This window comes from Leucopleurus acutus (genome assembly GCF_964270905.1).
Source record: "Leucopleurus acutus genome assembly, chromosome: 16".
NCBI classification, from domain to species: domain Eukaryota; kingdom Metazoa; phylum Chordata; class Mammalia; order Artiodactyla; family Delphinidae; genus Leucopleurus; species Leucopleurus acutus.
In genome coordinates, this window is record NC_139158.1 from 27,606,374 (window position 1) to 27,678,462 (window position 72,089).

The following is a 72,089-nucleotide window of genomic DNA, read 5'->3' on the forward strand; positions in this document are numbered from 1 at the left end:
TCTAGCAGGTGAGGAAGGTCTTCGCAGAGCCATCCACACTCAGGATTAATGACACGCATGGCTCTGGACACATAATGGAATGGACCAATTCAGTGGTTCTCTAAGGGTGGTTTCTGGGCCAATAGCAGAAGCATCTGCCTGGAATGTGTGCAAATTCTTAGACCCACTCGAAGACCGTTGGGTCAGAAGCTCTGAGGATGGGGCCCAGAAATCTCTGTTTTATCAAACCCATAGGGTGATTCTGAGGCACACTAAAGTTTAGGAACTATCCTGTGGTTCTCAACTGGGGGTAATTTTATCCCCCTAGGAGATATTTAGCCATATCTGGAGACATTTTTGGTTATCCCACCTGGAGCAGAGGGTGCTGTAAACATCTGGTGAGTAGAGGCCTGGGATGCTGCTAAACATCCTACACAGGACAGCCTCCGACAGCAAAGATTTTCCCATTCTAAGATGGCAGCAGTGCTGAGGCTGAGAAACCCTGCACCAGACTGACTCACCTTGGCTTGTTGAGCTTGGTGGTTAGTCCAATGGTGTATACTTAAGAGACCGAAAGTCATCTAAAAATTGCAGGTTACTTTGGCCTCTGGTTGACTGAGTAGCATGATTTCCATTTGCCAGTGCTCACAGATTAATGGCCAGTGGGCAAGGAAATCCTCCAAGCTGCCCGTAGCCATATTCATGATATCTGAAATGGATATCAACTTGTGGTCAGAGTTGGTGGTGGAATCTAGTCCAAGAAATCAGGGCAGCCCAAGGAAAATGCATGGGGCTTGTGTCTGGTGAACCCTACCTGGCCTTCCCAGCACCTAGGACTTCAAACCGTCCCCTGGATGCTAAGATTCCACACCCTCCAGTAAAGAGTGCATATCCAATTCCCTGATCACGAGGCAGTATATCAGAAGAGTCAACAGCACTTTTTGGAGAATCAAATTATTTGGAATGACATCCCTGCTTTACTGTTTCTTGGCTGTGTGACTTTGGCAAATTTCATCACTTTCCTGAGCCTCTGTTTCCCCATCTGTAAAATAAGGGTGATAATAATCATAGTACTGATGAGGACTGTAGGGCACAATGCATGTAAAACTCTTAGAACAATTCCAGACCCATAGAAAGTGCTTGCCACATGCTAAGTATAATCATTATTAATTCTTTGTATTGTCTGTTTAGGTCTTGCATCTTTAAAATGGCACGTCTGTCCCCTTTGTGCTCAATAGGACGCCCGATGCCCACATGCTAGCGTTCATTCCCAGTCTCCTCGCTCTGCCTCATATCTGAGAGTGTATCCTCTTTGTCTAGAACCAACCTTTTCTCTCTCTACTTCATCTGGCAAAGTTGTCCATCAGAAATAAAAGAGAGTTCGATTTTATGATATGCCAGGTAACGAATTGCATCATATGCCTCCAGCTTCTTGGACTCTACATTGGTCCTTGAAGGTTGGTGTGATTTTTTACAGTGGGGATGAGACAGGTGTCTGTCACTACACTAGCTGCTCTCAGTTTCAAAGGATGCATTTTGAATGATGGGTTTTCAGCATCACACGAGGGATGACTTCGCCCCACATGGGCAGGCTCTCACTGAAGCTTTCATAAGGTCAGCCTTGCCTGGGTTAATATGGCTTTCAAAATAATAAAGGGGAAGAATCAAAATCTGTCTGCTTTCATTAAGTCTAACCCTGGCCTGCCTATTAGAATATGTGTAACTCAGCACCATGTAGAAGGATGGCCGGCCTCCAGGTTAAGCTAGGTACAAAGGAGAGGAATGGGGCTCCTCATTTATGGTCCAGGAAGCAAATGGGGTCAACATCATTAATATCAGAGCATCCCCAAATTGTCTTCAGATGATCAAACCACTGAGGGAAGGGCCAGTGAGGGAAGCTCTGAACATGTCATTACGATGAGAACTGTTCAAGCTTCTTTTCCTTACATGTAACCTCAGAAATATGTGGCTCCCAGCTCACACCATCGTCTACCTACTGCAAAAGCCTCTTTCTGTCTTTGCATCTGAGCGCCACAACGGGAACTCTCCTCCAAGTCAAAACAGAAAAAAATGGGAAAATCTTGCACAGATGGCTATGCAGCCCTCTTGATAACAGTGCCCTCATCTAATATGGAATTACTGGAAAGCAGTTTGTACAGGCTTTGGATTCCAAGGCTGCGGGAGGAGAGAAGTCGGCAGATTCAAACATTCTGGGGGCTTCTGTCAGATTTGTTGTTGTTATTCCGGAGTTCTGTTTCTGGGCCACAGAGCATCTCCCAGGGTAGGTGTGGGCTTCGTGCAAAAAAGATGAAGTCAACAGGCAGCCACCGTCCTTGAGAGGGAGTTATTTCTTGAGTGTTTTTTTCTGAGCCTGCCTAGGAGGAGAGCACTGATAGATGGAGACTTCTGTTTCAAAGGTCTGTTTAGTTTTTCAGGGAGGAGTGATATTTTGGTGACTCATCTTAACAACAGTTGTAGGGGAAAATCTGCTAAAGGTTAAGAGCATTAAACATAAGGAACATGAAACAGTTAAATGACAGAGTATAGTATACCAAGCCCTGTCCTAGGTACAAGGGCAGCGGCTCTCAACCTTGGCTCTGCATTAGAGTTCTCCTTGGCACTCAAAAACAATTTAATAAAAAGAAATACAATCTAATGCCAGACCCCAGACTAATTAAACCGGAACCTCTGGGGATTCTCCCAGGCATCTGCATTTTTCAAAGCTCCTCAGGTGATTTCAATGTGAAATCAGGGCGGAGCATCCCTCACTAAATTGACAGAGTTGAATAGACATAATTTGCTCCCTTGAGAAAGTAAGCAATCATGTAAATAAATATATGTGATATAAGACATTGTATGGCACTCATGGTAATGCACACAAGGGATCGTGTTTTGGGAGAGAACAAATAGACTAATTTTCCTTGGGAGGATCAGGGGATACTTCATGGGGGAGACGATGTCAGAATAATTTTGAAGATGACAAAGGATTTTGCCAAGTTGGCAAGCAGGAAAGAAGATTGGAGGGGGGAAGGGAGCTCACAGGCTGTGCATGCAGGTAGAGAAAAGTTAAGAAGATGCTGGAGATTTCCGACCCATAACATAACTATCAGATATGGAACAATTTGTGCAGTGCTCTCAACACCCAACCCGGAAGCTGCTCCTGACTGCTGAGAAATCAGTGGCTGGGAAAATTCCCCTTTCTCTTCAGTGGAACCTGTAGTGTGAGAGCCTAGAGCTGGAAGGCAGTGCTTGTGCAGAGATATCCTTCCACAGACTAAGGGGTGACATTGAATGACATCCAACTTTTTGTGCTGTTAAATTTTTAAAGCAATTTTTAGCATTTAATGAAAACCATGTGGCTTCAAGCCACCAGGATATCAGACCCCTCTTCCTGCCCTTAATCTTCTCCCTGGCTCATCTGCTGAAGAATTTGACCTTCATGATGACAGGCAGCTTTAGGAGCTTCTCTTCTCCAGAACGTTTTAGTAGCATGATCGTATCACATCCGTGATGGGGGTGTCTCCAGTCTTGGTTTTGGAAGCGTTTACCCATGTCTGCTCACTGACCAAGGTCCATAATTTAGTGAGGTTGACAGTGGGGCAGAAGTTCTGGTTCCTCTTTAAGTGGTTATGCCTCATACGAACCTTGTCAAAGTAACCTAGGTAGTGTTTGCCTAAGTTGATCGTATGGTGATGCCTGCCCCTAGCATGACCCCCGCTTCCCCAGTGCTTCTGGTTCTTGCTCATGTGGCCATCACCATGGCTCCCATGGTCCTGAATTTTATGGTTCTTCCTTAGTTTGGATGGTAGGTCAGTGACCCAGACAAATGAGATGTTAATATTTTTGAAGTTGCAACATTTTCATGAGTGGATGCTGTAGCTAATAGAAACAAAAACTGGTTACAGAGATAAAATTTATGAAGTCTTGGTACTTGGTGCAAATTTTGAAGACGTGGTATGAATTTTGGCAGTGACATTCACGTTTGGAAATACTGCTTGAGGTCAACACCAATCAAGCCACATACCCATTGCCAGCTGAGTTGTGACCAGGCTTATCCATCATGTGACGTCTTGTCAATTACCACGTCATTGCCCCTAACAATGCTACAACTAAAGCTACAACCACAACAATTTAAAAAACATTTTGAGGGCTTACTATGCCCTAAATGTGTTAACTATTTTAAGAAATCTTTGATTATGTTTTGCCACCTATACTCCATTTACTTTATTCTTAATATTCATCAGATGTTTTACTTGCATATCTGTTTACTCATAACAAGGGTAATATTTTGAAAAATTTAAGGAGATACTTTTCTCCTTTTTGTGGTAAATCATGTTCTTCCAATACAGTTTTAATTTTTTAAATTTATTTTATTAAAGTATATTTGATTTACAATGTTGTGGTAATTTCTGCTCTACAGCAAAGTGATTCAGTTATACATGTATATATATACATTCTTTTTCTTTTTCTTTTCCTTTATGGTTTATCACAGGATGTTGAATATAACTTCCTGTGCTATACAGTAGGATCTTGTTGTTTATCCATTCTGTATGTAATAGTTTGCAACTGCTAATCTCAATCCTTCCCTCCCCCATCTCCCCTCCCCCTTGGCAACCACAAGTCTGTTCTCTATGTCTGTGAGTCTGTTTCCTTCCAACACAGCTTTAGAATAAGAAGGAAGAAAGATGCCACCTCGGGGAACAGAAGAGTGCAGAATAGGGAACATCGTTGTGAAAGATGAAGAAATAGCTGAAGGCCCATTCCTGCTGCTTCAGATGGCGTGGGAAGAAACAAGTTAGCAGCTCAATGAAGCAGGCGGTGAAATACGTGTATCTTTATCAACCTCTTTGGGCTGCAGTACAGGCAGGGGAAAGCAGCTAGATAGATTGAGGGGGAGATGAAGGCAGAAGAGGATTTTTTTCTTTTTCTGCTTCCTATTTGGGATCTGAGAGGAGAAGGATTTATAAGGTGTCCCCCACGTTAACACGGGCTGGCTACTTCAGAGCCAACTCAGATGCACGCTGTAGTTAGGGGAAGAGTTAGCCTGAGACAGCATCCTAAGCCTCCCTTGGCTCTTGTAGGGACTGGAAAAAGCCAGAATTGTTTCTGAATTACTGAAGGACCCGGATGTTAGCTGAGAATGACTAGAAAACTTGCCTTAGGGGTTGCTGCTCCAGAAGCAAAGTGATTTATGGTAGGATGCTGCAGGGGGGGCCGCCTGGCCTGGGGAACGAAAGGGAGTGGTCAACCACACAGGGATGTGCAGAGGCAGGGAGAGACCCATCACAGGCCCTGACTGGGTTGGGAGAGCAGAGATCTTAAGTCTACCTATCATGGGCTTCCACATGGTCCACTGCCAAGCAGGGTACCCAGAAACTGGACAGCAAAGGACAACACCATGGAGACCAGAGGAGCCTGGATTCAGTGGATGGGCCTGGGTGGGTGGATGTGAGGCCCCTTCTGTTCCTGCCACCATAGTGCCGTGTTCTCCTGCCTCCTTGATCCCCATCCAGTGCTCAATGGAGAATAAGTGTAAGGAGGAGGGGAGGAAATTGGAAACACTGGGGAGAACCTAACTTACCTTAAGAGATTGTTTGAAGTATTGCATCAGACTGTGTTAACTTGATTAAACTAACTTCAGGTTTTCCCCACGACCACTCGAGGTAAGAATTTGTGAGGATTATCAGGTTAATTCAGGAAATATAAATGGTGCATTTTCTTTGAAATCTGAGTATAATGTACAAATTTGTGATGCAACTATCCTAGTTTCCAGGACTGCCGCAACAAATCGCCACCAACTGGGTGGCTTGAAATAACAGAAATGTATACTCTCATAGTTCAGGAGGCAAGAAATCTGAAATCAAGGTCTCAGCAGTGTTGGTTCCTCTTGGAGCCTCTGAAGGAGCTTCTCGTGGTTGCCGACAGTCCTGGGTATTTCTTGGCATGTAGACTCATCACGAGAACTCTGTCTCCGTCTTCACATGGCTTCTCCTCTGTGTGTCTCTGTGTCTCTTCTTCTTTTCTTACTAAAGATACCAGTTATTGGATTTAGGACCCACCCTAATCCAGTATGACCTCATCTTAACTAACTACATTTGCAAAGACTCTCTTTCCAAACATTCTGAGGTTCTGGGTGGGTGTGAATACTTGGGGACACCATTCAACCCAGTACACCAACAATACTTATTTATTTCTCCCTCACTACCCTGTAAGCTCTAGGAGGGCAGTAACCAGACTGGTTTTATGGATCATATTGGCACCTCACACAGAGTGTGTTCCCATCATGTTTTTATGGATTAAATATGAAAGAATGGATGCACTCCATCAGTTACGATGTTTTCTCCTTTCCTCTAATCCTTCCACCCATCCCAGTGGTACATCTTTAGTCCATCTGGGGTCAGACTAGTCTTCTGTTCCCATTACCCAGGACCTCCATCCCCACCTTTTTCTAGCCCTTGCAGGAGGTTTCTCCAACAATATGGCTTTGATCTATGAGCAAATCCTCAAAACTTGTTCCCCTCGGCTTTTAAGTAGAGGGTGATTCCTGAATCTTATCCTTTCTGCCTCTTCTGGCATTTGTTGAGCAAGAGAGGTGTCCTGCCTCTGTGCAAATACAGAGGATATTTATTTCTCGCCTTGCAAGTCTGGGAGAGGCCAAAGCCCTGTCTCCCCCGTCCACCCCTCCTGACGCTCCATTAGCTCTGCTGTTTATCTGAGTTGAGGATTAGCCTGGGCGAGACACCTCCTCTGCAGGAGGGAGGGTCCCCATGCAGAATTTTGGAAGGCTTTTGATCAGCCCGCCACGTAATTAGGAGATAAAATAAGCAACTGATGAAAAATGGGAAAAAATTTAGGTTATTCAGGCAATTACAGGCATTGTGCCTCATCTGTGGTAAAACAATGATTACTTCTCTGGCTTATTTAGCTGTATGCTTGCAACAAAAGGGATTACCTGGGCAGGCTTGGTCAAATATTTAGGAGCTGTAGACTAAATTCAGTGTAATGACCAGGTGACAAAACTGCTCTCAAAGCCCTGGGAACCTGCATTTTCCCGGTTACAACTGCATTCCAAACCGAGATCTAAGTGTGGTCAAAATCGAATCCCTCTCCCATCCTCCACTCTGCCAGCCTACCCTAATGCACCTCTCTGTAAAATGCTCTTACCTTTGCTTACTGGCAGTGAAACTGGAGGTTCAAACCCAGGCTGTGGAGTCAAACGGACCCAACTCTACTCTTAGTTGTGTTTTTAACTAGTGTTCTCAGCCCTGGTTGCATGTTAGAATTACCTGGGGAGCTTAAAAATCCTGATACACAAGCCCCACCCTACACCAATGAAATCACAATCTTTGGGGGTGGGACCCAGGCATCAATATTTCTTAAGACTCCCCAGGCAATGACAAAGCGCATTTACATTTCAGAACCAGGGACCTCAGGCAAATCATTTGTCTTTCTAAGTCTGAGTTTGCTCTTCCGTAAATAGAGGTAACATATTCTCATAGAGTTTTTTCGAGGATTAAATGACAGTGTGTGAAACATGCTTAGTACAGTGCTTGGCACTAAATAACCTCTCAATACAAGATAGCTGTTTTTATTATGTTTAGTCTTGTATTTTTATCAAATGGTTTCTTATGTCTTATTTCCGAAATAAGATGGGAAGTTCTTCTCTAGACTATTATATTTTGTTTTTAATTAACTAATTAACAAGTATTTATTATGGTACATCTCTGTATTGAGTACTGTAGGGAAGAGGATTTAAAAATAGTAAAGACAAGCCTTCTTATCTCCAAGAGCTCAACATGTAATGGAGAAAGGTGACGTCATGTACCTGGCTCTAATTCAAAGTACACTCCATGATAAGCATGTTAATATAAGTACCCAGGATGTGCAATGCAGGAGAGTGTAGTTTATTCTGGTTGGGGTACTTGGAAGACTCCTTAGAGAAAGTAGAGCCTGAACTAACTGGACTTTGTAGAATGAGTAAGTCTGAAATGGACATCTCAGTGCTGGGCAAAGAGCCTGCATAGAGAATAGCTTTTACAAAGACAAAAAGGATGAAGAACATTGAATTTTTTCCCAGAAAAGCAGGTGGTTCATGTCTCAAGAGTGCATTTGGGAAGGAAACACAATGGGAGAAAAGAACATAAAGGCAGGTAGAAGCAATTGATGGAGGGCTTGGAAATCCAAGTGAAGGAGTTTGGACTTCTTTGTCTGTTTTAATAGTTGGGAGCACAGGTTGTTGTTATGACCTTCTTGCTAGTTGGGGTTGAGTTGTGAAAATAAAGAACAATCCCATTTATTGCATCACATGAGACCTAATCACATCAGGCCCATTAGCATCAAGCCTGGTACAAAAGAGTATATATTTCCCAAAATGTGTGTAGGACAGACACTGGTCAAAATGTGGTCCATTGCCCAGCAACATCAGCATCACCTGGGGGCTTGTTAGAAGAACAGTCTTGGATCCTATCCCAGACCTGTTAAGGCTAAATCTGAATTTTAACAAGATCCCCAGTGATTGATGTGCACATTAACATTTGAGAAGCAATGGACTAGCCTCTTCTCTTTGCAACATCTTTCCCAATCTCCATCCAGTTGAACACTTCTCTCATCACCATAACGACTTGTATCCCATAATAGTCAATAAGGATGTTAGCAGAAAGGAGCAAGTTGGCAAATATAACCTTTACCCCCAATTTAGAAATGCTTTGTTTCTAGGAGTTTCTTGTAGTAATACCAATTTCTTCTTTTAACATACAATATTTACTTATTAATGCCAGAAAAGTCACCAGTAGATCTGGGTATTCTTGCCACCAGTGATCCCATTCAGATGCACACATGCATTTTCCAAAGTCTAGCAAAAATACTAAGAGTACATAAATCTTAAGAATTGTGTCCTCTGATTGCCTGATATCTTGATTGCCAACAGAGAGTATTTAAGTTATTCTCTATTACTAAGAGTTGCATAAATAAGTTTCCTGGGGTAAAATTACTATGGGAAATACCATATCTTTTCTTTCCTCTCTTTGATATTTATAACGTATGCTAACATATTTAAGATTCTACAGTATCCTATAGGAAATGTTTGCTTAATTTACTGTTCCCTCTGTGTTTCACCACAGAACACACTTAATGAATGCATTAATCTCTCACAGAGCACAGTTAGAGAAATTCTGCTCTAGGAAAGAAAGGGATGAATAATGTCAGGAGGCATAAAATTAACCATTAGAAGTGCACTATTCACAGAGGAAAAAGGTGGAGAGGAAACTGTGCAAAGATAAACTTGAAATCCATTGGCCTCAGACTTCTGCCCTGTAAGAAGGTACTCAGTTAGTCCAGATCAATTCTAATGGACTGAATACTGTTTTAAGCCTCTCCATATTTCAGAATACATTCTCAGTAAATGGAAAAAATATTAGCCAATTTCACAGTTAAAACCATATAAAACTTCTGGGAAGGGGCAAGGGCTTTGGTATCAGACATATCTGTGACCCTGGGAGAGTTCTTCACTTGTATGAGTCTTAGTTTTCTCATCTCTAAAATGGGAACACTCATTTCCACATAACAGATCTTTGTATTATTATATTTGCTTTAAACAGTCAATTTAGTCTTAAATAAATTTAAAATATAAGAAAAAATCATACATGTACTCATGTAGTTACCATTTCTATTTTTCTTCATTTTTTCATGTAGCTCCAGATTTCCATCTGGAATCATTTTTCTTCTGCCTGAAGGAATTCATTTAACATTTCTTCTAGTGCCAATTTGCCACTACTGAATTGTTTACATTTTGTATGTCTCAGAAATTCTTTATTTCACCTTCATTTTTGAAAGATATTCTCATCGGGTATAGAATCCTAGGTTGACAGCTTTTTTCCCAGTACTTTAAAGATACTGCTGCACTGTTGTCTTGCTTGCATTGTTGCTAATGAGAAGGTTACTATCATTCACATCTTTGTTCCTGTGTATGTAGCTACTTTTATGATTTTTCTCTTTATCACTGGTTTTAAGCAATTACATTATGATGTGTCTTGGTACCTTTTCTTCATGTTTCTTGTGATTAGATTTGTTGAGCTTTTTAGCTCACTGGGTTTATAGTTTTCCTTTTGTTTATAAAATTTTGGTAATTATTTCTTCAAGTATATTTTTCTGCTCCCCACTCTTTGGGGTCTCTAACTACACATATATTAAGCCAATGGAAGTTGATTACTGCTCACGGATGCTCTGTTTATTTTTTTTTAATTTTTTTAAATTTTGGTTTTTGTTTGTTTTAATTAATTTTACTTATTTATTTATTTTGGTTGTGTTCAGTCTTCGTTGTTGCGCACAGCTTTCTCTAGTTGCAGTGAGCGGGGGCTACTTTTCATTACGGTGCACGGACTTTTCATTGCGGTGGTTTCTTTTGTTGCAGAGCAATGGGCACTAGGTACACAGGCTTCAGTAGTTGTGGCATGTGGGCTCAGTAGTTCTGGCGCACAGGCTTAGTTGCTCCACAGCATGTGGGATCTTCCCAGACCAGGGCTTGAACCCATGTCCCCTGCGTTGGCAGGCAGATTCTTAACCACTGCACCAGCAGGGAAGTCCTGATGCTCTGTTTTATTTTATTTTTTTGCTTGTCACTTTGGAAGATTTCTATTGCTGTGTCTTCAAATTCACAAATCTTCTTTTGCAATGTCTAATTTTCTGTTGACCTCCTCCAGTGTAATTTTCATCTCTGGAAGTTTAATTTAGGTCTTTTATGTGTCTTCCATGTCTTTACTTAAGGTGCTCAATTTTTCTTCTGCATTCTTGAACATATGGGATACAGTTATAAGAACTGTTTTAATACCCTTGTCTAATTGATTCTATCATATATGTCATATCTGGGTACGTTTTGATTATTCTTTTATTCTACTAGTTGTGGATCATATTTTCTGGCATCCTTGAATGCCTGGTAAGTTTTGTTTAGATACTAGACATTGTGATTTTAGCTTGTTGGGTGTTAGATAAGTTTGTGTTTCCATAAATATTCTTGAGCTTTGTCTTGGGATGCAATTAAGTTACTTGGGAACATTTTGATCCTTTTGAGGTTACCTTTCAGCTTTGTTAGGGGAGACCAGAGCAGCCTTTAGTCTATGGCTAATTTTGCCCCACTACCAAGGCAATATCTTTCTGAGTACTTGACCCAACACCCTGTAAAAACTGTGAGTTTTTCCACTTTGGTTGACAGAAATAGGAACTTGCCCTGGCTTTTTGTGAGCCCTGGGGATTATTACTTCTGCTGCTTTCAGGTGATTCTTTCCCTAGACTTTGGTAGTTTTCTCACCTAATGTGCTGACCAGTAGTGAGCCTAGGACTTGAGAGGGATCTTCTTCAGACCTCTCTCTCTCTTTCTCTCTCTCTGTCTCTCCCCTCCACTACTCTTCTCTGTGAACTCCCTAATCACTTTGGTCTCTGTGAATTTCCATCTCCTTCTCAGCTCAGAGACATCACTGGACTTTGCCTGAGTTTCCCCTCCTTACACTGTGGCCTGAAAATTCTCTCCAGTAGTAAGTTTGGACAATCCGTGGGACTTATATGATTTGGTTCCTTTATTTCAGGGATCACTGCATTGCACTGCCTGATGTCCAGCATCAGAAAACAGATGTTTGATTTATTGCACCCAGTTTTTTAGGTCCAGTATCTGAAAACAGATGTTTGACTTATTGCACCCAGTTTTTTAGGTGTTTTAAGTAGGAAGATAAATCTGTTCCCTGTCACTTCACCTTGCTTGCAAGCCAAAGATTCCATATATAAAAAATTCTGAATGCAGGCAGACAATAGATAAATAATATCCATTTACTTCTCATTATGTTGTAATTTGTGATGGTAAACTGAGGTTTCTTTCATTTATTCTAGACATTTCTGCTTCTTTGTTCAAAATAATATTTTGACTATCACAACTTTGTGTGAATTCCACATGTTAGCCATAGGGTCTCATATCAGTGGCTAATTTCCCCAAAAGATTTACAGCGAACTACAAGGGTCAGATTTCAGCTAATAAATGACTTGTTATTTTGCCATTACTACAATCTGGGCTATCATTAATTGATTTATTAGTAGATAGTCTCAATTTATGAACATTAGCCAAAGTTTTGTCTTTAGCCAAGACATGTTACTGATGTAGTTATGTACCCCCAAAAGGAACCATGTGCTAAATTTTGCAGATATCCATGCCTGGTGAAAATCTAATTGACCTAATCAGGCAGAGACAAATGTCACCTAGTGGCTGCTTCACAAATTGCAGGCATAGATCTAATATGTATTAATGGGACCTACTACAATACCTAGTTCCCAGGCTAAAGCACAAGGGTCCTTGACTGGAGAGATGGTAACAGCTACACTATTGTTTCATTACAAAACCTCAGCTGAGAATCTGCATTTGTCAACAGTCAATCTATACAGAGTAACTATAGGGTCATTTATCATTGTTGTTTTTTGGGGCTGAAATGATAAAATGTAAAAATAATGACTACTATTTGATAAACAAATATTATATTCAAGTCATCACTTCTAGGCCTCAAAACAACCATGCAAAAAAAGCAGAAGTGAGAAAACTTCACTGTTCTGAATACAATGTGCCTGTCACATTGTTCTTGTCTGCTTGTCATGAACTGGTAAGAAAGTCTATTTAGTACTTACAGTTTTGTTTGACTGATAAGATTATGGGAATGAATAAATTATTACCACATCAGTACAGTTTGTCAACATGATATAGTAAAATGGTTATGGTCTTTGGAATCAGACAGAAATGGATTCATATCTCAGCTCACTAATTAGTTTTGTGATCCTGGGAAATTTATGTAACTTATATGAATGAGTCTCAGATTCTTTAGTATTAGTAAAGTAAATAATTAGTAAATAATAACGAGATTCAGCATGATTTGAGCACTTAATATGTGCCAGCCGTCACAGTAAGGTGAAGTCAGGATGATTATTATCCTCATTTTACAGGTGAGGAAAATGAAGCTTAGAGAGGTCGCTTTCCCTAAATCACATGGATAATAAATGAAGAGCTAGGATTTGAACCCTGACTCACAACAGTATGATGCAAAAATAAGGCAAAACAACACCTATGTTAAAAAGTCATTGGTGAGGATTAAATGTCATGACGTGTGTTCCTAAAACATGGTGATTCTTCAAGAAGTGGTACTTTCCTTTTCTTCACTGTAATTTCTTAAACAAGGATTCCATAGGGGAAGATCTAATAATTTTAAAAAGTAGTTCTTGGTGGTGAGAATACTTGAGATCAATGGGCAAATTCAAATGCAGACGATGAAGGAAACTTTTAGGATATCTTAGGAATAACATTAATTTACTTTATGTGGGCCCCATGCCTGAGGATATGCTCAGATCATGTTCACAGCAGTAAATGAGGCAGGCACAACCTTCATTATTTCTATCGAGACTTGTGGAGGTTATGTCTACTTTATTCAAGTTCATCCAGTAAGGACTGGGGAACAGAGGCAGTTTGAGTCCAGACAGTCCAAATCCAGAGTTCCAGTTCTAACCACTAAACCATACTGCCTCTTCATAGCTCTTACACGTTGTTTTCAACCAGCGTTTTTGCGTTTCTGATTGGTACCAGCTATCGGCTTGCTCCAGGATCATCACAGTCATCCAAGAAGATTCTATCCCACTCGTGGATTCAACATGCCATTTAAAGTTAACATGGCAAGTTCAGAACAGGTTATGCACATATTTCTACTTCACTTTCCATTGTGTAATTACCCTCTTGCCATGGCCTGATTTCAAATTCCTGTTCATGAAAGCCAGTTTGGAGCCAAGCAGGGTTGAATGCATGAAATCCTGGAAATCATGTGAGAAATCCCTTTTCTTCCCAGGTTTACTGCAATTAAATCCTTGATAATGAATTGCTCATCAGTTCTGCCAGCATTGGAAGTGATTGCCTCTGCAGGTAGCAATCATTTTGTGCAATTGCCACAATTATCAATCCCCTTCAGGATGATTGAAATTGAGCAATAGGGACCAGAAGAGTGGAAGATTATTCAAGATAGGGACTAATATTAGAAACTTGCCAATGAGAAATGATGTCTTTCCATTGATGAAGGTCTCTTAGAAAGTGAGCAGTGGTTAGAAAATGATCAGCATTTCTGAGGCTCTTCCCTTACAGACTTGAATGCACTGTATACACCCAGAAGACTCGATAATTTTAAAGATTTATCATAGATTTTATCTTTCCTCTTCACAACTCCCACCAATTATTATGCTGACGCACATTCATTTCTGACATAAGTGTTAAATTCTAGGTAATTTTTAATACTGGTGATGGTATTGGGAGTCTACACCTCTCCCCCGCCACTGGAAAAATAATTGGGCAGCGTACATGAAAAGCCTTAAAATGTTTATACTCTTTGTCCTTGTCATACCTTTTCTGGAAGTCTATCCTAAGAAAAGTAGAGAGGTTGGAAAAGATTGAAACACTCAGTGTTATTTCTAATAGAAGAATATTGGAAAACACTTCAATGCTCATAAGAGAATAGTTAAGTAAATTATAGTTCATTAAGTGATGGGGTATTTTGCAGCCATTAAAAGTCATGTTTTTGAAGAGTGGTTAATGAGACATGGAAAATATTCATTATAGAATGTCAAGTGGAAAAAATAAACACAATCAAGGTTAAATAACAGTAGGTGTAATATAATTTATTAAGCATTCATTATATAACCCTGAAGGGTAGGTATTTTTATCCCCATATAACAGGAAAGGAAACAAAGGTTCAGAGAGGTTAGGGGAAAGAGAGAGAGAGAGAGAGAGAGGAAAAATGTGACATGAAAAGATACAAAATTTATTGCTGGCTCTCCTGGAGGGATGGGAACAAAAAGCAATTGTTTTTTCAATACGCATGGTGGTAATTTCCACTGTAAGTATGCGTTATATTTGCAATCAGAAAATAATAAATATCATTAAAATATTCTGGGCACCTAAGAAACAACTTTGGAAAAGAACTTTTTCTTGGAGCAGGCTAAATGAAGCAGGAAACGAACTTGAGTTCTAGACTTGAAACACTCAGACCTGACCACAGTCTTGCTCGCTCCTCTGGCCCCTGGTTTGGGGTCATTCAGACACAGGAATTGGCCCAGCCTGGTACAGGGCTAGCAGTCTCCCTACAGCTGATCCTCTCATTATGTATGAGTCTCTGTCCCAGAAGGAAACATCTGATAAACTCACCCACACTGGGGTGTTTGGCACTAAGAGTGCTGTTTCTCAAAACACCTGGTTCGGGTCCTGGAACCCCTGACCTAGGAATCACCTGGGCTACTTATTGAAAACAGATTCCTGGGTCTCTTAGACTTCCTGAATCAGGATGAGGCTGGGCATTCTGCATCTGCAACAAGAGCTCCGGGTGATTCTAATGTGCACTATTGTTAGAGAGAGCCATTGCCCCAGAGGAACCTACTGCTAACAGGAAGGGAATGAAGAGGGAAATGAACCCAGTGAGAGCTTCTACAGGGAAGATATCTGGGGGCAGAAAATCCCTTTAATGTCTATTCAGCAACTTCCTACTAGGATCCTGGCTCTGTTCCTTCCCACGAGGGTGACCTTGACCTTGGGAAAGTTACTTCTCCTCTCTGAGAGTCTCATCTTTCATCTGTGAAATGGAAATGACCTGAGGATGATGGTAATGATGATGATGATGGTGGTGATGATGGAGATGATGAAGATGATGGTGGTGGTGGTGGTGATGATGAAGATGATGTTGATGATGGTGATGATGATGGTGGTGGTGATGGAGATGATTTGATGATGATTTGATGATGATGGTGGTGGTGGTGGTGGTGGTGGTGATGATGATGATGACTGGGCCCACGTTCTAGAACAGCAGCCAGAGTAATCCTTGCCTGAAAAGTAAGTGTGGAATACATTCCTCAAGCCAGATCTTTAAAATGGCCTACAAGGTCCTATCTGATCCACTGTCTACCCCCATAACCTCTCTGATCGTACTGTATTCTCTGTTTCTGTTTAATCAAGCCTCCCATTGTAAGGCTCTCCCATCTGCTAACCAGACTGGCCATCCACATGTCTAATTCTGTGGAGTCTTTTGCTCAAAGATACCTTTTCTATGAGACCATCCTATTTAAAATTTCAATCCATTCCTCCTCACAACAGTCCCAACCGCCCCTCACTTTCTTTCCTTTTTGTTTTGCCCTGCACTTGTCACCTTGGAACATGCTGTATAATTGGTTTTTCTTATTCTTGTTTTTTCACACCCTCTCCCAACCACATATCTGTTGGAATGTAAACCATCCCAAAACCAGGGATCTTTGTCTTTTTATCGTTGTTAATTGATGTCCCCAAGCACCTTGAACAGTGCCTGGAAGACAGAAGGTGCTCAGTAGATAGTTGTTGAGTGAATGCATGGGTGAATGAATGAATGAATAAAAAAATTATGAATCTCCATTCTCTTCTTTATCAGCGCGATTGATACTTATCTAAAGCAGAATGGCTTTAATGTTCTAGTATTTACTCATTTGCCACTTTTTTTTTTTTTTTTTTTTTGCTGTACGCGGACCTCTCACTGTCGCAGCGTCTCCCATTGCGGAGCAGAGGCTCCAGACGCGCAGGCTCAGCGGCCATGGCTCATGGGCCCAGCCGCTCCGCGGCATGTGGGATCTTCCCGGACCGGGGCACAAACCCGTGTCCCCTGCATCGGCAGGCGGACTCTCAACCACTGCGCCACCAGGGAAGCCCTGCCACTTGTTTTATCTGAGTTTTAGCTAAGTCTTTGGAAGTCCCTGCTAATCTACCATATCTTTCTTGCCAAAGCTTTTTGTCTCTGAGAGGGACCTAGATCTATGTACAGATAACTTGGACTGTTCAACATTTGATGAGTGGGCCAGGGTCTGGAGAGCTATTTGCCTTGGACATCATTTTTAAAAAGTCTCTGAAAAAGATGTGTTAAATGCCTTCCTGCCACAGACATGGGGACAAAGATTTCTGCAACAGACACAGATCCATACCATAGTGTGTCTGGTGGAACTAGAACACCATAGATTAGATTGCACTATTATATTAATAATGCACTATTACATTAATAGACAAGGTTGCACTATTACATTAATCTCACCAGAAGAGCCTTTTGACATGAATCTAATAGAATTTCCCAGGTTACTAAAACCAGTTCTGACTCTCTGCCTTCTCTGAGTTCCTCTCGAGACCCTTAGAAAAACAGGACTACTGGCTCAGAAATCAAAATGTGTTTAGTGGAGAGATACTGCAGATTGTAAAACACACCACATTTGAGTGATGAGTATTATTATTATTGTCATTGTTAGTATTTGTTTGCCCTCTGCCATATACAAGGAAGACTTAGTAACCATTCCTGCTTCCCTGATCTTAAAAGCCTTCATGGATAAAGAAGATGTGGCACATATATACAATGGAATATTACTCAGCCATAAAAAGAAATGAAATTGAGTTATTTGTAGTGAGGTGGATGGACCTAGAGTCTGCCATACAGAGTGAAGTAAGTCAGAAAGAGAAAAACAAATACCATGTGCTAAAACATATATATGAAATCCAAAAAAAAAAAAAAAGTGGTTCTGAAGAACCTAGTGGCAGGGCAGGAATAAAGACGCAGACATAGAGAATGGACTTGAGGACACGGGGAGGGGGAAGGGTAAGTTGGGAAGAAGTGAGAGAGTGGCATGGACATATATACACTACCAAATGTAAAGTAGAGAGCTAGTGGGAAGCAGCTGCATAGCACAGGGAGATCAGCTCGGTGCTTTGTGATCACCTAGAGGGGTGGGATAGGGAGGATAGGAGGGAAACGCAAGAGGGAGGAGATACGGGGATATATGTATATGTGTATACCTATAGCTGATTCACTTTGTTATAAAGCAGACACTAACACACCATTGTAAAGCAATTATACCCCAATAAAGATGTTAAAAAAAAAAAGCCTTCACATTTGCCCCAAATTGGCCTGAGTGATATAATTAGCCCAGAATAGCCACTCATTGTTATCCTGATAAAAGCAAGTTTTCTCCAGGTCAGCTTGCTTTCTCTATTACCCTGGGCCTCCACAGAGGGGATCAATAAGGATATATAAAGCACCCAGAAGGGCACCGTTCTGGGGAGAGGGGACCAGGGGACAGAACCAAAAAGAGCTTCTCAGGGCTGCTCGGACTCCCTTAGGCCAGGCCCCTGGACTTTAATGATTGTTTTTGTCATTCTGCACAGCAAGATGCTATTTATCTTGCCTGGGATTTCAGAACAGGATGTTCTCTTATGCTTGGGTCTATTTTGCATAATCGCACTGGAGTTCTTTAGCCATCACTTGCAGTGGCACAAACCAGAAAGCAGAAAGAGAAAAAAAATGGGCAACTCGTGGAACCTTCAAACTCCATCCAGCAGCCTTTGTATAATTCCTAGCACATGGAGCACAAATGAATACGAAGCCTGGGGAATCGGATTGACCTTGTCTGCTTATCTAAACTGACAGGATGGTGGGAGAGTCATGGGATAGGTCTCAGTTCAGGAAGACCTTAATTCTAATCTGGATTCTGCTACTTTCCATCAACATGAATTCGGATAATTTATTGAGACTTTCTGTGACTCAGTTTCTTCATCTGTAAGATGGGAACAATAAAATCTCTTGTAGAGGGACTTCCCTGATGGTCCAGTGGGTGAGACTCCACGCTCCCAATGCAGGGGGCCCGGGGTTTGATCCCTGGTCCGGAAACTGGATCTCACATGCCACAACTGAGAGTTTGCATGCCACAACTAAGAGTCTGCATGCTGCAACTAAAGATCCCGCATGCTGCAACGAAGACCTGGCACAGCCTAAGTAAAATACATTTCAAAAAATCTCTTGTAGAGTTGTGAGAACCAGAGGAAATGACTTAAAGATCTTGGCACATAGTAGGTACAGAATACGTCATTATTATGTGAAGAAATGCCTCCAAGGGCTGGTGGTCCATATGTTGTAAACAGTGGGTTTCATCATTCCACAACTAAAGTTCCTCTATTTCCCAGTCCTTTTGTAATACTGGTTATTTTTCCCCCTCAGGCAAAGATCTCCGGTGATGGATTTCCATAATCCATGGATTTCCATAATTGATTTCCATAATCTTGTCACCTTAATTGCTGCTGTCACTATAGGTATTGAAGTTGATTTTGATTTCTTTTTGTTTCTGCTTAGCGCTTTGGAATGTGACTAATGGATTATTTCCGGGTTTAGCGTAGAGCAGTGTTCCTGGCAGCTTGAAGAGCAAACCTGAGCTTTCTGTGTGGGGCCGCTTTCTGCCCAGGGACTGCAAGGGTGTTGGCAGACTCAGGCATTTCAGACAAATGGCACATAAATGGTGTCTGCTTTCTGATTGTCAGTTCCCTTTAAAATATATATATATATATATATTTACTTATTTATTTAGGGTGCGCCAGGTCTTAGTTGCGGCACGCAGGATTTTTTCTTAGTTGCAGCATGTGGACTCTTAGTTGTGGCATGCGAACTCGTAGTTGCGGCATGCATATGGGATCTAGTTCCCCAGCCAGGAATCTAACCCCTGCATTGGGAGTGGATTCTTACCCACTGGACCACCAGGGAAGTCCCGTCAGTTCCCTTTTGTACACCCCAATGAAACCTTATGTGTTGGTCTTCCCCACAATTTGGGTACTGTAAGGAAGGAAAGAAAAGAAAGTTTATTGAGTGCCTAGGCATTATATTGCTTTATATGAACTATGTGACTCGTCATTAAAAACTCCAGGAGCAAAATCTAAAATATGACACAAACGAACTTATTTACAAAATGGAAACAGACTCACAGACATAGAAAACAAACATGGGTTGCCACAGGGGAAAGGGGTGGGGGAGGGATAAATTAGGATTTGGGGATTAGCAGGTACAAACTACTATATATAAAATAGATAAACAACGAAGTCCTACTATATAGCACAGGGAACTATATTAAATACCCTGTAATAAACCATAATGGAAAAGAATCTGAAAAAGAATATATATATAACTGAATCACTTTGCTGTACACCAGAAACTAACACAATGTTGTAAGTCAACTATACTTCACTTAAAAAATGAACTCCAGGAGCGAGGGTTGGGTGCCTATGTCACTTATGCTAGACCCTTTAAATGCTTTCTCCCTGGAATCGAGTCTTGAGTGAAACAGTAGATTCACCACAGTTGATCCTGTTGCAGCTTCCAGAGGAGACCAGTCTAGCTTTCTAAAGATTCTTCGAGTTATCCCACTCCAGTTTTTTAAGCTTCTTGGTGATTCTTGGAGCCACGCTGCATTTTCCCAGTCAGCTCCCCTTCTCCCTTCCTTGGTTAGTTAGAGTCAGCTTCTGTGATCTAGGACCAAAGAACCCTAACTCCTCCTACGCACTTTACAATTTTTAGGATACCAGTGGTGACATAACCTACCTCTCTCTCTCTCTCTCTCCCATTGCTGAGCCTGGCATACCGTGCCCTTCCAGCCCATCTACTACTGCTTCTTCATCCTTCAAGACCCAGATCAAATGTTTCCTTCTGTGAATATCACAGAGATGTTGATGCCTTTTCCTTCGTTTCCCCTGCAGTGTGCGTGCCTCCAGTGTAGTGTCTGTTATATCACGCTGCTGTTTTTGTTTGCATGTCTGCCTTTCTGTCATGGAGCATTCCTTTGGGGTGAGAATCAGACTTCTGAAGGTTATACGCAGGATGCTGAGCACAGCGGCACACACAGGGTCCCTGCTCAGCCGTCGTTCCTGGCATGTGTCGGTGGATGGATGGATGCTCTGACCCCACACAGGGACAGAAGGTCTGAGTTGTCATATGTCCTGACTGAGAGCAATTGCACTGAATTGTCTCAGAATAAACTTCTGTGGGTTTGTACTCATGTGTTCAAAGCGCCCTGGGCCAAAATCAAAGAGTTTACTCCTCCTGATGAGCAGAGGACAAATAGTGCAAAGTCACTCTGACCTCTGAGGTTCTGCTTTCTTCAAAAGTAACATGGATTCTTTTCCTGATTATAAAAGCAGTACAGACATAGCGTAGAGAATTTATTTAATACCAGAAAGAAAGAAAGGAGAAAAAAAGAATCCCCATAGCCCCAGCACCCAAAGATAAATGCTGGCATTTTAAAGTACTTTCTTCTGGTCTTTTTTACCTCAGCTATTACAATTTGTATGTGTATTTAGCTATGCACTATTTTTGTTATGTGCTTTCTCCCATTTTATCTTAGATGCCCATTTTCTTTTATGTACCACTTTTATTTACCACTTTTATTTTTTTTATTTTATTTTTTATTGAAGTATAGTTGATTTACAATGTTGTGTTAGTTTCAGGTACAGAGCAAAGTGATTCAGATATATATATATATGTATATATGTATATTCTTTTTCAAATTCTTTTCCCTTATATGTTATTATAAAATATTTAGTACAGTTCCCTGTGCTATACAGTAGGTCCTTGTTGGTTATCTATTTTACATATAGTAATGTGTATATGTTAATTCCAAACTCCTAAGTTATCCCTCCCCATTTCCATTTTGGTAACCATAAGTTTGTTTTCTATGTCTGTGGGTCTATTTCTGTTTTGTATACAAGTTCATTTGAATCTTTTTTTTTTTTAGATTCCACATATAAGCGATATCATATGATGTTTGTCTTTCTCTCTGTGGCTTACTTCACTTAGTATGATAATCTCTAGGTCCATCCATGTTGCTGCAAATGGTATTATTTCATTATTTTTTATGGATGAGTAATATTTCATTGTGTACATAGTATGTACCACTTTTAGAGTCTGTATGATATTCCATCCTATAGAGAAACTAACATTGAGTTCATTAATCCCCTCACTTGCTTTATGTATGTCGTCCTGTTTTGGGTGTGTGGTTGTAAATAACAATTGGGGTTTGGGAGGGGGGTTAATAAACAGTACCCTCTTGTCCCCACCCACCCTCAGAGCAGGTTGAAGGTTAGACACACACAAGTTAGGACGCGTAGGGACCAAACTGGCAACTTAGTTACTGATTGGTTACTAATTTGGAGGATGTGAAGCAACAAAGAACTCCCTGATCCCACACCCCAGAATATTTTTTCCAGCTTTGTTGAGATACAATTGACCTATGACATCACATATGTTTAAGATGTACAAGTGATGGTTTTATCCATGTATATATTGAGAACTGGTTCCCACAATAATGTTACTTAACACCACCATCACCTCACACACTTCCTATGATTTTTGTGTGTATGGTGAGAACTTTTTTTTTTACTTTTTGCTGTGTTGGGTCTTCGTTTCTGTGCGAGGGCTTTCTTTAGTTGTGGCAAGCGGGGTCCACTCTTCATCACAGTGCGCGGGCCTCTCACTATCGCGGCCTCTCTTGTTGCGGCGCACAAGCTCCAGACGCGCAGGCTCAGTAGTTGTGGCTCACGGGCCTAGTTGCTCCGCGGCATGTGGGATCCTCCCAGACCAGGGCTCGAACCCGTGTCCCCTGCATTAGCAGGCAGATTCTCAACCACTGCACCACCAGGGAAGCCCTGGTGAGAACTTTTAAGACCTACCTTCTTAGCAGCTTTCAGGTGTCAAATACAGTATAGTTAACTGCAGTCACCACGCTGTACATGAGATTCCCAGCACTGATTCATCTCATAACGGGAAGTCTGGACCCTTGGACTAACACCTTCCCATTTCCCCCACCCCCCAGCCTCTGGCAACCACCAATCTGTTGTCTGTTTCTATGAGTTGTTTTTTTTTTCTTTTAATACTTCACATGTGAGTTCATACAGTATTTGTCTTCCTTTGTCTATTTCACTTAGCATAATGCCCGCAAGTTTCATTCATGTTGTCACAGATGGCAAGATTTCCTTCATTTCTGTGGCTGAGTTATATATATATATATGGGGGAGAGAGCGGAAGAGAGCAGAAGACACCTTCCTGTGTAGAGAGGCAGATTCCACCTGAAGGGAGAGGGGTAGAGAAGGCAGGACCACTCAGACCCGGTATCTTCTCCCAAATTCACCAACCAGATGGGTCTCTCCCCTGTCCCCTTGGTGAGCAAGAAGTAATCGTCTAGTGGATATTTTCCGTCTGACTGCCTGTGTTGGATATTCTGGAGCACAACTCTGAGTTTTTTCTTAAGGAAGATTTCTGGAAGAGTTACTGGGAGATTGAATATTTTTAAGACTTTTGAAACAGATTTCCAACTTTCTTACTGCAAAGTTTGTTACAATTTACCTTACCACCAGCAGTGTATACGGCTGACCATGTCACTGAACCTACATCAGCACTGAGCCGTGTCCCTTTCAAGCTTTTCTTCTCTTTATTTGATAGGGGGGGAAAAGCCGCTTATTTTTTCATTTGTGTTTATCTGCATGGTAAGAAAACTGATCATTTTTTTCAGTTTGTCAGTTTTTCATTTTGAGCTTTTGCTCTAAATAATCCTTTCATGCCCTTTGGCCATTTTTCTATTGAATTTTAATTTCTAAAATAGAGTTATATACTAAGCATAACACATTTATCTGGCATTTTTAAAAATTTGTTTTACTTTTATTTTGTTCATAGCTTAAATAAATTATGTATTGCTGAATTTGTTAAGTGTTTGCTTTGTGATTCTTCCATTGCTTACAAATTCTTCCTTTTTTTGAATTTTATTTTATTTATTTTTTTATACAGCAGGTTCCTTTTAGTTATCCATTCTATACATATTAGTGTATATATGTCAATCCCAATCTCCCAGTTCATCCCACCACCCCCCCCGCCACTTTCCCCCCTTGGTGTCCATACATTTGTTCTCTACATCTGTGTCTCTATTTCTGCCCTGCAAACCAGTTCATCTGTACCATTTTTCTAGGTTCCACATATATGAGTTAATAGACAATATTTGTTTTTCTCTTTCTGACTTCACTCTGTATTATAGTCTCTAGATCCATCAGTGTCTCTACAAATGACCCAATTTGTTCCTTTTTATGGCTGAGTAATATTCTATTGTATATATGTGCCACATCTTCTTTATCCATTCGTCTGTTGATGGGCATTTAGGTTGCTTCCATGACCTGGCTATTGTAAACAGTGCTGCAATGAACATTGGGGTGCATGGGTCTTTTTGAATTATGTTTTTTTCTGGGTATGTGCCTAGTAGTGGGATTGCTGGGTCATATGGTAATTCTATTTTTAGTTTTTTAAGGAACCTTCATACTGTTCTCCATAGTGGCTGTAACAATTTACATTCCCACCAACAGTGCAGGAGGGTTCCCTTTTCTCCACACCCTCTCCAGCATTTGTTGTTTGTAGATTTTCTGATGATGCCCATTCTAACTGGTGTGAGGTGATACCTCATTGTCGTTTTGATTTGCATTGAGCAGCTTTTCAGGTGCTTCTTGGCCATCTGTATGTCTTCTTTGGAGAAATGTCTATTTAGGTCTTCTGCCTATTTTTGGATTGGGTTGTTTGTTTTTTTAATATTGAGCTGCATGAGCTCTATATATTTTGGGAATTAATCCTTTGTTGATTCCTTTGCAAATATTTTCTCCCATTCTGAGGGTTGTCTTTTAGTCTTGTTTGTAGTTTCCTTTGCTTTGCAAAAGCTTTTAAGTTTCATTCGGTCCCATTTGTTTATTTTTGTTTTTATTTCCATTACTCTGGGAGGTGGATCAAAAAAGATCTTGCTGTGATTTATGTCAAAGAGTGTTCTTCCTATGTTTTCCTCTAACAGTTTTATAGTGTCCGGTCTTACATGTAGGTGTCTAATCCATTTTGAGGTTATTTTTGTGTATGGTGTTAGGAAGTGTTCTAATTTCATTCTTTTACATGCAGCTGTCCAGTTTTCCCAGCACCATTTACTGAAGAGACTGTCTGTTCTCCATTGTATATCCTTGCCTCCTTTGTCATAGATTAGTTGACCATAGTTGCGTGGCTTAACCTCTGGGCTTTCTATCCTGTTCCATTGATCTATATTTCTGTTTTTGTGCCAGTACCATATTGTCTTAATTACTGTAGCTTTGTAGTATAGTCTGAAGTCTGGGAGCCTGATTCCTCCAGCTCCGGTTTTTTCCCTCAAGACTGCTTTGGCTATTCAGGGTCTTTTGTGTTTCTATACAAATTTTAAGATTTTTTTGTTCTAGTTCTGTAAAAAATGCCATTCGTAATTTGATAGGGATTACGTTGAATCTGTAGATTGCTTTGGGTAGTATAGTCATTTTCACAATGTTGATTCTTCCAATCCAAGAACATGGTATATCTCTTCATCTGTTTGTATCATCTTTCATTTCTTTCATCAGTGTCTTATAGTTTCCTGCATACAGGCCTGTTGTCTCCCTACATCAGTTTATTCCTAGGTATTTTATTATTTTTGTTGCAATGGTGAATGGGAGTATTTCCTTAATTTCTCTTTCAGATTTTTAATCATTAGTGTATAGGAATGCAAGAGATTTCTGTGCATTAATTTTGTGCCCTGCAATTTTAACAAATTCATTGATTAGCTCTAGTAGTTTTCTGGTGGCATCTTTAGGATTCTTTATGTATAGTATTATGTCATCTGCAAACAGTGACAGTTTACTTCTTCTTTTCCATTTTGCATTCATTTTATTTCTTTTTCTTCTCTGATTGGCGTGGCTAGGACTTCCAAAACTATGTTGAATAATAGTGGCGAGAGTGGACATCCTTGTCTTGTTCCTGGTCTTAGAGGAAATGCTTTTCAGTTTTTCACCATTGAGAATGATGTTGGCTGTGGGTTTGTCATATATGGCCTTTACTATGTTGAGGTAGGTTCCCTCTGTGCCCACTTTCTGGAGAGTTTTTATCAGAAATAGGTGTTGGATTTTGTCAAAAGCTTTTTCTGCATCTATTGAGATGATCATATGGTTTTTCCTCTTCAATTTGTTAATATGGTGTATCACATTGATTGATTTCTGTATATTGAAGAATCCTTCCATCCCTGGGATAAATCCCACTTGATCATGGTGTATGATCCTTTTAATGTGTTGTTGGATTCTGTTTGCTAGTATTTTGGTGAGGATATTTGCATCTATATTCATCAGTGATATTGGTCTGTAATTTTCTTTATTTGTAGTATCTTTGTCTGGTTTTGGTATCAGGGTCTCATAGAATGAGTTTGGGAGTGTTCCTTCCTCTGCAATGTTTTGGAAGAGTTTGAGAAGGATGGGTGTTAGCTTTTCTCTAAATGTTTGTTATCATTCACCTGTGAAGCCATCTGATCCGGGACTTTTGTTTGTTGGAAGATTTTTAATCACAGTTTCAATTTCATTACTTGTGATTGGTCTGTTCATATTTTCTGTTTCTTCCTGGTTCAGTCTTGGAAGGTTATACCTTTCTAAGAATTTGTCCATTTCTTCCAGGTTGTCCATTTTATTGGCATAGAGTTGCTTGTAGTAGTCTCTTAGGTTGCGTTGTATTTCTTCGGTGTCTGTTGTAACTTCTCCTTTTTCATTTCTAATTTTATTGATTTGAGTCCTCTCCCACTTTTTCTTGATGAGTCTGGCTAATGGTTTATCAATTTTGTTCGTCTTCTCAAAGAACCAGCGTTTAGTTTTATTGATCTTTGCTATTGTTTTGTTTGTTTCTATTTCATTTATTTCTGCTCTGATCTTTATGATTTCTTTCCTTCTACCAACCTTGGGTTTTGTTTGTTCTTCTTTCTCTAGTTCCTTTAGCTGTAAGGTTAGATTATTATTTGAAATTTTTCTTGTTTCTTGAGGTAGGCTTGTATTGCTATAAACTTCCCTCTTAGAACTGTTTTTGCTGCATCCCATAGGTTTTGGATCGTTGTGTTTTCGTTGTAAATTGTCTGTAGGTATTTTTTGATTTTCTCTTTGATTTCTTCAGTGATATCTTGGTTATTAATAATGTATTGTTTAGTCTCCATGTGTTTGTGTTTTTTACGTTTTTTTCCCTGTAATTGATTTCAAATCTCATAGCATTTTGGTCAGAAAAGATGCTTGATATGGTTTCAGTTTTCTTAAATTTACTGAGGCTTGATTTGTGATCCAAGATGTGATCTATCCTGGAGAATGTTCCATGTGCACTTGAGAAGAAAGTGTAATCTGCTGTTTTTGGATGGAATGTCCTATAAATATCAATTAAATCTATCTGGTCTATTGTGTCATTTAAAGTTTGTGTTTTCTTATTAATTTTCTGTTTGGATGATCTGTCCATTGGTGTAAGTGAGGTGTTAAAGTCCCCCACTATTATTGTGTTATTGTCGATTTCATCTTTTATAGCTGTTAGCAGTTGCCTTATTTATTGAGGTGCTCCTATGTTGGGTGCATATATATTTATAATTGCTATATCTTCTTGGATTGATCCCTTGATCATTATGTAGTGTCCTTCCTTGTCTCTTGTAACATTCTTTAATTTAAAGTCTATTTTATCTGATATGAGTACTGCTACTCCAGCTTTCTTTTGATTTCCATTTGCATGGAATATCTTTTTCCATCCCCTCACTTTCAGTCTGTACATGTCCCTGGGTCTGAAGTGGGTCTCTTGTAGACAGCATATATATGGGCCTTGTTTTTGCATCCATTCAGTGAGCCTGTGTCTTTTCGTTGGAGCATTTAATCCATTCATGTTTAAGGTGGTTATTGATGTGTATGTTCCTATTACCATTTTCTTAATTGTTTTGGGTTTGTTTTTGTAGGTCCTTTTCTTCTCTTGTGTTTCCCACTTAGAGAAGTTCCTTTAGCATTTGGTGTAGAGCTGGTTTGGTGGTGCTGAATTCTCTTAGCTTTTGCTTGTCTGTAAAGCTTTTGATTTCTCCGTCGAATCTGAATGAGATCCTTGCTGGGTAGAGTAATCTTGGTTGTAGGTTCTTCCCTTTCATCACTTTAAATATATCATGCCACTCCCTTCTGGCTTGTAGAGTTTCTGCTGAAAAATCAGCTGTTAACCTTATAGGAGTTCCCTTGTTGCTTTCAATAATTTTTCTTTGTCTTTAATTTTTGTCAGTTTGATTACTCTGTGTCTCAGTGTGTTTCTCCTTGTGTTTATCCTGCCTTGGACTCTCTGCGCTTCCTGGACTTGGGTGGCTGTTTCCTTTCCCACGTTAGGGATTTTCGACCATGTTATTTTCGACTATAATCTCTTCAAATGTTTTCTCAGGTCCTTTCTCTCTCTCTTCTGGGACCCCTATAATGCGAATGTTGTTGAGTTTAATGTTGTCCCAGAGGTCTCTTAGGCTGTCTTCATTTCTTTCCATTCTTTATTCTGTTCCGTGGCTGTGAATTCCACCATTCTGTCTTCCAGGTCAGTTATCCGTTCTTCTGCCTCAGTTTTTCTGCTATTGATTCCTTCTAGTATATTTTTCATTTCAGTTATTGTATTGTTCATCTCTGTTTGTTTGTTCTTTAATTCTTCTAGGTGTTTGTTCTTTAATTCTTCCAGGTCTTTGTTAAACATTTCTTGCATCTTCTCAATCTTTGCCTCCATTCTTTTTCCAAGGTCCTGGATCATCTTCACTATCATTATTCTGAATTCTTTTTCTGAAAGGTTGCCTATCTCCACTTCATTTAGTTGTTTTTCTGGGGTTTTATCTTGTTCCTTCATCTGGTACATAGCCCTCTGCCTTTTCATCTTGTCTATCTTTCTGTGAATGTGGGTTTTGTTCCATAGGCAGCAGGATTATAGTTCTTCTTGCTTCTGCTGTCTGCCCTCTGGTGGATGGGGCTATCTAAGAGTTTTGTTCCACAAATTCTTCCTTTTGAGATTTAAAATTACTATTTGTCTACACATTTTAATGATTTTATTCATATATTTATTCACCTAACATTTTATTCTGGTTAGAGTTGATTTTTATGTCTGTTGTCAGGCCAAGTTTTCTTTTCTTCCATAACAAATAGGTAATTCATTGTCCTAGAACCATTTAGCTTTTATTGCTATTTTATGTAGTATCTTACTAGAAATTTAATATCTGCAAGACAAGAGGCTAGATATTTTACACCTCTCATATCCCCCCAAATCTTTTGGTCAGTCTCACCTCATATTTTCAAATGAGCTTTAGAATAATTTTATTATGTTCTAAAACAGTCCCTTTTAGAATTCTGATTTGCACTGAATTAAATGCATTAATTAATTTTAGAAGAAGTGATATTTTGATAATACTAAGTTTTCCTATTCAGGAAAAATGGCATATTGAGCTCTTCAAATCTTTATGTATATCCCCCAGCCAAGATTGCTTTTTTTTTTTTTTTAACCTTCTGTGGATATTTCTTCTACTCAAGTAAAAAGCTATGAAGTTCCTTGTTTTGATATCAGTGATATAACACTTTGCAATATAAAATACAATTTACAGAAATATCTATCAAGTAAACCTAAAGAAACACAACTTAATTTTTACATTGGTGATATTTAAAGTAGCAAAATTTCTTTTACATGTCAAAAAACCATCACATCACATCAGATGTTTTCTCTCTGTGTGTGTGTGTGTGTGTGTGTGTGTGTGTGAGTGTGTGTGTGTGTTTTGCCCATGAATTCTGGGTGTCTTTGTTTTATTTTGTTATTATTGCTACTGTAAATCAACTGTTTTATATTTTCTAATTCCTTTATTTCAAACATATAGGAAAAATGTAGATATATTAATTTTGCAACTCATCACCTTCAAAACATTCTTATTATTTCCATTTTTCCAGTTCATATTTTTCTCACGTAGGCAATCATATCTTATGGAAGGAGTAGTGAATTTCCCTACTCCTTTATTTCTCATGACCTGTTGGATAGATTAGAATATCCAGCGCATTAATAAATAATAGTGGGCTTCCTTGTCTTATTGTTAATGTTAATGGAAATATCTCCTTATATGATGTTAACCATTGACTTAAGACAATTAAAAAATTGTGTTGAGGTACTTTTCATCTTATTCTAGTGGCACTAACCTTTGTTAGTAATGCAGTGAGTGTCAGCTTTCTCAAATGTCTCTTGTTCCTTGGTTAGGATGATTTATCATTGCTTCAGGAGATTTGGTGGTAATTCTTGTGTCATAGTCTTTCCTCCTCAAATCTTGATGCTATGGAAGAAAAGTTTAAGACCAGTTTCATGTTTTCATCTTCCTAGATGGGCCATTTTTTAAGTTATTTGTTTTGTTTACTGCCTGGCTGCATGTAGGATTTTTAAAATTTCTCCTTGAAATTCTAAAACTTTATCAGGTCGATTCTAGATGGTGTCATTCAATGTATCTATCAGAATTACAAATTCAGGTCATCCATAAATCTGGAAGGTGTTTTACTATTTCATCTCTCTTATTATTGCTTTTGTTTTATTTTTTATGATTGCGTTTTTATAAACATCAGTGGTATGCTGAATCTCCATGTTTGGTCCTATGATTTGATATATCTCTTACCATTTCATATCTTTATTCTTTTATACTGCATTCTGGACGAGGTTTGTTTGTGCTACACATGTCAGTGGTTAGTTTCTATAGTATTCTGCACTGCTTTCAATGTATGATTTAATTTCACTGCTACATTTTGTATTTCTTGCAATGTTTCTATACCTTATCAGGACATTTTCTTCTCTGCTCTTCTTTCTCCCAATTCCCTTTAATAACATTATCATATGTAGCTTACCTTGAATATTATTCATTAATCAGATATTTTATTTCAATCACTAAACTTTGAATTGATAAGTTCTCTTCAGAATCTAAAAGTAACATATATTTACTGCAAAAAGTTTAAGAAATACAGAGAAGTGTATAGAAGAATATAAAATGACCATTATGCCGTTACCAGAAACAAAAAATCACTGCCAATATAATGGAGGACTTTCTTTTAGTCAAAGTTTGTATTTCCTTAGTTTACATTTTTTTCTTATCTTTTATTCTGAAATAATTATAGACCCACAGGAAGTTGCAAAAATAGCACACAGAGTCCCATGAACCCTCCACTCTGCTTCCCCCAGTGGTCCCATCTCATAGAACTTTGGCATCATATCAAACCAGGAAGCTGACATTGGTAAAATACTGTTTTCTAGACACAGATTTTACGAAGTTTTCACTATTTTTTACATGCATTTATTTGCATGTGTGTATGTGTATACTTCTATGTAATTTTATCCCATGGAGAGATTTATGGAACCACTACTACGATCAAAATACAGAACTGTTCCATCACTACAAAGGAACTCCCTCCTACAACCTCCTTATATTCACACCTCCATCCTTGTACCTTGGCAACCACTGATCTGTTTCCATCTCTGTAGTTTTGTCATGTCAAAAATGTTATATAAATGGAATCATGCAGTATACAACCTTTTGGGATTGACTTATTTTACAATGCAGAATGCCCTTGAGATGTATCCAGGATGTTGTATGTATCAATGCATGGGTGGACCAGAGTTTATATAAACATTCACCCACTGAAGTACATTTGAGTTGCTTCCAGGTTTTTTTTTCTATTATGAATAAAGCTGCAATGAACATTCAGGCACAGATTGGGATTCTTTGGCATTCGTTGTTTTAAAGTTCCACTTTTAAAATATAACATTCTATTGTAAGCATTTCTCCATATCATTAGTCTTTGAAGACATGGTTTTTAATGGTTGCATAATATTCTACCATATGGCTCTACCTCCATTTATTTAACCATTTTCCTGTAAGTTCATGTTTCCTTGAATTTTATCAAGAGCTTACCAGATGCTCTTTAAAATTTTCTTCTTTTTCCCAGTAAGTCTTTTTAAAATGTGTGCACTTTCTGTGGATTTTGAGTGCAGTGTTCCATGGTTTTTATGATAGGAAGTGTTTCATAGGTCCCAGGTTGTTGGTTTTTTAAAATTCTTCTTCCATACTTTTTTCTTTGGCTGCACCACGTGGCATACGGGATCATAACTCCCTAACCAGGGATCGAACCTGTGCCCCATGCAGTGGAAGTGAGGAGTCTTAACCACTGGACCGCCAGGGATTCCCTAAATTCTTCTTTCGTCTTCTCAAAAATGAAGAGAAGCTTGGTATTTGCTGATAGGCTGGATGGATTTTCCTCTGTCTCCCTAATTGTCCGCCTGGGTGCAGTTAGACGTACCTCCTTCAGACCTATTGAAAGATGGCTGATTAATGTACCTTGCTGCCAGTCATATTTCTGAACCTTGTGACTACATACTGAGTGTGGGCGGAAGAGAGAGATTTGCTCCACTGATGCTGCAGTGGGAATTTGTTCATGGATTATTTAACAGTGTGTGTGGTCCTTCCCTTATCTGGAGCAGCTTAGAGCACACTGTCCCTACGGCTCCCTATCTCTCCCTGACTCCTCCCACTTAGGTTGTCACATCTCGCAGCCCAGGTGACAATAAGCAACCACTGTTCCCTCTTTCTCTTTGCATCCTCCACCATGTCACAATTCCAGCTATCTCGGTCTCCAAGTGACTATAATAAGAAAGGCACAGTATTGGAGGGATGGGGATCAATGCAGGAATCGTGACCTCATCAGAATATATCTCCTGCATAGCAGACTCCCACGTGTCTCAGACACCAGGGGTCAGGGAAAATCTATTACCTTTTCCCTTCCTGATCTTGCTTTTCTGTCTCAGGTGGCCAAGAGTGAATTCTTCAGGGAAATTTCTGCTGGAGTCTGGCTAGTGCTATTGCAGCCCTGCATCTTGATGTGGTTTGAAATTATTTTAACAGAAAAGAGGTGCTGTGAAAATCAGGGGCCTCTAGATTTCCACCCCCATTACCCAGAAGTCTGTAATAACTTTGTGATCTAAGAGAATGGAATTGGGGGCAGGGTCTTATTCTCCTCCAAATGATGATGACTGTCAATTCTGAAACACTTCATTTTTAAAAAGCACTTTATGTGCATTATCTCAGCTCATTCATCTAGCTTCCAAGCACCTGCTATATGCCAAGCATTGGGGACACCAAGTGAATGACACGTCTTTTTTTTTCTTTTTGCTTAAAATCCTTCAATGGTGTCACATAACACTTAGAATAAAATTTCAATTCCATACCGTCGCTACAGGAGCTGGCCCTTTCTGTCCCTCCAACCTTATCTACTCTCTATCCATTTTCCATTTCTCTTGAGCCACAGAGGCCTCTGGCTCTTTCTCAGATGTGCTCCTTCCCACCCCCAAAACCTGTTATTTCTTTTGCCTGAAATTCTCTTTCTTTATTAACTTGCTGCTGCTTGTCATTTAAATCTCAGTTTAAATGTCACCTAGAGAGGTCAAAACATTCTGCTTCAAATTATCAGATATTGGAAACAAAAGCATTCTGCCACAACCAAATCATTGCTTGTGTTATCTGCAGTCAATCGACTAATTGATCAATAATTAGCAAGTGTCCTGTGTATAGAGTGGGGGAGAGTTTAACTTGGCCCCTGACTTTTTGGAGTCTACATTTTTGGGGGATCTGACAGTCTTCAGACAGACTAGACCTTGGCAGAGGATGGGCAGGAGAGGGGAGATGAGATGATGTCAGCCTAAGAAGAAAGCTGGAATGCTTTAAAACCCCTTGCCAGGAACCCTCATTTTTTTCTCCCCTTTGATTTCTAATCTGCTCCTTTATGAGCTCAGATTCTGAAGGAAAAAGGATTAATTTTCAAAGTGACCCAAAAGCTCTCCAAGACCACCATTAACCTTACCTGTTTAGGAACCTGACCCACTTCCCCGCCAGGTCCAGGAGTGATTCACCCTATTTGAGTGAGGACACAGAGGCCGAGTGCACTGGCCATGGTGTTTGCCCACAGAATGTTCCCATGGAAGCTCTGTTTGACTTTTGCTTTTCCCCTCCTTGGGAAGAAATTGACTAGGAGTCGTTGTCATGGTGACGCAGGATGCTGAGAACCTCCCTCTGAGAGAACATTTTCTTTGTTCTTCTTTCTTAGGGAGGAGAGGTGAGATGGGTGGGGCTGAGAGCAGAGTCTGGAATCTGAAACAGGCAAATACCTCAATTTCAGAAGCCACTAGCTCTGGTTTACAATCCCAATCCTGTCACGAATGAGCTATTTGATCCCAGCAGGTGGCTTAACCCTTGGTAGCCTCAATTTCCACATCAGAAAATCGGGGGTAATAAAAAGCTTTGTTTTAGGAGGTTTCTGAAAAATAAATGAAGTTATTCCTTTAAGTGCTTAGGTTAGTACCTGGCATGTAGCAAGGCAATTATTACTTTCACAAATATTACATGTGCAGTGATTACTTTTATGACTGCCATCATCATCACTGCCATCATCATCTCCACCCTCAGCATCCTCACCAATAGATTCCCAGTAGCATCTTTGTAGAGGAGAGAGCCATGGCAGAGAAAAAAGAGACCCAAGTTCAAATTCCGTCTCCACCGTTTATGAGCAAGTCAATTAATGTGACTGTCTTATAAAATGGAGATGATAAAATCTGCCTTTTCAGAGTTATTTTAAAGATTCAGTGAACTTAGTGAAGTGAAAATATCCAGCACATAATAAGTGCTTAACACAAGTTAGTTGAGCCTGAATTTGAATAAAGCTCTTGCAGCAAAATAGCCTTTGGTTTTAGGATGTCTTTCTTTCACTGCTAAAACCTGAAAGAGGCTTAATAATTAAAAACTAGGGACTTCCCTGGAAGTCCAGTGGTTAAGACTCCGTGCTTCCACCGCAGGAGGTGCGGGTCCGATCCCTGGTCTGGGAACTAAGATCCCACATGCCGCATGGTGCGGCCAAAAAAAACCCCAAAACTGAAAACAAAACCCCCAACATTCCCCTCCCCCAGTTAGTGAAAACCAGAGATATCTCGCAACCTGTTTGAAATAACAGTTAACCCTGTGTTGAATTCTCTGACAACCTGATGTTATCATCACCACAAAATAGTGCTGAGCAGTCAATTGGCTGATGAACAGACATCTGTTGAGCATCTTCTGTGTGTTCGGTGTTGTTCCTGGCACTCTACAGAAGGCCCCAAAGAGCTTGAGTAGGTCAATACATAAATTGCACCAGAGAGATAATTGAGCAAGGAATTAGAGACCCTGTAGTTCCCAGATCAATGGCTCAGACTCAGTTTACCCCAAGGACCTTCAGGTTCTGGCCTCTATGTGTCTTCCTATAGCCTTATTTCCTACCATTCTTCACAAACACTCAAAGCCCCAGTTAGTATGATTGTGTAATGCTCTTTCATGCCCCAGTAACTTTGCTTCTGCTATGGCTTCTGCCTAGATCACTCTGTCCAAAACTTTTTAAGCCACTTCATCTTTGCAAACTCAGTGAAGCCCAGCATCCCCCAAGCGTGCCCTCTTTGACTTATCATCTTGTGTGTCTACTGTATTTCTATCTATTTTCTGTTCATTGAGCCATATGAAATTGCCATTTTGTACATTAAAAGTGGTTGAATATTGTCGATTTCATTTGGTTAGAACAAATCCCCTAGTATCCTACGTATGACTCTGCACTACTTCCAACCTTCCCCTACCGCTTATCTGCACCGTGACCTTGGGAAAGTTACTTAACTGCTCTGTGCCTGTTTCCCTATTTGTAAAGTGGAAATAACATAACCTGTCTCATAATATTCATGGGGAGGTTAACTATATATAAAATTTAACAGAATCCCAGGCATATAATTAATGATAAGTAACGATAAGTGTTAACTTGTAATCGCTGATGTATTTTACTGAACTCCTCTTTTATACTATAAGCTCATTGAGGGCATGTACTGAATATTATTTGACCTTATTTTCCTATTGCCAAGAAAAGCAACAATGATAAGTGACTAGTAGATGTTTACTGAATAAATAAAGACCTAGGTATGAGTTCCAGCTCAGACATAAAACAGCTGTGTGATCTTGGGCAAACCACTCGGCCTCTCTGAACCTATTTTTTTTAATCTGTAAAATGAGAATAATAATTTGACTATTCTGTATAGTCAAATTATTTTGACTATACAAAATATAGTCTATCTTTTCTATCTCCTAACATTTCTGTAGCTAATGAACGGCATTCATTAATTCTGCAAATATTTGTATCGCCTGTTATATACATGCCTGGGAGTATGCATACTGCCAAAATATTTTGGAGGTGAAGATGCCTTGTCATCTGTGAAACTCTAATCATATGTAAGGGGTTACATAGAGAAAGAATCATTGGGCATTGGGCGTGAGAAAAAAAGGTGTCTTAATATGAAAGCTTCCCAGATGATAGAGAAAAATGAAGCATTTACACTGATTCTGAGCCCTGAGGTCTAACAGTAGGTCAATAACAGTCCATAATTAGATTTTTAAAAATTGTCCTCAGATACATATTCCACACTCTGACATAAAATTAGAAATAATTCCTTCTTCTACACTTTGAGGAAGTTGAATATCCTTAGGCTGTGTATATTTAATGCAGGGGGAAGAAGGGTAGGGTGATAAAGCCATGAGGGGCCTTAGATGGGAAGGGAGGGAGAGATGGCTTAGGGGTCAAGTTCACTGGCTAACAAGCTTCCCTGGTGGCCCATCATCTTTCTAAAACATCAGAGGGAATGATTGGAATTGACACTATGGTTTGTTACTTGGATGTCAGTGAAGTTCAAGTCCTTGCCTTTTTAGAAGGTCCCTTTGGCCTCACTGAGTTTGACCATTTGCTTTAAAAGGGATTCCCCAGCCCAATTCCAGACTACCCGTACCATCCTACACTCCCAAGAATATCTCCATTGTCCCAACCCTAATTGTCCCAGCCCAAATGCATATACAAGCAATGGGGAAGGAGGTGGGAGTCATTCATTCAGAAAAGGGACCAGGAAGTTGGGCAAGCAACCCTTCAGCTTGGTGCAGAACCAAGAAGCAAACATCCTTAAGAGAAAGGGGGTGTGGAGAGAATCATTGTGAGTCCCCACTGAGTGCCTACTATGTGCACAACACTGGAGTAGATGATTTCCACTCATCCTGCTAAAAAATATGATTGCTCCAGAAAAACATTCTTCTCATTTATAAATGGCAAAGTCAAATAAATAAATGGGCAAAGTCAAAGCAGAAATGATGTGGAGTAAAAATGAGTTGGCACTAAGTCTAAAATACTTTCAAAATAAAAATTTAAAAAAAACAGACCAAGTTGATAGATGTTAATCTGTTACCTGAGTGTTGACTCTTGGTTGCAAGTGATAGAAATCCAGTGATACTCAGAAAAGCAGAATATTGGGGTGACCCGTGGAAGCCATGAGAACAGTGTGACTGGGCCTCAGGTCTAATGGGAACCAAGGGCTTGGATACTCCCAAGATAATCTCTTCTCTCACCCCACCTCCTCTCTGAGTGGTTATTCCGTTTACCTGCTTTCTCCCAGACTGGCTTTCTCCAGTTCCGATCGACACTTCTCAAGCTTTACATCTTTACAGTCCTGAAGATAGATAGGGTTTCATTCCCAGTTCCAGATCCCCCATTCTCAGTGAAGGAATCTGATTTTATTAGATGCCCATCCATGGACCATCTGGAATCAACTCTGCCCAGGTGTGGGGTAACACTTTTCTAACAAGGCAGCTTCTAGAATAACCCTCTGGATTGAGTGGAGAGGGGAGACCAAGGATGTCTGGGCAGATACTCAGCATGGGGGTGAAGAAGATATAATGGTGTAAGGAAAAGGGCTTAAATGTTCTTCCTGCAGCATAGAAATATCTGCCATTCAGGAGCTTACTATACAACCAAAGAGGTAACATTTACCAGTTAACAGTTGCCAGTGTCTGAGGCCTGGCTGTAGGTGTGCTGAGCACTCATGGCTGTGGACTGGAACAGTATGAGAGGGAGAAGAAGGGTGATCAACAGTTATGCATGTATTATCTATGCCGTGTTCTGGTGCTTTGGTACATCCATCTCATTCAGCTCTTACCCCCATCTTGTTGGCATGGAAACCGAGACTCCGGGAGGTGAGATGATTTCCTCAAAGTCACAATTGTAACGAGCGGTAAAAACAAATTCTAAAAGCCGTGCAATTTCCAAAACCTTTATCACTCTGAAATCAAGCTCATCTGGGACCGTTTTTCTCTCTTCCCTGGTATCTTTTCAAACTTAGATTTCTAAGTTCGAACGTTAAAGAAGAAATTTAAGCAGCAAATATCTGGTTTCCTTCCGATTTCTGTAAAGCCTTTGGTTCCACTTTGGCCTCAGGGAGCTGCTTGCCAACATCTCTGAATCAGTTGAACCATCCCTTTAAAAAATGAAAAAGTGCAACCAACCCAGCCCCAGATGATTCATGGTACACAACAGACATATTTATAGGCTATGTGCAGGGGTGAAATCCACTCAAGCCTCTCTTGTTCACACCTCCATGCATCTGCACGCCTGCAGCAGGCACTTGGAAGAACCAAAGACCCTGCCACTTATTCACCCACACGCGTCTGCAGTGGGGTTTGAACTCTCCATGAACCACCACCAAGTCGCAGAGCCAAACTCTAAGAGCCCATCTGTGGAAGTGGAGTTCCGAAACGAGAATTCTGCTCTAGGTGCCTGTGAAATGTTCTTCTAGATGGTTTTTCTGTGAGTTCCGTCTCTCTTCCCTTGGCGTTTGGGGGGTGTTGGCATTAGGGTTGGACTGATCTAGGCTTGAGAATCTGCTCCTACTGACTCTGACCTTGGACGTATCTCTTAATCCTCTTGAGATTTAATGTCCCCTCTTTAAAAAAGAGCTATTCGGTGCTTTATGACCACCTAGAGGGGTGGGATAGGGAAGGTGGGTGGGAGACGCAAGGGGGAGGGGATATGGGGATATATGTATACATACAGCTGATTTACTTTGTTATAAAGCAGAAACTAACACACTATTGTAAAGCAATTATACTCCAATAAAGATGTTAAAAAAAGGAGCTATTAATCACTGTGGGACTGCACTTACAAGCAAAGTGGGAGACAGGATTTTAGCAAACCCACAAAGCATAGAGAATACCCCCTGGGTAGTAATAGAAGGCAGCTGATACCACCCCAAAGCCTGAAAGGGTAAGAGGAGGAGGTGGTTACTGGTACCCAGAGAAGGCAGCTGTATGGAAAGGGCTACAAGACAGGAACTGTAGTCTATAGCAGGGTGATGCAGCCAGCCCATCCATGGTGACCTGGAAGTGAGGGAGCCAGGGGACTAAATACCTTGACCATATTCTGCTCCTTCCCTCTGACATCTGCTGGTCCCTCCCTTTGGTTGAATCCATCTAGAATCTGGAGGAATAGAGGACCCATGTGGTCTATACAGGTTAGCATCCCAGCACTCAGAGCAGGATGGAGAGGGGTGGAGGGTGAACCTGGAGGGCCCATGGAAGACATCCAACTCAAGTACCAAACAGAGGGAGAGATGCACATAGAGTGCTTCATCACAGTGCTTGGCATGGGCTATGTGTTTAATAAACAGTGGACCTGATTACTTAATCAAATTAGAGCTCTACCATTTGGGGATTCTTTTCTACTTCAATTTTGACTTTCAAGTTTATAGAAAAATTAGGGAAAAATAGTTCCCATTCTCCATGTTATTTGCTTTGCAGATTTGCAGATCCTCTTCATCCCAGAAATGACCTCTAGCACTTTCTGCATTTCTTCTTAGGGAAGGAATTCATGCATTCATGGATTACTCAACAATGATTGACTCAGCACCTTCTGTGTGGCAGGCACAGTACAGGGCACTGAGCCTACAGTGATGGACACACACCTGGTCTCCATGTTTGCAGGCTGGTGGAGGACAGGGACACATAAGCTACTAGTTATGAAACAGCACGTGAGATGTGAGATGGGGAAGGGCAGACAGGTGTGGTGGAAGCATGAAGGAGGCACCTCCACAGCCCGATTGGGGCTCCCGCCTGATGCTGGTACTGCTAAACCTTTGAAAATGAACACCTGAGGATTAGCAAAGAGGAGAAGCTCTTCACAAAGAGGAATGTCTTTAAATGCAAAGGTTTGAGGATTAGCAAAAGTCGTCGCCAGCCCCAACTTTGGTGTCTTTCCAACTCTTTGGTGTCTTTCCAACTTTGTGGTGTGGTGTGTGTTTAAATGAAGAAGCATAGGGTCTTTTCTAATTGCTTATAGAAAAAAAGACTCTTGTTTATGTGCTGAGCACATTCGTTTCCAACTAATTAGCTTGTCTGACAAAGCTGAACAAAGAGTCATTTCTGACCCTCCCTAGGCAACTAAACATAAGTGTTCTCTACTGTCTACAACGCTTCCACCGCCTTCTGGGTTGCTGCTGCCAATGAGGGGTGTGCAAGGGATGCCCACACATAGAGCTCCCTTTCTAACAAAGGGATCACAGTGACATCAGGAGCTCTGGTTGCGATGACTGCCTTCCTCCATTCTCAGCCTATTATCTCTGTATCTCTGCCTGTCTACAACAGAAAACAGCTGCAATGAGAGTCTGACTTGGTTTGCTCCAGAAGATGCCCAGCATATTGTAGGAGAAAGAGCATAGCCCTCCGAATGGCCAGACCCTAGAATGCCCCCTCCCCTGTTATCTGGGAGCAGCAGAGGATAAATGGAAGTGGCCAGTTGTCCTGGAAATAGATGCGCTGACATTCCCAAGGTTCTGAGTGATTCACGTGGTCCAGAGAGAGCAGGGGGATGCTGACAGGGTGGGGAGTGCCTTGGGCATCTCCCTGCTTCCCATGCCCTGAAAAAGAGCAACCAAATGTTTCCCATGCTCAATAGAGGCTGAGAGTGACTGAAGCGTGGAGTGGCCATGGCTTTGACCAGGAAGGATGGAGCAATTCTCAAGGGGTGCTAACAGAATGATAGAAAACTAGGACAGTTCCTCTGTTAGCATCATGTCACTCTAGAAGCCCCAGAATTAACCAACAACATGTTGAGAAAGGAGAAGAGAGGAACCCAGAATGGTCCAAGATTTAGTTTTCTCTGCTTGGTGGAATTGAGACGCAAAACTAAAATTCAGATGTATTATAAAAGAAGAAAGAAAGTTTCCTATCTTGCCATTGTCCCTCCTCCGCCACACACACACACCAAGCAAAGCACAGGTCCAGGTGTCAGAATCTCTGGGCGTTGGGCTCTGGTGCTAACTGCCTGCTAATAGCTGTGGAAACCCATTCTGCGGATGAGGAAACTGAGGGATGGAAAGGTTAAGTAACATGTGGCTGGTAACTGACTGAGGCAGGATGCTAATTCATGTCAGTCTGGCCCCTAAACCATCGTGTTTAATGTCACGACTCTGTCCTCTTAGAAGAATATATTTGCATCGTGAAATGGAAGGTTCTAGGTGACATGATGCAGGCAATTGCCAATTACCTAGTGGGATATGGGTCATTATTAGCAAGTGTTTCAGTGGCATCTCCTAGAGTCAGTTCATTGGCTTTTACAAGAGAACACTTGCAGCAGCAAATTCTGAGACGCTTCTATCAGCCCCAGCAAAACCAAGGGAACATGTGATTAGGTGAATAATGGCCCCGAAAGTTGTCCAAGTCCTAATGCCCAGAACTTGCAAATGTGTTACCGTATGTGGCCAAAGGTACTTTACAGATGTGATTCAATTAAAGATCTTGAGATGGGAAGATTTATCCCAGATTATCCAAATAGGTCCAATATAATCACAAGAGTCCTTTAACGAGGGAGGAAGGAGGATCAGAATCCAAGTCCGAGGAGATGTGACAAAGGAAACAGTAGGAGTGATGCAGGGACACGAGCCAGGGAATTGGAGCAGCTCCTAGATGCTAGAAAAAGCAGGGACTGAACTCTTCCAGAAGGAGGCCCTGCCGACACCTTGACTTTAGCCCAGTGACACTAATTTAATACTTCTAATCCTCCGGAACTGTAAAATAACAAATTTCTGTTGTTTGAAGCCACTTAGTTTATGGTAGTTTGTCATAGCAGCAATAAGAAACCAATTCAGGGCATTACCTATGGAAACATTAGATGCCCCGATGGTCATCGGAATCACCTCAGCAGCTGGTTAAAAGCATATCCCCACTACTCTGTATAAAATAGATAACTAATAAGGACCTACTGTATGGCACGGGGAACTCTTCTCAATACTCTCCAATGACGTATATGGGAAAAGAATCCTAAAAAGAGTGGATATATTTATATGTATAACTGATACACTTTGCTGTACAGGAGAAGCTAATGCAACATTGTAAATTAACTATACTCCAATAAAAAGTTTTTAAAAAGCATATCCCCAAGCATCACCCCAGACATTTTTAACAACCTCCCCACCCCAGATCCTCAGGTGGTCTGATTCAGGGAGATCGAAAAATAATCAAGTAAGGAAACAGAGACTAAGAGGACCTAGAAGGTTGTTTCTCAGAAAATGGGTGATGATTTTTGTAATATGTTTGGCAGAATCACTAAACTCTAAGTAAGTTATTCATAAAATCCTAGATGTTGAAAATGGAATGGACCTTGGAAGGATGATCTAGGTCAATGCATACATTTTTAAGACCTAAGAATGGAGGCAACAGGAGGGCCAGGGTTTCTGGGGAGTCAACTGTGGCGTCTGGGTCTGGATCAGAATTCAGTGCTGCAGGATAATTCAATTAGACCAAAGCAAGAGGGAAACGTGTTCTTTCTAGGGTGTCATCTTTTGTTTTGGGAAGACAATATCGATTTGAAAGTGTGTTTTTTCTTAGGTCTACAGACAGCTCAAACCAAATATAAAAAAAAAACCAGTTTTCATGCTCATATGCAATTTTCTGGATTGCATATTTACATATTATGGTTTCCTTCTATCTTTCTATTCCTTATCTCTCTATCATTTATCTCTCTCCCTGGATTTTAAAAAAGTTTTTCTATTGGAATTTTATGAATCTTTATAGGTCATCTTGGGTTGCTAGTGAAATAAAAAGAATGATGTATTTTTAAAAATTATCTGAGCAGTTTCTCCAAAAAAAAAAATGGAGATAAACGACATTAAAATAAACTGTGAACATAAGGTAATGGTAGGGAGTTTTCCCTGAACTGCTCTGCCACAGGATCAGGAGCAGACAAAATTCTCCAAGTTACAGCTCAAAGCCTGGTAGACCAGAACCCTGAAATGGGGCACTGTTCCTAGAGAGCCCTGCAGGAGTTTATATTTCTGTGTCTGCATTCGAGTATGCATGTATGTGCACATGTGTGTGTTGTACATGTGTGCTTGTGTGTGTGTCTTGGCAAGCTAAAAAGGTAATAAGAGATTATCGTACTAAGTGAAGTAAGTCAGACAGAGAAAGACAAATATCATATGATATTGCTTATATGTGGAATCTAAAAAAGTGATTAGAACTTATTCTAATGCTAACAAATGAACTTATTTACAAAACAGAAATAGACTCACAGACATAGAAAACAAACTTATGGTTACCAAAGGGGAAAGAGGGGGTCAGGGATAAATTAGGAGTTTGGGATTAGCATATACACGCTACTATATATAAAGTAGATAACCAACAAGGACCTACAGTTCCCTGTAGCACAGGGAACCATTCAATATCTTGGAATAACCTGTAATGGAAAAGAATCTGAAAAAGAATATATATATATATATATATAAAAATATATATAACTGAATCAATTTGCTGTACAGCTGAAACTAACAAAACCTTGTAAATCAACTGTGCTTCAATAACAATTAAAAAAAGAAAAGATAATGAGAGCGTTCAGGAGAAGAATTAAATATATTTGTCCCTACAAGGTAAAAACTTTCAAGGTTCTGACCCAGGAGAGTCCCCTAAACATTACTCTCTAACTCCACAAAGAAGCCCCCAAACTCTCAACATTGTGAGGTGAACTTTGGTGATAGCCCCTGGAACGGAAATACAAGGGAACAGGGGAATGTTTCTAAGTGACTCGGGATCCCTTTTAAGTGTTTAAAAAAAATACACACAGTAGATTCTGTCAAGATCCTGACATGTTTCCCCCCGGCAGTCTCCCTTTCTAGTTAAAGAAATGCCCAGATGAAAGAGAGAAAGAATTCCAGATGAAAAGATGGAGATGTCCCCCCAAACAAAAGGGGATCCACGATCAGAATACAGCAGGTCCCCAGAAAATAAGAAGGGGAGAAACCTGACAAAGTCTAGTCTTTTATATGCAGATGCCAGTTTGTGTTGGGAAGTCTTTCCTCCCTTTTTTGTTTTTTGGGTTTTTTTTGAAGAAGGAAAGGAGGAAGGGAGAAAGAAGGGGAGGAAGACGCGTGGGGAAAAGGCTTTGTAATGAATTCACGTGGGGACAGGTTGGCACCCCTTTCTCCAAGCGCATCTCTCCGCAGCCTCTCTTTGCTTTATGGTCTGAGCACATCACAGCCCCCGAACTTGTGTGTTATTTCAGACCTCTGTGATTTTACTTGGACTGCCCTGTCTGCCTTAGAATTCTTTCTCTCTCCCTTTTGTATGGCAAAATCCTTCTCCATCAGGTCCTCTAAGACAGCCTTTCTAATTACTTGTTCCCTGTCTATGAAAGGTGCCCTCCCCTGTGATACAGTGGGGTCCCATGCTAATCTCTACCATGACACTAATTACACTGGATTAAAATAATCATTTCTGATTCTGTTTTCCAATTAGACTGTGGGCTCCTTGAGGACAGAAAGATCTCTTACTCATTTCTGATTCTCTAGTGACCAGCCCAGTGCCTGACACACAGTGGGAATTCAGTAAATATTTGTGGATACTCCTGAGATAATCACTAGTGGAGCATGTGAGGAAAAGGAGTGAAAGAAAAAATCCTGCTAGTGGCTGAGAGACACAAACCTAAGCCAAGAACGAGGTGGGGGTGGGATAAGTGGTATGGCAGGAAGGGTTTATACAGTCCAGATGCCTGGATTTCCCCCCTCAAACCTTGGAAAACTTAATCAACACGACAAGAGATATAACATGAGCTTTGGGTTATAAAGACTGAGTTTGAATTTCAGATTCTTTTAAGCGCTTTAATAATGAGGTGAAATATTCTCTGTGCATATGGGTATGTGTGTGTAATTATTTATATGCTCTTTTCTCCTCTACAACTGTGAATTCCATGAGGGACCATGACTGTCTTGACATATTTCTGCTGTACCTCACACATATTTGTTGAATAAATAAATAAAGACGTTACAAATGAATGTCATGGGCTAGCTGTGTGACCTTTGACAAGTTACATAATCTCTCATATATAATCTCTCTGTAGATAGATAGATAGCATATAGTTTGACAGATAGTAGATAGAGAGAGAGAGAGATAGACAGATAGATATACTCATGTATAAAATGGGGGTGATGATTTCTTAGCCAAAATCCTAAGAGCAATTCCTGATTCTCCTCTCATAGCCAACTCATGAGTAAGCTCTGAAAACTCTACCCCCAAAACATATTCCAATTTCATCTCTACCCCTCCATCTTGACTATCACCCTATCCAAACTGACAGCTGCAAAGCTTCCTAATTCATTGCCTACTTCCATTCTAGCCTCTCATAATCAAGAGCAGCCAGATTGATTTGTAAAATACAAATCAAATCGCAGCACTACCCTGCTTAAAATCCTCCGATGGTCTCCCATTGTGCTTGGAATGGCTTAAACACTCTTGACCTCGGTTTACTACATTCTTCATGACGGTCATGTCCTATCTCTTCTTACTCTCCACTCTTCAGCCACACTGGCTTTTTTTTTTTTTTTTCTATTCTTTGAATCCACCATGCTTGTTCTCAACTGAAGACCTTTGTACTAGCTGTAACCTGTGCCTGGAAATGGATGGATTTTCACATAGTTGTCTCACTCTTGTCATTCAGATTTCACCTTCAGTGGCACCTCAGAGATTCCTTCCACAATGACCTGATCTAAAGGAACACATGTTCTATATTTATCCTGTGTTTTATTGATCTTCAGAGATCTCCTCAGTGTCTTGTATTTTATTTATTTGATATTGTCTGTCTCCCTTACCAGAATGTAACTCCATGGATGGAAAGTACCTTGTATAATTCATGGCGACGTCTAGAATAGTACTAATAATTCGAAGTATTTATTAAATAAATATATAAATCCCTACATCTTAGTGTAGTTTTGAAGGTTAAATGAGATAATTTATGTAAAGCATTTAGCCCAGTGTTTGACACATAAATAACATGCAGTAAATGTAGTGATTCTAATCATTTATTACCTCGCTTTAACCAAAAAATTCCCACGTCTAAGTTTCCATTTCCACATCAATTCTATCCAATCCATTGGGAATTGGGGTGGGGGAGGTCCTTCAGTCAGAATTGACTTGTTTCTCTTTACTGTGTTTGGGTAATGGTACAGACCAGAACAGCTACCTATGGAGGAAAGGAACAGAGGGGTATAAATCAAGATTATGCTCGGCCACAAGTAACAGAAAATAATAAAAACACTGATTTAAGCAGATAAAGGGTTTTCTCCCCTCACATAGTAATATCTGAAGAGAGTACTTGAATATTTGGCTGAATACTGATTAACACAGGTGTGTGAGGAAACTCCCTGATGTGAGGGAAAGAACCACCCGATAAGATTAGAGGAAGCCATGCTTAGTGCTCACACAGGGTTGGGAATAGCTAAAGTAGGAAACCTATGAGGCACTGGGATGGGGACACAGAAGGATCTTGTCTCATAATGGGGAATAATTAGCCTAAGACTGAGCACTTCGCTGGTCCTGCCTAACAATTATTAAAAGCAAGATCTGAAAGAGTGAAACTTTTCCAAGGAATTTAACTGTGTCCCATCACGAAGCTCAAGAATATTTATAATACAGAGATATTCAGCACCCAACAAGGCATAATTCACAATGTCTGGCATCCAATCAAAAATTAACAGGTGGGAAAATACAACCCATAATAAGAATAATTAATTAATCAAAATTGACCAAGAACTGACACAGATATTAGAATTAGCATACAAGGACATTAAATAGTTATAATTCCAAATATTCAAAATTTAAGTAGATATAAGGAAGATTTAAAAAAAACCTCATATTGACATTGTTGAGATGAAAACTACAATGTGTGAGATTAAAGATACTAGATGGGATTAACAAGAGATTAGATGCAGCTGAAGAAAATAATAGTGGACTTGAAGACATAGCAATAGAAACTATCCAAAGTTAAATAAAGAGAGAAAAGATAATTTTTAAATATTAACAGAGCATGAGGTGTCAGATGAATTCAAACAGTCAAATATATGTGTGTAATTGGATTCCCCAAAGGAGAGGAGCAGAAAAATACTTGAATAGGGGTTACAGAGCCAAGATTTCAGAGCTAGTTTAAACAGGAAAATATAGGGAAAGCAAACTGGAATAAGCAAGAATAGGATACATTGATTCAATCATTTATATCTATAGGCCAGCAAGTGCATGTTTTATAGGTCAGTGACCCCTTTTAAAGAGTCAAGAGCAGGGCATAGAAGCACAGCACTCAGATCACTTTCACTTTTCAGGAAGAGTTTGATCCATATCTGCTCCCTTCAAATTGAACACCTGCTTCTTGAGCATCTCGTTCTGCAGAAATAGGACATGTCCATGCAGTGCTTAGGCCACTCCCCTGATCCTTTCTTTACTCATCTTTATGATGTTTCTCTGCTAGTAACACTAAAAAGCACGAACAACAGTTCAGTCTCTTTATCCCCTTCTTGTTTTTTGTTTTTTGCTACAACACCAGCTGGCCCATATCAGATACCTTGTGTAAGGAATAATCTAGAAATTACAATGACCTCTTGCTTCTCTGTGGCTGTATTTTCTAAGGCTGTGGCATTATTCAGGGTAGGCTAGGTTTTGCTGTGATAAAAATGAAGTCGTAAATTCCATGGATTGATACATAAAAAAATGATTTATTGTTCACTCAAATTCCACTGCAGGTGAATCAACTCAGTCCCTTCCAAGGTCAATCAGGGATCCAGAATGCTTCCTTTTTGTGGCCATCTCACTAGGTGCATTCAGAGTTGCCACTGCAGGGAAAGAGAAAGATGGAGAGTTGGACAGAAACTGCTACTACCTCAGCTTGGAAGTGACATGCACTACTCTACTATTAGTCTACGGACCAGGATCTGTCACTGCAAGGGGGATGGAGAACCAGATGTAGATGAGCATTGATCATTTCAAATAGAGCAGTGTTTCCTGAATTATATACATAGAGTACAAGTGTGTTGGATATTAATAACCTAAAATTCTGAAATTTTTAATATTATGTGGTATAACAAGTGCTTGTGATGACCAAGCCACACACCTTTAGCCCCCTTGATTTCAGCACTGCTGTGGTGGACAGTTCCATGACCCATTGTCAGTGTCCCATATTAAGAGCCCTGGAGTCTCTCCATTCTGCTTTTCCCAAAGCTGGAAAAGGATTATCAACTGATCAACTCAAAAGTACAGGAAGGTTAAAGTCCTTTAGGGTAACTCCCAAACAATGAGGGATATGAATCTGTGAATAAATGTCTAAGCTTCCCTATCCTCTGGCAGGACAATTCTGTCATGAATTCTCTGTGAATATTTAGGGGGTTCCTCTGCAAGACTATATCCCAACTGTCTACAGCTGTAGTGAGTTTATTATTACACTCTTGATTGGCTTTCTTTCCTACACTGCCTCATTTTCCCCATCCCTTCGCTTCTGTTTTCTGAAATCTCTCAATAAATTAACTGTACACAAGTCTTAATCTTAGGGTCATCTTTGGGGGAAAAACAAAACGAAAATATAAGGTAAAATAAATTTAGAAAATACTGAGTTAACTGTAGTTAAACATGTTTTCTTTTATAGAAGCTCTGGAGCTTTAATATGCTGATGTTCATTCTGACTCTTCATGAGGGAAATACAGAAATTCGAGCTTCCCAAACTTGGATTGTAAGGTTTTATCCTCAAAGCAACTTGGAGAATTAGCACTCCTTGAAACACATGTTAGGGATGCTCGATCTAAAGTTTTTACAGCTTTTCTTATTTTTGAATAAAGAAAATATTAAAAAGTTAAAAGGTACAGAAGAGTAGAGACAGGAAGAAAAGGGATTTTAAAATGTATCAAAATATGAGTACCTCATTTCTACCACCAGCAAGAACAAACATGATTACCATACTGGTACCAGCCCCAAGAGTAAGTCCAGTGGCAGGTCCCAAGGGTGGCCATTAAGTAGCCAGATATTCTTTGGAAAACTTCGTACAACTTCCATTGGAGAATGGAACCGTGTGTTCTTTCGTGGAAAAGAGCAAACTCTTCCTCTCCACCGCCCCCTCCCCCACTTTAATTACTGTGCAGGATGGTGAAATTAAACCCAGCAGGTAGGCAGCTCCAATACAGACCTCTGGAGCTATCTCATGCTCTGGTTAATTGTGTCAGCTGTGGAGGCTGATTAGCACAATTAATCTTACCTATGATTACCCTGAGGAGGGGGAAGTTCTGAATGCACAGGTGGGATCTGGTGACTGAGTGGCTGTGCCTATCCCCAAGGGACAGAGAAGCGTGGGCTGGAGAAGGTTTGAGGACCAGAGCCAGAGTCGTTTGGGTGAACACGGCACAGGGTTTCATGGGATACGGGAAAAGAGGAGAGGAGAGGCGGTTTGTACAGGTCAAGGCCCATGGACTGGGATGTGCCCACCTGTCTTTATATAGTTGCAGAATTCCAGGCCTCTTTGCTCTGTCAAAAGCTCCCTGAGGACAAGGTCTTTGTCTTCTACAGTTTCTAGAGTTCTTTCATCACTTGGTACAGGGATGGGCCTCCTATTAGCTTTTGGGTAGAGTAAGATAATTGGAATAATATGGAGAAAACAAAAAAACAGATGGAATTAGGGGAAGAAATGAAAGAACTGTATTAGAAAAGATAGAGGAAGAGAGATGGTTGGGTAGATGGATAAGTAAGTAGATGGAAAGATAGACCCTTGTGTAGCACTGACCACGTGCCAGGCTCTGTGCAATAAAGCAGCTCCCAAACCGCTCTCTATAGAGCATCTTGTTTAATCATCACAGCAGCCCACTACACACTGGTTCTCAACTTAAAGGTGCATAAGATTCACCAATAATGCTGGTTAAAATGCATATTAATGAGTTACACCTAAAGAGATTTTAGTTCTATAATCTTCAGATAGGATCTAGGAACCTGCATCATTTAGTGGTCCGGGTGGTTCTCATGTGGTTGGTCTGAGGACCTCACTTGAGAAATGCTCTTACTGAATGAATGAATGAATGTGTCCTTTGGGGCAGTTATTCTAGTAATCATTTCAGAAAGGTAGAGATGGAGGAGCAGAGCAAGTGAGTAGCTTGTTCAAGCTCCCACAGGTAGTAACTGAGGGTATATATATCTCATATTTGCCCTCCCTACTGCAGGAGACATTTAGCAAAGATTATGAAGGAGATCCTTGGTTGTCTTCAGCCCATTTCCTTAAAGCAGCAAAAGAGGCAGAAGCTCAAGGAAGGATGTATCCAATCTGAATAATTTCTTCCTTCATTCATTCAACCAATATCTTAAGCACATACTCTGTGCCAGATATTGAGATTGTAATAAAGAACAAAAAGACATGATGCCAGCCTTTTTGGAGTTCACAGTCTAAATAGGTATAAATGAGAATAATCTCATAAATACTACTTTATAAATTGCTCCAAATATATATATATATATATATATATATATATATATATATATTTTTTTTTTTTTTTTTTTACAAATACAGTGTTTATGGTGTTAAGAGAAGATTTAACAGCGGCCCTGACCTGGCCTTGAGGGCCAGGGAAGGACTTCTGTTTGAGTTGGTGTCTTGAGTATGAGTTAACCAAATGAACAGGACAGGAAGAAGAGTGCTCCAGGCAGTGGAAAAACATGTGCAAAACTCTGGGGGGTCCAGGGAGCAGAGGGCTTGAAAGATAGAGAGAATGTGAATTAGGCTGAATTCTTAGAGCTGCACTTCTTGGGAACCAAAGTATGGTCTGGGCAATTGGATAAGATGCGTCTTCAGCTAAGAAGGATGGAGCCTCAATCATTGGTTTGGGAATGGGGAAAAGCAAAAGTTTCTGAAGGCAGTTTTATATGTTGGAGAAATTAAATCAGAAGGAGAATCTGGGTGGTCAGAAGCTAGTCCGGAATACAAAGAGGGTCCAGAAGAAGAGGTACTAGAATAAGTTTGTGAACAAAGTGAGGGCACTGGAGATCTGCTTTATTTGATGCCACCTGCAAAATCCAGGAGCCCAGTGGGATTAAGCAAACCTTTTAAAAGGCACATGGTAAAGGAGGGAGGAAAGACAAATTCCCGCCAATCCCATTGTCCATTATAATGAAAGCATCTGCTTTTCTCCTCCACCCCAGAGCCTGAAGGCCATATTAGCTAGTTAGTATATGAATACTGAGCGTGTGTGTCAGGCAGTATGCTAGGTACTGGTTATATGGCAGTTAACAGAACTGCTAGCTCAGTTCCCACCTTCATGAAGTTTACAGAGAGATGGAAGAGACCCTCATTAAGTCCATAACTACAATTCTGATCAGTGTGATGAATAAGTAATACAAGAAAATTTCATCGGGAACCTCACCTGGTCTGAGAAGTCAGTGCTTGTGGTGGAGAGGGGTGCTTTGAGGACATGACATTTAAACTGAGACCTAAAGAACAAGGTTAGATGGGCAGAAAAGTGGCTGGTGGGATGGGGAATGCATAGATGCATAAACCCTGTGATGGTAGGAACTACAAAGAGTCCAAGCAACAGAGGGTGCGTGTGACTGCAGAGAAGTTCATTGAAAGAATAAACCAAAAAGTTTGTAAAGGCTTAGACCATGTGGGGGCTTGCAGTCGTGGTCCAGTGAGTGACTTTCTTCTAAGGGAAATGGGTGAATATTGAGAGATTTACCCCAGAGAATGGCAAGAGCTGGTGCATTTTCATTCTCTAGGGTGCTACATCTCAGCAGAGCACAGGACAGGAATTCTTATTCCCACCAGGCTCTGTGCCTCCACTCAAGGGAATGGAAAGTATCCAACAGTGATAGGACGGAAGAAAGTGCATGGGTGACCTGACTCTGAGCAAGCCATGTCCCCCTTCTGAACCTCATCTCCTCCTTTAGCCACTAAGAATTTGGGCTCAGCACTCAGTAAGTATTCATTGAATCACTGGAGATAAATATACTTGCATTCCAGCCATGAGCTTTCTCTACAGCAGAGCTATTTTTCCCCCCTTTAAAAAGCCTCTTGAAATACAAGACATCATTTAAAAATGAGATCTTGCTGTAGATTGATATGCTCCAATATGAGATGAGAAAGGGAATAAAATCACATCCATTTAAAATCTGACAGAGGAACAGGAGAATAAAACCCTCTCAGTCTAATGGCAGGACTGAGCTGGGTTTTGTTGTGATTTTTAGTTGCCATTAAGTTTCTCAGCTCTTCCGAAGGGAGATAAAACACCCTCAAGAATATATGTGTTGAACTGGTGAATTTCAGAAGGGTTGGCACATGCAATGTGTGCTGCAAGTCTTTCCTGCCTGACTTGTTTCCACTTTTCAGTCAAGGTATCTTTCTAGTGGAGACAAATGAACCCGGTGTTAGATGAATAGAGAAGAAAGCAAGAAACATGGCTGGTGGCCCAAGATTCCATGTGGGAGAGGAAGAAGGGGGTCAGTGACCAAACCCAACATCTGACTGTCCCGTTGGCCCCATCCCTGCAGGGCGCCCGCTGGAAAATATCAGTAGAGAACCATTCTCTGAATAAGAACGTGGTAAAATTTCTCAGTAAGGGATCCGATTATAAATCACTTGGGCTTTTCAGGTCATGCAGCCTCTGTTACTACTAGTCAGCTCCATGGTTGTAGCAGGAAAGCAGCTGTAGATACTATGTATGTGAATGGGGATGTCTGTGTTTCAAGACAACTACTTCTGAAACGAGGCAGTGAGCCACACCTGACCCATGGGCTGCAGTCCACTGACTCCTACTTCTAAATCATCTCGGTGGCTTCTTTTTTCCAAAGAGGCAAAGAGAAAGGGCTGTGGAGTCCGGATGTAGGCTTGAAATTGACTCTGCCTTTACAGGCTCATGACCTTGAGATAAATGACTCTCCGTTTCTGAGGCTCTGTGGTGGACATTTGTTGTATTTGCTGCCTAGCATCCTCTACTCCTTCTCGAGATAACAAGAAAACAGATTTTGTGGGGTTTTTATTTTGGTGGGGGGTGTCTTACCTCCTCACCACTCTCAACCCAGATGGTTCTTGCGAAGAGGACTCCGTTCCTGGATCCGGAGATGAATCACGTGACCTGGGCCATACCAATCAGTCTGCACTGTCCTCCTGGCTTCAGCGATTGGTTCAAGATAAACACGTGACAAAATCAAGCCAATCAGAGTCAAGGGGACCTATTCTAAGACCTATGCTTGAGTTTGGAGGGAAACACGCTGAAATGATCAAGCCACAATACCATGGGAGCAGCTACTTGGGATCTGCAAATAAAGCCAACACATAGGACCACAGAGCCAATAGCGAGCAGACTGAGTTCTGATGTCACCATTTGAGCCCTGGCTCCAAATGGACTCGAAACCAAAAACTCGAAACCAAAGAGATAATAAATTAATTTCTTTTGTGTAAGCTAGTTTGAATTGGATTTTTAGTCACTTAGGTCCAAAGATATCCTAATCCATAATATCCTAATCTACCTCAACTTCGTCATCTGTAAAATGGGAAGAATGATGCCTACATGATACAGTGTGTTCTGATAAGGAACTACATGAGAAGCTGTACATTCTCTTTGATAAAAGGTTATGTTTTAGAATGGGGCCGCCATAATCCTTTATAACAAAATCTTCGATTAACCTAGATCCCTAAATATCAATGTTAGGAGACTATGTGAGCATTTGTGAAAGCCTTTATCTAGATGTAGAACTTAATGAATCTCTTGGGTTCTTATTTTTCTCAACTTTAAAATGGGGATGAGGGTAGAACCCAACTCAGGAATTTTATGAGGACTAAAGGATATTATACACTTGAATCTCTGAGCAGAGTACCCTGTACATAGTAGGCACTCAATCTTAGCAACCACTATTATTTTATTATTCTTTGCTGTGAAAATTTTCCAGTTTCTCTACTCAGGGGAAATAGATCAGTGATTTGGGGAATAAAGGAGGCAATTTCAGCATTAACCAAAACAAATATAAATAAAAGTCCCAAGGAGGCTTTAGCTGGAGACCAGGAAGTCTGGTTCAGACTTCAGTTACAAAGTTGAACTATATATAGCCAAAACACTGGCGCACTTAGGCCAAGATGGAAAGACCAGAGTGGGGGAAATACAACCTGCTTTGGTTTTGTGGGGTTGTGAATTTTGAACTAATCTTGGGTGAGGCTTAGCAGTCATCCATGAGAAAGCTGTAATGAGTTGGACAATGCAGGAATGATGAAATTGACAAAGTGCAATTCTAAAACTTTGGAGTTCTCTCATAGATCAGGAAGGCTTTGGTAACATCTCCCAGCAAATGGGGTGATTATTATTTATAGCTACCCTTTACTGAACCCTCACTAAGTGCCATGCAGTACACTCAGCTGGAAAGCTTCCTCTCTTCCTCACAATTACTCTATAAAGGAAGGAGTAGAGGTAATAGAATTATGCCCATTTTAAAGATGAAGTAACTGAGGCATGGAAAGTTTAAGTGATGAAACTGCTACGTAATTCTCACAACACACAAGTAGTGGGGTAAGGAGAAAGGAGTATGTACTTTGAGCCTGGGAGAGCCTGGACCTTTCTATTAATTAGCATTCCTTTAGGGCATAAAGTAACCAGGAAAATAAAAGGAAAAAAGAACAACCCTGTCAACCAACTAGTGAAGCAATTAGATGAAAGTCAATATTAACAAGTTTCTGCAATTCCAGTGACCCAAAGGCAAGGATTCAGAGGCCTCTGCCACTTAGCAATTTTGTAGACTTGTGGCCTAAAGGGAAGGGATGTGACACAGGAATCGATTCTTTGCCAGCTGATTAGTAGCTGGATATTTCCCAAGCAGCCGGTAGACCCGTCCCAGCCAGAACCCTGAAGATGCTGCCGACAGTGATCAGTTAAATACAGAATTTATTAAGGAAGCTCTTTCTTTTAGGAAACAGAGCCTCCGGCCCTACACAGATACATAATTTGCTAAGGATGTTTTTTCTGCTTCTCGACCTTGGCTACCTAAAGCACCAAGCCAAGAACAGCATCTTTGTTAACATCATTGAGATTGGATTCCCTCATTTCTGCAACTGGAGAAGGTAATGAAGCTCAAGGGCACTTCTTCAGAGAGTAGGTCAAGCCCTCCAGCCAGAACAGGCCCAGGAATCTTCCTAGACTCTTCTCTCTGTTCCATGACCTTTAGCAGTCTGTCTCCAAGTACTGATGGCTCTACTTCTGTGTTCCCTCCCCTCCCCACCCGGTCCTCTCCCTCCCCTTGCCCACAGTGTTAATTCCCATCCACGACTTCCTAGAACTACTGCAACCGCTTTCTAACTGGTCACCCAACCTCATGCACATTCTTCCCAATCTATCCTTTACATGAAATCCACAGTGAACTTTCTACACTGCAGGTTTGATTGTGCCATCACCCTGTTTGGATGGTCCCACCACAATAGGATAAAACTAAGCTCACAGCATGAGATAATATCCTCTAAAATTTAGCCCCATCTCTCACTCCCACTTCCTCCAGTTCCCCATCATATTGAATGATATTCAGTTCCCCAAACTTTACTTTTATAGATGCTATTTCTTCTGTCTGAATTACCTTTTCCATCCTTCCTCATATTTCATTGGATTGAACAAGTGGTTTAATTCTATTCACTTTTTAAAGACTGAAATTAAGGGTTAAAAATCCCCTGAATTGAGTCAGGCACTTGTCTCTGCATTTCTGTGGCCTCCTCTTCTTTCCTCTTATGGTGGCTTAGAGCTACGTTCACACATTCTTTGACATGCCTCTTTTCGAAATGTGGAGCCTAATTCCCTACTCCTTGAATGCAGACCGAATATGGTGACTTGCTTCCAACAAATACCATGCAGCAGAACTGATGGAGTATGACTTATGAGGCCAGATAATGAACGACATTGCTGCCCCCCTCCCCCTTGCTCCTTCTTGGATCACCCACTCTGGGGGAGGCCAGCTGCCATCTTGTGAGGACACTCAAGCTGCCTGTGAAGAGTAATCTAGGGGCTTCCCTGGTGGCGCAGTGGTTGAGAGTCCGCCTGCCGATGCAGGGGACACGGGTTTGTGCCCCGGTCCAGGAAGATCCCACATGCCGTGGAGTGGCTGGGCCCGTGAGCCATGGCCGCTGAGCCTGTGCGACCGGAGCCTGTGCTCCGCAACGGGAGAGGCCACAACAGTGAGAGGCCCGCATACCGCCAAAAAAAGAGTAATCGAGGACTCTAGTCAACAACAGCAAGATGCAAGTGTGCAAGTGTCTTAGAAATGGATATTCCAGGGCTAGTCAAGCTTTCGGACAATTGCAGCCTCAACCAATATCTTGACTACACCCTCATCAGAGACCCTGAGCTAAGCCACCCTGAATCTCTGGCTCACAGAAATTGTAAGCATAATACTTTGTAGTTTTAAGTCACTAAACTTTGGGGTCATTCATCAGGCCTCAGCAGATAACTAATACACCTCTGGGGCCCAACTGTCTGGATTCAATCCTGCGCTGTCCCTAAATAGATATGTGACTTTCAGCTAGTTACTTCATTTCTGTGTGCCTCAGTTTCCTCAACTGTTAAAGAGGGAAATAATAGTAATTATTTCCTAGGGTTATTATGAGGATTAAGTGAGATAATGCATGTAAACTGCTTAGTTTAGTTCCATGCATTAAGTGCTTTGTAAACACTTACAATAATGATAGACCATCACACTATTGTAACTGTGGTTGAAACATCTCTTCCAATGGCCTGTGGGCTCAATGAGGGCAAGTCTAAATCCCATTCTTTTTTGTCACCTTCTACCTAACCCAAGCCTGGTACACTGTACCTGCTTACTACATGAAGGGCAATAACTGAATACATGTCTTTCACATTTCTTCTGGAATCAGGAACTTGTACAGCACTGCAGCTAAGAATCTGGAATCTAAATTCAGACCTGGGTTCCAGTCAGGGCTATACTTATAGGGTTACCACTTAGAGCTGTGTGGTCTTAGGTAAACTATTCCACTTTGCTAAGGTTCTTGCTGCTCATCTGGAAAATAAGGATTAAATTAACCTTCATCTCAGCATTTTTTCTGGTTATCAACTGCTGCATGACAAACTGCTAATACAGAGGTGTGTTTTTCAGGGTTCTCCAGAGAAACAGAACCAATAGTATATATATACATATATATATATTTAATGTATATATATATACACACATACACATTATATATACATAATGTATATATATACATATATATATATGTATATATATGATATATGGAGAGAGAGAGAGAGAGATTATGAAGAATTGGCTCATGCAGTTACAGAAGCTGAGAAGTCCTACAATCTATTGTCTGGAAGATGGAGCCCCAGGAAAGCCAGTGTTGTAATTCAGTCTGAGTTCGTAGGCCTGAGAACCAGGAACAACAAGGTCCGAGGGCTGGATGTCCCAGCTCAAGCAGAAAGAACAAATTCACCTTTTCTCTACCTTTTCGTTCTATTTGGGCCCTCAGTGGACTAGATGATACCCACTTTCATTGGTGAGAGCAATCATCTTTGTTCAGTCTGCCAATTCAATGTTAATCTTTTCCAGAAACACAGACATGCCCAGACATAATGTTTTACCAGCTCTCTGGAAGTTCCTTAGCCCAGTCAAGCTGACACATAGAATTAAGCAATCACAGGAGGCTTAAAGCAAAACACGTCTTGCTTGTGCATCTGTGATCAGGGCAGAGCTCAGCAGGGAGGTCTCTTCTTCACTCCACTTGGCATCAGTGGTGGCTCCTCTCCCCGGGAGCTGAGAATCTGCTTCCAAGATGGGTCACCTCATGGTTTCCAAGTCAGTGCTGACTGCTGGCTGGGAGTTCAACTGAGAAGGAGGCATCTTCATGTGTCCTGGGTTTCTTCACAGCGTGATGGCTGGCTTCAGGAGTGACTCTCTCAATAGAGAGAGCCAGGCAGAGCTGTATCTCCCATTGTGCAGCCTTAGAAGTCACATAGCATTACATGCACCAGCCTCTATTATTCTAGACGGTCACAAAAACCACCCGGGTGCAAGGCGAGGGGAAATAGACTTCATTTCTTAATAGGGGTGGCAAGGTTCTGCAGTACATGTGGAACAGGAAAATCCATTCTGCCATGACTTTATCGTGATAATTAAATAAGACGAAAAATAAAAAGTGCTTAGCTTGGTATCTGGCATAGAATATGTATTTTATCAATACTTGTTAGATGAATGATAAATTTACCAACTGTGTGACACTGGGGAACTCACATAACTTTTAAACTTGCGTTTTCTCATCCGTACTGTGGGACTAGTATGATAGAACTTGGGGGCTTGTTGTGAAGTTCATAACACACAGTAAGCCATCAAAAAATTCCAAGTCTTTGTATTATTATTATTATTGTTATTATCGTGACCCTAGCGATACCATTCCTCTCCTTGAGGCACTCATAGAGCTGACTCATTTTGAGGTTGTTTACGTGTATCACGTTTATGTACCAATAGACTCCATCTCCAAGAGGACTGGGACCATCTCTCTCCTTTGGCATCTTCTGTGAATCCAGTGTTGCTAAGTATGCAGTGGACACTCAATTACTGCCCACTGACTATGCAAATGTGTATTTTAGGGATCATATTAATAAATGTCTGAAGCTTGATAGTGACTATAAGAATATCTAAGGATTTATGCAAACTTTTTTCTTTCTCCATACCCATTATTTTAAGGTAGAGTAGCTTCTAATGGTCAGATATCAGCACAATGCCTTTATTTTGCCCTTTGTTCCTAAGTTAATTATGTTGTGACATCTTCATTAAGGTCTCCAGACATGATATGTGGGGTCAATAACAGCCTAATATTAGCAAATGCCAGGCTGGAAAAGCTGAAGAGGAATGCACATTCCATTCTCCTCTGAAATGTAAACTTTCTTCATCTGTTGAACTCCAGTGATTTCAAATTTTGATGTATGATCTGGGGCACCAAATAATCCAGTTATGGCTTATTTGGAAAAACAAAGAAGATAAGGACCCCTGAAAAAAATAGAATAAAAAAACAATAGGCTAGAACATCTCCAGGCAAAGGTGAAGGTTATACACTAATTTATCTTGTTTCTCTAGATAATGCTCCCTTTATATCCTACTCCCCTTGTCATCTGTGTGATGACATGGGAGAAGGGTAGCGGAATTGATGGAGGGAGATAAAGGTTTGCTTTATAAAATCTGTAAGATCATTTCTCCCTGAGGCAAGCTGAGACCAGGACTGTGCTTGACTCATAAGGTGTGGGCACATGCTAAATCTAAGATCCTTCCAGTCAAAGAGTCTCCATCATTTTTATGATATTGCATGATACCCAAAGAGCCACAGCTGGTGGAAGGAGAAGATGAATCATAATAAAATAAGTATCCACATGAGATTATTCTTATTATTCCCTGTGTTTCCTTCATATTCCCCTGGTTCAATGGGTTGACTGGTGGAATGAGTACATCAAAGTTGGAACACATCTGTATTATCCATCACTGTATCTCCAGTCCCTAGCACAGCGTACAAAATACAGGATGTGCTCAGTATAGGTTAGCTCATCCATGCATTGAACAAATATTGCAAATATTTATTGAGCGTCTAGTGACATGCCAGACATTGTCCTTGACATAAACGAAGGAAAGAAGGAAGGAAGAAAAGTGACACGTGTGGAATACTCCCTGAGATCTTGCCTAGAGAGGCCCTAGTCATGTTTCTTATTTCTTATATGAAACCATTACCCCATTCAGTTTTCTTTTTGTTTCTCAGGTAGATTGGACCTTCAGTTCCTGTTTGGGGACTGTCTTAAGCATAAAGGGTGGTAATAGGAAATTTGGGGGACTGTGTTTATTGGTGGCTGAGTCGTCAATACAAAGAAACTTGTTCAAGAGGATTTAATATCATAGATGGCAAAATGGTTCCGGGTCAAATAAAAAGGACAAGGGTGAACAAAAGGGAGGTGGAATGATGAAAGGCCATGCAGAGCTCGTCCTTGTATAGAGAACCAGCCAAAGGGAGGCATTCAGAACTTAGGCTGTGAACTGTTAAGTAAGTGCAGGACCTTTCTTTTTATGTGGTGACACGGGGCAGGCACGTGGCTATGAGAGTTAAACAACTATATAGTAGAGGGAACAAAATCCTCCCAAAGACACCCTCACTTCTGACACCAATTGTAGGTTCATAGGGTCCCCAAAACCACTTTTAGCTTTTTGGTAGTTAGCTGGAAGGATTCACGGAACTCACAGAAAGCACTTATGCTCACAGTTACAGTTTACTGCCAGGAAAGGATACAGAGTAAAATCAGTGAAGGGAGGAAGCTCATGGGCAGAGTCCAGGAGAGGTTTCCAATTTGGAGTTTCAGCCATTCTTTCTCCACGGAGTTATGTGTGGATAGTGTGACTTTCTCAGCATCAATGGGTGACCATATGCACAGAGTATTGCCAACCAGGTAAACTCACCTGAGATTCTAGGGTTTTTATTGGGGCTTGATCATATACTGCTTGTGCAGCAGCCCATCTGGTGTTAGAACTGATAACGTTTGGCCAACCATTTGTCTTAAGCTCTTTCAAAGGTAGAACTGATACTGTATGACCGAAAGCCTGCCTTGTAAACCACATTGTTAGACTGCCTGGTGGCCAAGGCCCCAGGCAAACAAGGACACTCCTATCAGGTATGACATTCCAAGGGTCAAGGGATTGCATCCCAGTAGCCAAAAGCAAAAGTCAGACCTCTGTTTGGGTAAGGTTAATTCTTCACTGCACAGTGCCCTAGCGAGGAAATGCAGATGGCCAACAGGCACCTGAAAAGATGCTCAGCATCGCTAATCATCAGAGAAATGCAAATCAAACCACAGTGAGATATCACCTCACACCTGTCAGAACGGCCATCGTCAAAAAGAACACAAATAATAAATGTTGGTGAGGATGTGGAGAAAACGGGACCATCGTACACTGATGACGGGGACGTACGTTTGTGCAGCCGCTGTGGAAAACAGTATGGAGGTTTCTCAAAAAACGAAAAATAGAAACCATATGACCCAGCATTTCCACTCCAATGGAAAAAACCCAAAACACTAATTGGAAAAGCTACATGTACCCCAGTGTTCATAGCAGTGTTATTTACAGTTGCCAAGATATGGAAGCAACCTAAGTATCCCTCAACAGATGAATGGCTAAGGAAGATGTGGCACATATACATACATACATATATATATGATGGAATACTATTCAGCCATTAAAAAGAATGAAAATTTGCCATTTGTAGCAACTTGGATGGGCCTGGAGGGTATTATGCTAAGTGATGTAAGTCAGGCAGAGAAAGACAAATACTGTATGGTATCACTTATATGTGGAATCTTAAAAAACAACAAACTAGTGAATATAACAAAAAAGAAGCAGACTCACAGACATAGAGAACAAATTTGTCATTACTAGTGGGGAGAGGGAATCAGGGAGGGGCAATATAGGGGTAGGGGAGTAAGAGGTACAAACTATCATGTATAAAATAAGCTACAAAGATATATTGCACAACATGAGGAATAGAACCAATATTTTATAATAACTATAAATAGAGAATAACCTTTAAAAATTATGAGTCACTATATTGTACACCTGTAACTTATATAATATTGTAGATCAACTATACTTCAATCCCAAAAAAGAATAGACATTGATATCCCAGCACTGCCCCAGTGAATCATTCATTTATTCATTTCTCTGTGCAAATAATGTGTTCAGCACTGTAGGGGAAACGGTGGTTTAGAAGATATGATTCTGGAGCTGACTCAGATGTGAGCAATAATTGGAGACATAGAGCAGGTGGAGGATGGAAAAGTGATCTAGTGATCTAGAGGGGTTAGCACTGGAGATGAAAACAGGAAAGTTCAAGTGTACACTCTAAGGGGGCATGGGACTCCCAGGTCTTATTCCAGAAGAGTGAGAAGGAGAAAGTCCACCCATGTGGCCGGTGCATGGTGATAAGTCGTTCAGATTCATGGAAAACAGACAAACAGGAGTCACCAGCCAGATCTTTACCCCATTTTCTTTTCTTTCTAGAACTTACTATGTCTGACATTACCTGGTTTTCCTATTCCTTTCTTTAGTGTTTATCTCTCCCAGTAGGATAAGGGAGGATGCTTGCCTTTCTCACCTATTTCCAGGTCCCAGAAGAGTGCCTAGCACAAGGCAGACACTCATTATTCATTCGTTAAATGAATTTTATTCCAACCCCATGCCATAAGAAGGATCTCTGAACTTTCTACCTACAGGGCTTAGATTTCTCCAGCTAAAACCAAAGAGAAACTCACAGCCACCAACAGTGTCTAGCTCTAAGTCAACTCATGTTCATTTCTTTCCAGCAGGATAGAGATGCATTGTATCAGGGGGAACAGGAGGCTGTGGTTCATTTGTCCATTTAGATCCACTTAAAAGCTGAGGGGTAATTGTAGATGCAAAACTGCTGCCTTTAACTGTAAAAACTCCACACTGAGTTAATAAAGAATTGGGCACTTAGCTTTATGTTTTCGCATCTTAACACATGAAGGCATTTTTCGAAGGGTTGAATGAACATAATTATCAATTTCCACATGTATATTACTATTCAGCTAGGATAGGGCAAATACTTCCGAATCACAGGCTGTTTAGGAATGGCAATGAGCACTGCTACTCACTGCTCTCATCCACCAGGTGCAAGTTTGTGTCACTTTCTTTTGACTCCATTTTATCCATTTCCACATAAATCTCTGGTGAATGCAAAACACTGAAGCTGCTCTTGAAATCAATCCAATGGGGGACAAGATGGACTTTGACTTCACTTTCTGTGGAGGAAATTAGAGATACATCCTGATTGGGGGAGTATATATATTGGCAGGGAATAACGTGGGGGCACTGGCAGATAAGAAATTTACTGGCAGATAAGAAATTCAGACAAAGACGGGGCGGAGGATGATGCAAAATATTGAATAAAAGGGGAATCTTGGGCTTCCCTGGTGGCGCAGTGGTTGAGAGTCCGCCTGCCGATGCAGGGGACACGGGTTCGTGCCCTGGTCCGGGAAGATCCCACATGCCGCGGAGCGGCTAGGCCCGTGAGCCATGGCCGCTGAGCCTGCACGTCCGGAGCCTGTGCTCCACAACGGGAGAGGACACAGCAGTCAGAGGCCTGCATACCGCAAAAAAAAAAAAAAAAAAAAGCGGGGGGGGCGGGAATCTTTTGTTTTGGAAAAGGAACGTGTACTAAATTATGTATACAAAATGAATTTGGATAAATGGTTTATAAAGGTATAATTATGTGGTTATATGCATTTGGAGATATTCTGGTGTAGAAATTGAATGGGCTAAAATAGTAGAGTTAGAATACAAATTGGGCAGTCAGTTAAAAGAGAGGTGGTTGGTTATGTTTCTGTGATAGTAATAGTGAGGCGAGCCAGGAACACAGGTGAAATTCAACCACGTTGAGAAGAGTGTCCTAATAAGGGTGAAAAAAAAATAGGCAAAATTCTGAATTGCCTGGCTCTGAGATCCCCTTCCCTCAGGCTAATGCTTTTCTAATGAAGAGAGCCACATGCCTGGAAGTATAGAGCAACCAGGGGCAGATCAACGTGGGTCTAATACAGATGGCCAACAGGCACATGAAAAGATGCTCATCATCACTAATTATTAGAGAAATGCAAATCAAAACTACAATGAGGTATCACCTCACACCAGTTGGAATGGCCATCATTAAAAAATCTACAAATAACAAATGCTGGAGAGGGTGTGGAGAAAAAGGAACTCTCCTACACTGTCGGTGGGAATGTAAATTGATACAGCCACTAGGGAGAACAGTATGGAGGTTCCTTAAAAAACTAAAAATAGAGTTGCCATATGATCCTGCAAACCCACTCCTGGGCATTATCCAGACAAAACTGTAATTCCAAAAGATACATGCACCCCAGTGTTCATAGCAGCACTATCTACAACAGCCAAGACATGGAAACAACCTGAATGTCCATGGACGGATGACTGGATAAAGAGGATGTGGTACATGTATACAGTGGAATACTACTCAGCCATAAAAAAGAATGAAATAATCCCATTTGCAGCAACATGGATGGACCTAGAGATTATCATACTAAGTGAAGTAAGTCAGAAAGAGAAAGACAAATACCATGTGATATCATTTATATGTGGAATCCAAAATACGACACAAATGAACATATATACGAAACGGAAACAGACTCACAGACATAGAGAACAGACGTGTGGTTGCCAAGGGGCGTGGTGGGGGAGGGAAGGACTGGGAGTATGGGATTAGCAGATGCAAACTATTATGTATAGAATGGATAAACAACAAGGTCCTGCTGTATAGCACAGGGAACTATATTCAATATCCTGTGATAAGCCATAATGGAAAAGAGTATGAAAAAGAATGTATATAGATATGTAGAACTGAATCACTTTGCTGTACAGCAGCAACTATAATTCAATAAAATAAGATCTTTTTAAAAAAACAAGGGTCTAGCAGCTCCAATATGGAAGAAGGTCCAAAGTGTGGTATAGAAGAAGCAATAGTCCTTCATTCTGATCTACCCTACTGATCCACATCCAAGGTCTAATGCTACATCATGGGCTACAAGGCACAATGTGGCTTCTTTCCTCAAGACTATGCATACACAGGCATCAGAGCAAGTCTGCCTGGATTTGAATCCTAATTCCATCCCTTACTACCTATGTGACTTGGGGTAAATCTAACTCTTTTCTTCCTCATCTGTAAAACAAGGATGACAGCCCACATCTAGAATTGTGAGAGTTAAATGAGTTGTCTTTTTTTAAGAAGATGTTGGGGGTAGGAGTTTATTAATTTGCTTATTTATTTTTGCTGTGTTGGGTCTTCGTTTCTTTGCGAGGGCCTTCTCTAGTTGTGGCAAGCGGGGGCCACTCTTCATCGCGGTGCGCGGGCCTCTCTTGTTGCGGAGTACAGGCTCCAGACACGCAGGCTCAGTAGTTGTGGCGCACGGGCCTAGTTGCTCCGCGGCATGTGGGATCCTCCCAGACCAGGGCTCGAACCCGTGTCCCCTGCATTAGCAGGCAGATTCTCAACCACTGCGCCACCAGGGAAGCCCCAGTTAAATGAGTTTTTTCGATGCTTGGCATGTAGTGATCAATCATCAAATATTTTCTATGATGATATTTAATACTTTAAATAGAGGATGCATGAGTGTGAGTCTGGGTGGAAAGTAGAATGGTGTCAGTGAAGGCAAAATCCCTTCCTGAAGTGCCTCTCATACTCTGCCAGCCTCTCCTAGTCCTTTTTCCTTCTGTCTGAATCTCTCCCCTCCATTCTCTCCTTAGTGGTTTAATTGGCATAGTTTCTCTTATAGGGAAAGAGGGTGTACAATGGTTCTGGAAACTTCAACTTTTTACAACTGTGCATGGTTGGTCAAATGTGTCCTATAGGGGGAGCCATTCCCTTTCCCTCTCTGCTTCTTACAACCAGTCCGTAGAAGACAAAGTTCTGTCCTCTCAAAAGGATCAAGTGATATGGTTGCCATCTCATTACCTCTCACTAACCCTTGAAGGGGAGAGAGTTCTTTATTTGACTTATGAGATGAGGGGATTATAACATAAATTGGATCAGCCTTCTCTATTGGAAAGAATTAATGTGCTAACCACAGTGGACCCCTCTTTTTCTCACCTCTTTTCTCTTGATGAGAGTGAGGTAAGCTATGGTTTTTCACACAGCTGGACAATGGTCAACTAGACCTAAATCTTCACCTTTGTGGGCCCTTCTATTATTTAGCAATTGGCATAAAACACAGTACCTCAAAATGTAGTGGCTTAAACCAACCATTTATTATTGTTTACAAACCTGTGGGCAATCTGGGTAGTTCTGCCAGTTTGGGAAGGGGGGGATCTTTCATGCATCTTCAGGCAGCTGGAGGGTTGGCCAGGAGCTGGCTGGTCTAGGATGGCCTTGCTGTGCTCCATGTGTCTCTCATTCTCCAACAGGCTAGCCGGGGCTTGTTCTTGCGATGGTGGTAGGAATCTGAGAGTAACTAAACCTAGTTGTATACGAGGACAAGAAGAGACCCACACATGCTTTCAAGCCTCTGATTGCATGAACTTTGCTATAATCTTATCTTTCAAAACAAGTCACACATCAGGGCCAGGGAACTACAGAATGACAGGCAAAGGGTGTGGATACTGGCAGGTCATTTACTGGGGCCATCATTGAAATCCATCTACCCCAGTCCCGAAGTTTGCTATACAGGGGTTTGGGTGTACACAGGTTGCAAGGGTGAGAACAAATAGTCTTACCTGAGGAGGCTAGGACAGCTTTGTGGTGGAGGAGATTCCCAAGCCAAGCTTTTTTTTTATGGGACTACAAAAATGAATCTGATAATTTATTGAAATGTTTCAAGCTTTTTTATCATGCATCGGCTATCTTCTTGCCCAATACAATCAGAAATTATTCTACGAATACATATATTAATCTTGGATCAATTAAAAATGTCTATTATGCATTTTTTAAAATTTTTATTGAAGCATGTATTCTACAAGAAAGCTCAGAGGCCTGATACAGCATGGTGCTTTGGAGGAACTGGCAGTAGCCAACAGACTAAGTAAAAGATGCATAGTGAACGCTGGGGTTGAAAGGTTGAGCTAAAGAGCTTAGGGTTTTTATTGGACCCACCTACTGGAAGCCACTGAAGGTCTTTATATTGTTGAATGATGTGATGTGCCTTCCTTTGGAAAGATAACCTTGTCCCCTGGTTAGGAAGAGGAAGAAGAGCTTTACAGCAGCCTGATCTGTAAGGCAAGAGACTTTTGTTGTCAAATAATGCTCCTTTCTCCACGCACCTGCTTTGTTTAGCCCTTTTGTTCCTCTCAGGAACGTAGCTAAGTGCGTCTACTTCAAAAACCAGGAAGCCAGCTCTTTTTAATAACATACCGGATTCTGGACACACGCACGCACGCACGCACGCACGCACCAGAAATAACGGCTGGGATAAGAAGTAAAGCCCCAGTTTGAGGCTCTTTCTCGTCTTCTCCTCCTGAAGCATCTATAATTAGACGGGGGAGAAATGCTTTCATTTCACGCTATTTCAAGTAAGATCGTTAGCAGGATTCGGCCGGATCTTTATTATTCCTGTGCACGCTACCTCTATAAAGTTGAGAGCAACAATGGGGCTCTACTTATCTTCAGGAAACCAGCCCATTCTTTTGATGAAGGAAAAATGGCCCCAGCCCGAGGTTGCCATAGACACTGGAGAAGGCTGTCACAGAGCTGCAGTATACCTATTTCCTGGTGACATGCAGAATTAGAGGTTTTGGGGAATCAAAGGGAAAACTAGCCTGATGAAACAAAGGGTCCCTTCAGCTTCTGCTGACATACTTCTTTGCAGAAGCAACCTCCTCCAGCCCCTTCTCCTTCTCCCCTCCTCCCTGAAGCCAGGTGAATGAATTTGAATCCCAAGGATGGAGACAGTAACCTCCAGGTTTAGGTCAAATTCAAAGACCTTCCTTAAACCACATCAATGGCCTCCCATGGTTCCAAACTTCTTGACGTGCCTACAAGCGCTGAAAGGTCTGTCACCTGCCAGCATCTCCACTTTCCTCAGTCACTCTGCTACTGCCATACTGTCCTCCTTAGGGTTCATAAATATGCAACACATTTTCCCACCTAGGAGACCTTCACCCCTGGTGTGTCCCCCCTTCCTAAATTCTCTCACTCTCGCCCCTTGTGTGGCTGGCTCTCTTGTTGTCCAGGCGTCATTTGAAGGTTGCTTTCCCCGGAGACCCTGTCTGACCGCGATTATATCTACAAGAGTTCCTCCACCCCAGTTATTCTCCATCACATCATCTTGGTTCTTGCCTGGTAATTTTCACCGTCTATAAATATCTTTTATTTACTGTTTGCTTATTTATGGCTGGTCCCCCCACTAGGGTGCAAGCTGTGTAAAGGCAGGCGCCTCATAGATGTCTCTGTTCATTTTTGCCTGGTTTCCTCCCACAGCTGACGCTGAGGCAAGGATTCAAGTGCAAATGGTTTATTTGGGAGGTGAAGGGAGTGCAGTCAGCGGATGGGAGTGAGACAAGGAAAAGAAGACAGCCAATAACGGTCCATGAAAACAGGGTACAATTCTGTGTGGCTTATACACATCAGAAGTGTATTTCTCACAGTTTTGAACAGTTCTGGAGGCTGGAAGTCTGAGATCAGGATGCCAGCAGGGTCAGGTTCAGGTGCAGGTTGCAGATGGCCAGCTTCTCCTTGTGTCCTTTCATGGTGGAAGGGGAAGGGAGCTCTCTGGGGTCTCTTGTATAAGGGCACTCATCGCATTGATAAACGTCCCACCATCACTTCCCAAAGTCCCCAAATACCATCACATTGGATGTTAAGTTTTAACATATGAGTTTGGGGGAACAAAAACATTCAGTCTATAGTAGGTGTGTCATCAAGTGACTTACCATTGGGGCAACTGGAGTATGAAACTCCTTGGGACTCTAGGAGCCAGTGTAGACACAGATTCAGAGTTGTCCCACCTGAGGAGTGAGTGATAGGGCTGGGATGGTTACACATTAGCTCCCATCAGGCACTGAAGGCTGTTCTCAGGGAGAGGGAAGTCTCCAGCTCTGTCATCCTGCCATCCTGTCCATCAGCAGAGCAGGCTCTAGTGGCCAGAGGAAATCTTCAAGGAAAGACTTGTGGATGCCAGCACTGAGAGTTGGGTTGTGTGTACTATACTGATAAGGCCTAAGCGGAAATGGAGGGGATCCTGATAGCATATGTCACAGTGCTTCACAGACATTTGTTGACTGAAGGCATGAAGGAATGAATGAATGAATGAATTCTTTGCCTTTTGCTGCAGCTAATATCTGACCCTCAAGAAATGTTCAACAACTAGCACACATTAAGGAAGAAAAAGCACAGATTTTCAACTCAGGCAGAGCTGGGTTCAGATCCAGCTGGGTGACCTTAAACAAATTACATGGCCTCTCTGAGTCTCAGTTTCACCACCTGTAAAATGGAGAATAATAACTCCTGCCTTGGGGGATTATTTTAAAATGATTGGAGATAGTGTAAACCAAGTTCATAATTGCATCTGGCACACAGCAGGTGACCAATAGATCTCATCTCTCTTTGCCATGAAAGAGCAGCAAGTTCTACATGGCAGTGTGTGGTTAAGGGCTAAATTGAACAACAAAAATTAGGAGACCCACGAAAGCTGGAGTGGTCATGAATAGCTTCTAGAGGGGTAGATACGTTTTGAAGAATGTGTAGGGTTAGGGTGGATCTGGGCGAGATTTGAGACTAAGAATAATAATTACTTCTACTTATTAGAGGCTCACCACGTCTTAGACCCTGTGGGAAGCACTTCGTATATGTATTTCCTAATCTGCACAATATTACCCTATGAGGTAGATATTACTACCCCCACTGCCCTCAACCCTGAATATGAAAAAACTAAAGGATAAGTTACTTACCTGAGGCCACTCAGCAAGTTAGTAGAGGAGTAGAGACTCTAAGTAAGAATTGTCTTGGAGAGCTTGGTAGGGAAGAGATAATGTAGTTCTTCCCAGAAGGTACCTACAACATAAAGGTGGGGGCAGGACATGTGGGTGGGAGCAACTCAGCAGGAGTGATGGGAACCACATGAAAATGAAGGCTGGCCAAAAATACGGGATTATGTGAGGGCTACATACAATTAAAGGGATGCAAGGGTCAAGATGCAGTGTTTTTAAATTGAGGTGAAAGTTACATAGAACGAGTACACACATATTGATGGTACAACCCAACGAATTTGTTCCTCTGTATACACCCATATAAGCACCAGCCAGATCAAGATGTAGAATGTTTCCATCGCTCTAGAAAGTTCCCTCATGTCCCTTTTCAATCAGCAACTCCCTCCCCACCACCCCAGGGACTGACTCACTCTTCCACCTTTTACCCCCAAAGATCCAATTTTTAAAGTAACATCTTTTTAATGCATAAAAGAATTACATGCTTGTAGAAAACTCACACAATGACAACAAGATTGAAAGGAATAAGTGAAATCATCCATCATCCTATAGCTCAGAAGTAACCACCTTGAACATTTTGGTTTCTTCCTTGCTGTCTTTACATTTTTAAAATTTTAACTTGGAACCATACTATATATTCAATTTTATATTCCGTTTTTTAAATTAATCATTAGGACAGAAGCATCTTCCCAGGTGAATTACAAATTCTTTGTAAACTTCATTTTACATGACTTCAAATATTCCATTGAGGAATTCAGCAAAAAGCGCTTACCAATTCTACATGTTGGCTGTTTGAGTTTGTTTCCAGTGTTTCATAGTAATGAACACCTTTTTCCATAAACTTGTCTGGATTTCAGACTGTTTGATTAGAATGGGAGTGGAAGTGATTAAAATAATACTTTTTTTTTTGCGGGGGTGGGGGTGGGGGGCGGTGCACTGCACGGCTTGTGGGATCTGAGTTATCCAACCAGGGATCAAACCCGGACCCTTGGCAGTGAAAGTGTGGAGTCCTTCCTAATCACTGGACCCAGGGAACTGCCCAAAATATTACGTATTCTTCAAACCCTTGATACATATGAGTCAACCAGCTTTCCAGAACAGACCTACTTACATTCCTGTCATCTGGGTCCACAAAAGGTACCACTGAAGTTCAACCTCATCAGCCTTAAGCACCATGGTGTTTTTGTTAAACTTGAAGGACTGTCTGGGAAAGCTCCGAAAAGCTCTCCTACCAAAAGCTCCACTCGGTATCCACACTGAAGAATGGATGCTGGCTTATTTTTCCTCTCCTATTCTTTAATGCTGAGACATTCTGAATAGGTGACCTCGTAAATGACTCTGGCTCAACGTCTGGAGCCATCAAGGACTCATGAGTAGGGAAGACAGACAAGGGACATTTGTGGGCTGCCTTGGAGCAGGGTCACAGATGGCTTCTGTTATATAACCTCCTTCTGAAGAGTACATTCTGCCCACCTCTCATTTTATCACGGGCGTGAAGGAAAACGTTGACAGACCCAGTCTGTGACTTGGGCATCTTCAAAGGGGGACTTTGTGAGGACAGGAGCCACGTGAGAGCTGATAATTACAGTGGAGCGTGCAGCCGAGAGGCATAATGATCAGGGTGTACCTAACATTTAGGTCAGACTCCATACATGGCCTCCCATCTCCAGGAAATCTGGCCTTTTGCACTGGAATCAAGGACCCAAGTATATGTGCAAATCTCTCAATAGGACACTTCCAAACTTGCTTCCAGGAAAACCAGTCCAACGAAAATTCTCCACCATGGACAGGAAAACTCCCTTCTCACAGACTTTCAAAAAGCCCCAAAGAGTAAGTGCAATGATGGCTGTGTCTGAGAGCCAGAGGCTCCTGTGAACAGGTGGTCTCCTTCCAAACCCACCTTGGAAGTACTGCTTCCTCGTCTAAGGTTGGATACCCTTGAGCCTGTGCTTATGAACATGGCTACCTTCTCCGGGTTCTTCTCTCTGTGACTTTGGCTAACACAATGGCCACTATCACTCAATTACTTTCCTATCTCTATTCTCAAGTCCATCGTGCATTATGGTGATGGGCACATGATGATTTTTGTTGTGAATGTGTGTGTGTGTGTGTGTGTGTGTGTGTGTGAATTTTCTAGGATCCATTATTAGGTGCTGTCATGTTCACCCATAACAGTAGTTATGACATTTCTCTGACAATTATTTACTACCTGGGGAAAAAAGACAAAAGGAAAGTTGTGTGTGTGTAAACAGTGCTCAGCTGGTGAATTTGTAGTCTCTGAAACCCCTGAACCCTGAGGTCCTTTGTTCCTTTGTGTATATTCTGTGATTTGCAGTTTATAATGCACGGCCACCCACTCCCCCACCAAAATGAGTCTTCCATGCGGCCATGTCATGAGGCCAGGGACTGTGCAACAAAGGACCAACCTTTCCGTACATTCCTGTCATTCCTCCCAGAGTCCCTGCCACCTCCTCGGGACACTGTAAACGTGTAGGATGCAAGTCCCCAATACATTTGGAACGCAAATCACCACTTCTAAAATTAGGAACACCCCTGTTGCTCCTGCAGCTTCTGATTCAATGAACTCAAAACACCCCTCCGCCATCTCCCCAATTCACATACTCTCTTAATGGATTTTGAGGAATAAAAATCGGAAAGGGATATGAGGATGTCTTCAGCCTTGACCAAATACACTCAAGACAAATGTACACAAGTGCCAGCCTTTCTTATTCTCTTCCTCCTTCTCCTTTTTTTTTTCA